This window comes from Carassius auratus, unplaced genomic scaffold (genome assembly GCF_003368295.1).
Source record: "Carassius auratus strain Wakin unplaced genomic scaffold, ASM336829v1 scaf_tig00216014, whole genome shotgun sequence".
NCBI lineage: Eukaryota > Metazoa > Chordata > Actinopteri > Cypriniformes > Cyprinidae > Carassius > Carassius auratus.
In genome coordinates, this window is record NW_020528362.1 from 209,961 (window position 1) to 282,049 (window position 72,089).

The following is a 72,089-nucleotide window of genomic DNA, read 5'->3' on the forward strand; positions in this document are numbered from 1 at the left end:
ATAGCTTTTGTTTGTGCGATAATGTTTTTAATTATTTGGATTTTTAGATGATGTTTTTACTCACTTTCACCGACAAGGCAGCATTACAGATGACCGACTGATAGAAAATTATTAAAAATGTATACATATAATTATATAATTAAATATAATTTTTAATTATTCAAATGATTGTTATATAATAAAAAATGTATATAATGTATTATTACACCACGTATTATTGTTACAATCTTATTTTAACTAGTCACATGCACGAGACAAGTCTGTTTGTGATCAACCAGAAATGATCTGCAACTGGTTTCAACAAAGTCCTTGAGAGATAGATAGATAGATAGATAGATAGATAGATAGATATTTGATGATTTGTGTACTATATAATAATTTAATTGTTATAGATTAAACTTATTTTTTATTTAAAAAAATGCATGCATCATTTGTGTAATTTGCAAAACCACCAAAATGCACTTGCATAATACTTAATCATGTGTAAGCACAAATATTAAACAATATTTAAATACATAAAATAATTTACATTCTGCCGTTGGCTTCAGCTCTTTTTTTTCAAAAGAGAACAGGTTATATTTCGCTTTTTCTTTGTAGCTACACAGTTTAATACAGCTATGAAACAACTATTGCAATTAATTTGAACATTCACTATTTACTTTTTCATTGATCATTAATTAGGCTATATACAATTCAATGAAGGTTCACTAAACTTTGAAGCGCATGTCTCATGCAATGATGGAGAACGAGCTCTGGGACTGTTGAGAACCAGAACCAGAACCAGAACCAGAACCAGGAGTGAGGAATAATGCAGAAAAAAGTGCCTCGATTACATTTACATGAATTGCATTCAGTTGTGTTTCAGGCACTAGAACAGTGCAGTACTTTATAGTCAAACACATGAAGATTTGGCCCCTTCCTGTGCTATGAACCCGAACAGTTTTCACTGACTGCATTAGGTTTCCATTTATCCAGCAGAATGAAATAAGTCTCTGTCGGCCATCCTGACAGTTAATGTGCTCCTCAGTTAGTCTAACAACCCGATCATCCCGTCAGTCCCTCGGCGAACAGAAACCCCCCGCTAAGCGGCTAATGACCGAGGCTATAATCCCCTCGAGACCAGCGCGGAGATGCTCTTTCGATCTCTCTATAAATAGGCTTGACTTCTGCCGCTCCTCCTTTACTAGAAGAGACACACAGATCCTACCGAGAGACCAGTCGCTCAAGAGCCACTTCATATCACAGGTGGATCAGTGTTTGTAAGAGGATTCAGTCGCTCGCGCGCAATGGTGATATAAACTTTAGTCGCGCCAAACTCAAACCTGAAACCAGACAGACCTAGTCATGTTTCCTCTGCCGATGTTCACCCCTGAGCAGGTGGCTCGAGTCTGCGAGAACCTGGAGGAGACGGGAGACATGGAGCGCTTGGGGCGCTTCCTCTGGTCGCTGCCCGCCGCGGTGCCCGGTTCCGCCGGAGAGCTGCTCAACCGGCACGAGTCGGTGATGCGCGCGCGCGCTCTCGTCGCCTTCCACGGCGGGAACTTCGAGGCTCTCTATCAGATCCTGCAGAGCCACCGCTTCACGCGCGAGTCCCACGCCAAGCTGCAGGACCTGTGGCTGGACGCGCATTACCGCGAGGCGGAGCGCCTGCGGGGGAGGCCCCTGGGGCCCGTGGAGAAGTACCGCATCCGGAAGAAGTTCCCCCTTCCTCGGACCATCTGGGACGGCGAGCAGAAGACGCACTGCTTTAAGGTGAGACACAAAACTTGAGAAAGATGCAAACCTGGGCCGCACTCTTTTGACTAATATGCATCTTTAATATGCATCCTTTATGGGTAAAAATGGTGTGTCTTTTGAAAAGAGACCCCACCAGTGGCAGCTTTTGTACCTGTTTTTCTGAGTATAAACCTATTAAAGACTGAAGGGAGGATTTTTTTGGACACACCCACTCATTATTGCCACATTTTAAAATAATATATTAGTCATAAAAGCTTTGACATAGCACAGATAGAAAGCATGCACTGTTTTATACAGTGATCATAAATGTTAAACAAATTCAAACTCTCATATCTGGTCTTCTTCTAAGTTGCGATGCTGTCAAATAGCTTCATGAGCAGAATCCTGAGATTATTTTTAATCAAGCTTAACTTCTGGATGTTTTTCATTCACTTGTGAATTTAAATGAAACATATATACAGGATAAATGGCAAGTAGGACTGAATTAAACTTGACATTTAAAAAAATAAAGAGACTAAAATAGTATTTTCTTGTGAAACAAACCCCAATAATCTTTGCTTTATTTACAACTTTCAAAAAAAGTATATATATGAAACAAAAGCATGCTGAATATGCAAACCTTAAGACTGTCATTCAACAGTAAAGTGCATTGTATCTGGTCGTTTGTGCACTAAAATGTTTCGTCAATGTGCTTCATGTTATAAAATCTACATTAACTTGCTGAATTCCAGTCAAAAATGTTATTTAATGCGACTGATTCAACCTGAATACACGAGGTGACGACTAACAAAGCCGTTCTAAGAGTCTGCTAGTGCAAACAAATAAGGACTTAATTACACTGCATTCTTCCAGCAACAATACAAGCCCAGCATTAATCTCCAGCAGCTATGCGTCTCAATGCTGCTCCTGCAGGCTCACTGTCTAGTGCACAGTCTCTCTCGGCGTATTGAGACGCCGCCGGCGCTTCTTAAGCCTCTTGAGCCGAGGACCACCTGTGGCATTTAAGCTCTTATTCCACATGATGACTTTCTACCTTTTCACCCTGCTCCAGACATTAGATTTACTCACAGCTAAACTGCCTGGCAAAGCCCTCATAACGATTCCCCGAGTCCGTGACTGTTTTTACAGTCTGGTCAATGTGAATTGAAACGGAGAGTGGATTATGAAGTGGTCTTCGTGCTGGTTCGCTTCACAAAGGTGGAAATGCAGGAAATGATGCTTAATCACTGCAGGAGACAGTAAATGAGATAAGACGCTAGCTGATCACTAGCACAAACCAGGATTGATTCAGAAGGCCTGATCCCAGAACAGTGCTTTAAGCCTAATAACAACTTTTGTCTTTCTTAGCTTTGGATTTCCAAGGACATCATGATGAAATGTAGACTACCGCACGACTACAAATGTATCTAGTGAAGCTGATTGTAACAAATCAACACAGTGCACATGAAGGCAGTTCATTAGATGTGAATCCCTAACAACAAGATCATGTTTCTCCAGCTTATAGTGATCTATAAATCTGCAAATGTAAATGTGCTTTAATAAGATATAAAGCTGCTAACCTTCAAGTCTTTTTAAGACTCAACAGCGAATCTGAAATGAAGCTTCGCCAAATAGTTTATTACAGTTTTAATGAGGTCAGCATAAAAAAAAAAAATTGGACGAATTCGTGATTCAATCTAGCATTTTTAAATGTTTGAGAAACAACCCCGATTTTTTCAGCAAGCATGCATTAATATTCAAAAGCGTCAGTAAATACATTGATAATGTAACAAAGAAAATTGATAATAATCAGAAATGTGTCTTGAGCATCAAATCAGTATATCAGAATGATTTCTGAAGGATCATGTGACACTGAAGACTGGAGTAATGATGCTGAAAATACAGCTTTGATCACAGGAATAAATTACATTGTAAAATATATTCATATAGAAAACTTTTATATTAAATTTTAATAACATGTCACTGTTTTTACTCTATTTCTTGTCATATTGAGCAGAAAAGACTTCTTTAAAAAAATTAGAAATCTTACCAACTCCAAATTATAATGTATATTTGAAGTAAATTTATTTTTTATTTTTCGGGCTAGTGACAGTGCTCTTGTGCTCTTTGTGTTTTTGAGGAGCGAACCCGTAGCCTCCTGAGGGAATGGTACCTGCAGGACCCCTATCCAAACCCCTCCAGAAAGCGTCATCTGGCCCAGGCCACGGGTCTCACCCCCACTCAGGTGGGCAACTGGTTCAAAAACAGAAGACAGCGGGACAGAGCGGCGTCTGCTAAAAACAGGTACACAAACTCACACTCTGTAAAAACGAACGGCTGAGGGACAAAAAACAAGGCTACATGATTCATCGAGATTTATGGTAATACCTGTCTGGAATAATACAAGCCAGTTTGTATTTCGTTTCTCATTCAGTGTTGTTAATATTAGCCAAAATGATATCTGTTAATTGAAATAAATTTTAAATAAAATAAAATGGAAAAACTTAATGTTGCCTTGACCATGAGTATATATTAACAAAGAATGCCAAAATATATAAACATACAAAAAAATTAAACTAATTAAAAATGTTGATAAATAAAACACTATTACAAAACCCACATTACGTGATATTCAGTAAAGAGTAACACTTTACAATAAGCTCTAATTTATTAACATTAGTTAATGCATTAACTAACATGAACAATATAACTTTTACTGCATTTATTAACCTTTGTTCATGTTAGTTAATAAAAAACATTTGTGTTCATGTTAGTTCACAGTGCATTAACTAATGTTAACAGATATGAATTTTGATATTAATAATATATTTGTAAATGCTGAACTTAACATTAAATGAGATTAAGAAATGCTGTAAGTATTGTTCATGTTAACTAATGTAGTAGATAACAAATGAAACCTATTTGTGAAGTGTTTCACGCTGAAGCTTATAGAAATACAGTCAGCTCATATTAAATAATAATAAAAATAATAAATAAATAAATAATAATTTATTTAATCCTACATTGTTCCTCACATTATTTTCTTGCTCCTGTGAAACACAAAATAGGTTTTTAGGCAGAATCTCTATCCGTAAATCTAAGTATATTGTGTGATTTATACACTCGAGCTCAAAAAGGGCCGTAAAAGTATGCTTATGACATTCTCACATGAATTACAAGACAGGCTTGGATATTGTACAGCTTCAGAAGAGCTGTGTGCTTTTACACTCAAACTCAAATTAAAAATAAAAGTTATTTGTGGGGGCAGTGACGGTTCCATGAAGATCCATGGAATTATTTAATTGCACAGAAGGGTCTTTAGATGTTCCAAATGTTTCAAAAACAGTTCTTTTTTAGAACTGTTCACTTGAAGGTTCTTTTATGACATCACTGAAAAAAAAACCTGCATTTGGAACCTTCATATGTAAGAGTTTTAAGAGCTTCAGATGTATCTTTGTTGATTTGCATCTCAAGCACAGAGTAAATATTCTTCTACCTCTATTCATTCCCTCAGATTGCAACAAGATTCATGCCTCCATCCCTCCGGAAGCTCTCCAGAATGCTCCTCGGAGCACAACACGCACCTCCAGGGCTCCTCACCGCACCGTCCCGGGAGCCCGGGGGAGAACAGTGACTGTAGCTCGGGCACAGGGCCGCGGGGGACCGGGGCCTCCACCCCAGACATATCCGTCAGCAGCGACAGCGAGTTTGAGTCGTGAAGAACGCCTGCACCTGCCCTCCGAGACGGACGCAAAGACACGAGCGTTTGAAGCGTCTGGAGGGGAGAGGACTGCTGCTCGTACATGCACTTAAAGGAAAGACCGAGAAATCAGGTTGCAAGAAGTCCGACTGAGCTCTCAGTTGCTCCCTTTTATCGTGATCGGTTCGTCCCTGACCAAAGAGGATCTGCAATTTTAAGGCTGGACCTCTTAAAAGGCACGTGCCAAATCAATCTCTTCAGGTTCACTGGCTTTTTCAATCATCCTAATGCTCAGGTGGCACAAAATATGAGTCGTATCACACAGAAGGACATCTATTATGCATATTGTGTATTTGAAATCAAATCGTCCATCCCGGCCTTTCATAGCTCTGCAAACATCTGTCAAAAGCATGAAGCAGTTAGATCTGCTTGTCCAAAAAGAGACCCACTGAAAACAGAAGGTAGAAGTGACTCGCTGCTGTATGTTTTCATAAGAATGGAGTGTAGATTATGTCATTTACTTGAGCTTTTGTTGTTATTTGTTGGTAAATGAGGATTTAGGTCCATTGAGTTTTTTCATCTGTTGAATATAATGATGTAGCCTGGATGAAAATAGATTAACTGACGTTATGGAATATAAATGCTGCTTCCCTTTTAATACACTGTGAATTTGAATATATTGTGAACACACAGCATCTTGCAATCAACTTTCTGTACATTTCATTTCAGCAAACAGAGTCACTCAGCTTTTTATGTGCCTATATTCGAGGACGACATCAGACTTTATGACCGTCCGTCATTTATCATTTCCAAACCCATACTCACCGAAGAAGAACGGGACCGTCTTGTGTTCATTTGTCTGAAAATGTGAAATAAATGATATTATTTTTGAATCTAAGAGACTCCAAGATTGAATTGTAGATGCTGAATGGCTGGTAAAACAAAAGTTAAAAATAAAACAGCTTTACAAAACCTAAATCACCATTTCAAGGAACAATTTAATGATAAATGGAAATTTGGCCATAATTTAATCACTCTCATGTCTGTATGACTTTAAAAACCCAAAAGAAGAAATTCTGATCCCTACTTGGATATAAAAATGAATATTGCTTTGTGATGTATACATTTTCTCAATTATAAGGAAACATTTACAATAATTTAAATAGCTACTGTTTTTTTTATATAATACATTATAATATAAATATATTTTTCTGGATAAGTTCACCAATCAACAGGTTTTTACTGTAATTTATTTCCATTAAATTGGATATTTTTAGAGTTTAACTCTGCAGGATAAAAGTTTTTACTGTTTTACTGTAAACATTGCTTCGTTAAATAGACCAAACATTTTCTCAGTTATAAGGTAATTTACAAGTTTTCAGAATATTTAAATGACATGTATTGTCTTTTAAAATGCAACTTTTATTGTATGATACACTTTTAGACATTTCCATAATTTCTACAGTTATTTACCGTATATTACCATTACCATTTTCAGCAGGTAACTGTAATACCCTTTGCATCATGGGATTTTTTTTTGTGACTCCACAAAAGACTCCACATACAGTGACTTACTGTATTTTTTTAAATTGCTGTATATTACTGTATTTGCGTCTGTGGTGCCATTCCATTGAGCTTGTTTTATTTTCCTAATTTCTTACATTTAAGGTGACTTCAAAAGATTTTTCCTTTGGGCTTTCATTTTTTACATTTTACCGTAAAAAAGTACATGTATTGCTTTCTAAATTATAAATTGTCAATTATAAGGTAGTTCATTATTTTTATGCATCATTTTACAGTAATTTAAATGATACATTCTTTACTTATTTCAAAGTATAATATATTTTCTGTATGATAAGGTTCACCAATTATTACAGTAAGTTTTACAGTAAGATTCTTGCATCACTGTTTTTTCCATTAAAAGTCATATTTTTAGAGTGTAACAAGCAGTGCTTGCAGTGAAGGCGGAGTCGTTCTATTCCTCCTCAGATAAACCGGCCCCTTTAAATCTGACCTCACTTCACAAAACAGCCTGACCGAGACTGACGAGCGTCTACATCCTCACTGACAGCCACTGTGGGTGTTTCCCTGAGGCTCATCTCAAACAGCATGGACAGCAGCGGGAGGAAAGTGGTCGTCTGTGACAATGGGACGGGGGTAAGAGATGTACAACTCATTATTATGGGGCTAAAACTCTATGTATCACTGATTTAAATATTGGATACTGATGCACAGGTGTATTTGTGTTTAAATGAATGTTGAAGGAAACTTGTTTTCATTCAGAAACGTACATAGAGCTAAATGTATAGCTTTTTTAAAAGCTTCCATCATTCTTAACTAAACTTTTGATGTGCATGACTCTAGTGTAGTGACTGCATCGCTGCATGCCTGCGGTGGGCTCATGCAGAGGCCTGTTGCATTGCTGAAATCTGTCTGAACACGTCTGCGCAGAAACACCACTCACTTCACCTTAAAAGGTGGCAGGGGAAAAGATTCACGGTTATTGGTCACAGATGAGGAAGTGCTTTAAGTGCTCTAGTCTGGAGATTGATGAGCTGAAACTTTAAAACACAGTTTAGTGAAAGTATAGGGAAGTTAGAGGGAGCTGAGGAAGCTGCAGTTCTTCAAAACAAGCCAATCTCAGATAATTCGGTGCAATATCTGCAGCGCTGACCTCAGAAAGCTGAAAAAGGTGGTACAGAAGAGAACTGAGTTGTCATCTTCCCACATAATGTCTGCAGTTTGTCAAGTGTGGTTTTGCTGGCTCCAATTTTCCCGATCACATCTTCCCAGCCCTGGTGGGACGTCCCATCATTCGATCAGATGCAAAAGTTGGGAATATAGAGATCAAGGTGAGTTATCCAGGCAAAACAAAATATAAACACACACACACACATACAGGCACACACCCATGCACACACACAGGCACACGCCCATGCACACACACACACACACACACACACACATGTACACATTAGTCTTGTTATAATTAACTAAAACTAAAATTATTACAATTGTTTCCCCAATTAAAATAAAGCTGAATGAAATCTGAATATGTTGCAATAACAAGTTGTGAAATAAATACATTTAAAACACTAAAACTGCATTGAAATAAAAGTGTTAAAATAAATAAAAAGAAATTAAAGTTATACAGAAATACATAAAAAAAGCTATGCAAATGACACAAAAACATAAAACTACTAAAACCTATCCTCAAATTAAAATACAACCTGAAAATATTCAAAATATGAAACAATTCAAAATAATAATATTAAAATAATTACACATATTGTAGCAATAAATATAGTATATTATTCTATATTCTACATTATTTAATGCAATAATACATCCCTTGCATTTTCATACATTTCAAACGTTTCAATAAACACAAAAATGCTGTATAAACAATACACATGAACTATTCTATTATATATTTATATTTCGGAGATATATAACATTTTCTCTTTAAAAACGTTTCAAAGGTTGTCGACGTTAGACAGCGGATTATTATTAAAGTTGCGTGGGATGCTGAAACCATACTCCACCTTTACATTTGCAGAATGTAGAATTAATGGAAAACACAGATGAATTTAAAATGAATTGAATAAAAATGAATTTGATGATTTATTAAAAATTCAGTAACCTCAGTGATTCAGTGATTTGTGTGTGTTCCTGCTCCCGTGTGTCCAGGATCTGATGGTTGGTGACGAGGCGAGCGAGTGCCGCTCCATGCTGGAGGTCTCGTACCCCATGGAGAACGGGATAGTGCGCTGCTGGGAGGACATGCTGCACCTGTGGGATCACACCTTCGGCCCGCAGCGCCTCAACATCAGCCCTCCTGACTGTAAGGTCCTGCTGACGGAGCCGCCCCTGAACCCGCTGAAGAACCGGCAGAAGATCGCCGAGGTCATGTTCGAGACCTACAAGTTCCACGGCATCTACATGGCCATTCAGGCCGTGCTGACCCTCTACGCTCAGGGTAAAACAGACAGAGGGTTGCCAGGTCTGCCAAACAAAACTAGGCCCATGGCCATCAAAAAGAAGCCAAAAGAGCCAATCACCCTAATATTAAAACATTGTAAAAAAAAAAAAAAAAAAAAATTGTTATGCAAATAGTAGTAGTGAGATTAGTTATCACAACTCAGAATGTATCATAAGAATAATTAGTGATGCCTTATTGTTTCAACTTGTTAAAAAAAAAAGTAAGCGGAAGATTAAAAAGTTAGGTACCTCTAGTTTAGTTAAGATTTATATTTTATCATCTCAACAAAAATTTGCTATGGGCCCCCCTTTAAAATCACGCTCAGTCGGGCCCCTCTCAGCCTCTGGGCCCTAAGCACTCTGTCACTTTTATGCATTATACCAAAGTCCTTTTCAAGGAAAGTCTGCTCAGTCTGTGGCTGTAAATGCAATGCAACTCTTACTACACTCAGGTTTGAAAAAGCATATTTCAAATCAGCAACAACATCTGACATGAATGGCTCTATAAATATTGTTTCCTAATCTCAAATAGTGTTAAAAAGTCATGTTGGTCTGTTTTATTTAAAAGCGGGATTTGAAAATCAGTCATAATCAGCTCATAAAGGCTGCCTGGGACCCTGCCTCACAAAACTCGTCCTTTAGCACAGTTTTATCACTGGTTGAATATAAACTGGGTAAAATATATCAGTATAAATATTCCAGTCAAATATGCGATGTGTCAAACCTGCAGGTCTGTTGACCGGCGCGGTGATCGACTCTGGAGATGGTGTGACTCACATCTGTCCCGTTTACGAGGGCTTCTCTCTCCCTCATCTCACACGCCGTCTAGACATCGCAGGACGTGACATCACACGCTATCTGATTAAGGTGGACTTTTCATATTCTCACCACCCAATGAGCATCATTTACTAATCCTCATGTCATTCCGTGTCAATCAAAATGACCTAATATTTAGAAATATTATTAAAAAACTACCTTCTATTGCAAAGCATGTTAAAATATTATTTATTCCTTTGATCATGCCATTTCAGCATCATTACTCTATTGAACTCTATAGAGAGTCTATTAAATATTCATCCAGTATATTCCATCCATGTAGCTTTTGCTTCTGCGAGGCTATGCCTTCAACCACACGGCGGACTTCGAGACGGTGCGGATGATGAAGGAGAAACTGTGTTTTGTTGGCTACAACATTGAGCAGGAACAGAAACTGGCCAACGAGACCACGGTCCTGGTGGAGTCCTACACGGTAATACACTCAAACCCTAGAAATACACTTACAGGCATTGGAGGAAACGCCCTCACAAAACAGAAACAAAAATAGGCAAAGTTCTTGGGTCCTTAGGCAAAACTAACTGAGGAGCACAGATATAGTGCATATTAATTTAACTTTCCAATTGAGATTTCCAGTTAAACCCTCACTTCTATTAAAAACTGTTTCTTCATAGGGAAATACATGTATAACAATAACTTCTAACAAGTTAAGTCTGGCTTGTTGTGAGCTCCAGGGTTGTTATTCGATGGCATATGCTTTGTTTGAAACCATCTGTTCACATTATTTCAACAATTTAGTTTTTTATTTCCTGCTAAACAGTGGGATTCGTGGTGAAAAACTACATTACCCATGATGCTGTGCAAAAAATCCCACCAATCAGAGTCACCAAGAGCTCTTTAGCTCCACCCACTCTCATAAAACACAGCACATGACTAATAATTTGGTCTCTGATGACATAAAAAGTAGGTCTTTCTACTACAACACTTTCACATTACTTAAATAGTTGTATAAACATTGATATTTTGCAATAAATGTAAAAATCCATCGTTTCTATAGATAAAATCAACAACTTGGAATGAATATTATTGTATTTTGCCATAATTTTTTATTCAATTATATCGTAATGCTTTATGGAAATGTAGTTTTTTCCCACTAAAACCATTCACAGTCTTGTACATATACACATCTTTGTTTCAAAATCAAAGTTTTTAATGCTCTGATACACATCGTAGGTTGGTTCATGGCTTAAAGTGCCTTAAAGAAGACTTTAAAGAACCCTGTGAGAAAAATGAATGGGAAAAAAGCAGTTTTGCATCTGCACACAGGGGGCGCAAGAGAGCTGCTATAAGTTTCTCATGCATGATAAATATGAACTTAACTGGCCTCTTTACCGAATCTAAAGCTTTTACTGACCTTTCTGGTGTGCAGTTACCAGACGGGCGGACGATAATGGTTGGAGGCGAGAGGTTTGGAGCACCAGAGGCTCTTTTCCAGCCTCATCTCATTAACGTGGAGGGTGTTGGTGTGGCCGAGCTGCTCTTCAACACCATCCAGGCAGCAGACATTGATATCAGGTCAGAATAATTCAACAGCATCATCCTCAGTAAAGGAATATTTCAGGTCAAATACAAGCGAAGCACTTTTTTCCGCATGTCACAGTTGTGTTCGATGGAAATTAAATCTGGGATGTTCCCTCGTGTCTCACTGTCCGTCTGCAGGTCAGATTTATACAAGCACATCGTCCTGTCCGGAGGAAGCACCATGTACCCGGGACTTCCTTCCCGTCTGGAGCGTGAGATCAAGCAGCTGTATCTGGAGCGAGTGCTGAAGGGAGACACTGAGAAGCTTTCTGTGAGCGCTCATGCTAACGCTAGTCTTGCTAACTCATGTGCTAGGATTTCTGGATTTTCCTCCCTAAAGGAAACACCATTAAAACAAGCAAAATTATGTTCAATATTAAAACTTCATTTTAAGCTTACTTGTATAATTTTTTTTATATATTATGATTTTTTTTATATTATAAACCTAAAAATTACTAGATTTATGTTTAAAACAAGACTCTTTATGTTTAAAATGAATTGCAAGTGGGCTACAGTGTTGTTTTATATATATATATATATATAAAACAAAAAATCTGAATATATATATACTGCATGTAAACCTAAATAGAAAATTTCAGAAATAAGAAAAAACATTTTACAAATTTAGTAAAAAAAAAAAAAAAAACTTGTTTTAAAGAAAACTAAAAAAAAAAAAAAATAGAAATGTTGCCTTGATAAACTGAAATAAGATGGGGTTGAAGTACTTAAATTACTAAAAGTAAAATTGAAATAAAAAATGAATTATGTAGAAATATTTAAAATACAAGTATAAATAAAAATGATAAAATCACTAAATGATAAAAAAAAAAATCAATACTAAATGACAAACACTATAATTAAATAGAAAAACTTAAAATATGAAAACTACAAGTCAAATCAAAATAATAATAAATATTATAATAGTGCATATCCATTACTGGTTAACTGCTCGTGTATGGACTTTTCCAAAAACTCTATTAGTGTGTAAAAAACATTGATGCATGAGTCCCCAGCTGAGCAGATTTACACCTGAGGCCTTAGAAAAGCAACAGAGTTCACTTCTGTTGACATGTAAATGAAGCTCACCGAAACTTGATGCAGATGCAGGCTGTGTGTCAAAAATCCAGCTCTTGTTTTAGATTTGAGTTCATTTGGTTTGAGTCCAGCTGATTTGGGCGTTCTCTTCACTGCTGTTTCCTCACAGAAATTCAAGATCCGCATCGAAGACCCTCCGCTGCGCAAACACATGGTGTTCATGGGAGGAGCGGTGCTGGCCAACATCATGAAAGACAAGGAGTCCTTCTGGCTCTCGCGGGCCGAGTACGAGGAGAAGGGCCTGAAGGTGCTGGACAAACTGGGAGCAGCACAGAGATGAGAGCCTTCATCCACTTCACATTCACATCTACTGAGCATCATACACATCTGACGCATGGCTGAAGGACCATTACAGGCTTGAAAGAAGAGCTCAGTGACTCAAACACTACCTTTATACCACAGATAAATGATCAGATAAATACTCAAACACATAAAGGTCTTAGTCAGGGCTATTATAGTGAACTGGAACTAAAGCCACAAAACTATTATCACGTCTTGGATTCAAATAAACTCTAACTGAAAAAAATATAAATAAAAATTATATATATATATAAACTTGTTTTATTTCCATTCCATTTCTCATTTTCATTTTGTTTATCTATATAGAAATATAAAAATGTAGAAAAAAATGTAAAAAATTAAATTTAAAACACAATGCAAAAAAAAAAAAAAAAACTAAATAAAAATATGAATAAAAACTATAATAATATCTCAATGATACTAAGTTAACGGTCATACTTTAAAAAAATATATAATATTATTACTGCTGACTAAAACACCAAACGTTATAATTTAAATCATTATTTTTACTCTATTTATGAATGGTTTTTCTCTCTGAACGAGTCTTTAAGGTGATTCTGTCCTCAAAGTATAAATGTTACATTTTAGAATAAAGCTGAAATAAAATAGGATAGAAATATTAAAAGAAAAGGTTAAACTTAAAAAAAAGGATAAATTATTTAATGTTTCCACTAACTGAAATAAGTTTGTCGAATTACTTAAGTTAAAAATAAAAAATTGATTTAAAAAAATAAAAATAAAATCGAAGCTATATGGAAATGCATATAAATTCATATACATATATATATATATATATATATATATATAAAAGAGATGAAAGAACCTAAAATTACTTAAAACTAAACCAAACCAAGATGCCTAAAGTTTATTTTTTAAGAAATAGCTAATAAAATATTTTATTTTAATAGGTTATCTTTATTTTGTAACTCTTTTGCATTGGAGATCTGGGACTTTTATCCAAACCAATTCTGACCTCAGAGTATAAAGTCTGAATCACAAAAAAGAAATGTAGTGCAAGAAATGGCAAACTGAAACTAAAGACACTGAGAGAAGAGTTTGACCTGGCTAAACATGTTTACTTATTAAAACAGATCAATAAAAGTCAGGTGTTGATGATGAATCTTTCCTATTGATATTTTCCCAACCAATCCACCAAATATGATCCAGATCTGTAAAGGATCTACATCACACACATTATTACTGAGCTGCTGCTGCCATCTTGTGGGTTACAAAGACTACAGACTTACTGAAGTTTGACTAAAGCTCAAGTCTAGCGGCTGCAGAGAGACGCAGAGATGTCAGGCGTTTGCTTTCATAACACTGTATGTTTAATACTGTAAATCATGAACAAGCGTACAGCACTGTTCCCAAGGCAGTAAACATTCAGAGAAATTAATCTGAGCGTGATGATGCCATATGAAGCATATTGTTCATTCATGCATCACAATGAACCGCATCACAAACGAACGAACGAAGGCATGCATCGGCCACGAGTTCAACTGATCCAGCGAGAAGAAGCATCGAAGCTGAACTGAAGAGCCCCATGAATCACAGAAGAAGCAGTACATTATAATCATAGCTCACTGGAGAAAGAGAGTATCACAACGTCACATTCAGAGTCAGATGAAACCGGCCAAAGAGTGTGTGATCAAGCACTGTGTGTGTGTGTGTCTGACTCGTGTTTCATGTGAAAGAAAGTCATTCAAAATAAATAAAAATGATAAATATTTGCATATTGTTTCCATTCATCACCATTACATTTTAATGGGTTATATAGTTTTGGAATTAACTCAAATATCAGACACTTTGACCTGAATATCAGTCATTTATATATATGTATTTAAGTAATTATACAATATATATTTGTCGTGTGCAGATTAGTAAGATATACTATATAGTGCCAATATATATTCATAGATTAATACTAATATATATATATTAGTGTTGTCAAATGATTAACTGCATTCAAAATAAAAGACTTTTGCTTACATAATATAGAAGTGTGTGCTGTGATTATTTATTATGTATATATATATATATATATATATATATATATATATACACACACACACACACACAGACGCATATATATATATATATATATATATATATTTAATGAAAATGTTACGTTTATATATTAAACATATTTATATATTATATAATTTATATGAATAGAAATGTATACATGTTAATGTCTTCAATATGCTGTATCTGTGTGTCTTTATATATACATAATAAATATACACAGGACACACACACACACGCAAACAAAAACTTTTACTTTGGATGCAATTAATCATGAATAATCATACATATATATTAATTTTTTCCACTGATGTTCAAGTCTGAATATTACTAATTAATACTAACACTTATCTGATTTCTTAACCCCAAATAAAATATTAGTGATTGCATATCAATGCAAAAATATAATATATATATATATATATTTAATTTTCTATATTAATGTTGTAAGGCACACAAAACCGGTGATACTCTACCAGAATTGTCTATTCAAATTAAAAGTACAGTCCAAATAATGTAGCTTTTCACGGTAAGAGTAACATTAAATAATATTGGTGCTGTGTCAGGCAGTAACTACATGTTTTATTCATGGGATAATAGTTAATAATAGTGTTGCTTTAGAAACAATGCAATTTTTGTAAATATCTAGTATTTCTCTGGCACAAACGGCACTGTTTCATGCATATGACCCTTAAAACTAAACCTGTCTGTGAGAAGTTTGACAGCTGATGGCCACTTTGAGAATCACCCTCTTCAATCTGAGAGGGAAATTCATCCTGACTTAACACAATTTGTTTGCCGGTGTGAGCTGGGCAGCTATAACTGGATCTCCTGACCGTGTCTGTGTGGTTCTCTGCCCACCACCAGCTGAACCCAGAGCAACACAACACAAATTATTATTAGTGCCGAACACAAGCAGCTGGATTCTCTGGAGTCTATTTACACCAGGATTCACAAATGATCATGATGCCACACGTTCACTACATCCTTCACACGCTTCCTGAAGGAATCAATCAAACAGACATCAATATATCAGGCCAGTGGTGATTCAGTGAGCACGTCCACAATGATCAGCTAACAAAATAGCCGTCGCAGTTCAAGTAAAACCAGAGTACCACGAAACCACTGTAATACCAGCAGTGTTACTGCAAAACTCACAACATACTCAATCCTACACGCTCCATAATCACACTGTGTTCACACTGGAGGCATCCAAGCTGCACTTCACCTCATAACCAAATATATATATATATACTGTAAGCTTGATGTTAAGAGTTCAGCAAGAGCAAATGTGTGAATAACTTCAACTATATAGATATAGTTTCTGTATATACAACTATGTTTCAACAAAAAGCTACACTACTGTTCAAAAGTTTGGGGTCAAGTGAGATTTCTTCTTTTTTTTAAAGAGAAATGTATATTTATATTCAGCAAGGATGCATTAAATTGATCAAAAGTGGCAGTAAAGACATTTATACGGTTACAAACAAGTCTATTTCTAATAAATGCTGTGCTTTTGAACGATGCATTCATCAAAGAATCCCAAAAATGAAAAAGTATAGTTTGTTTTTGAGCAGCAAATCAACATATTAGAATGATTTCTGAAGGATCATGTGACACTGAACTGCTGAAAATTCAGCTTTGCATCACAGGAATAAATTATACTTTAAAATATATTCAAACAGAAAACAGTTATTTTTTATTTTAATAATTTTTCATAATTTTACTCTATTTCTAATATTATAAATGCAGCCTTGGTGAGCAGAAAAGTTAAAACAACTATAAAGTGTATACAACTATATGTTTTAACAAAAATAATTGGTAGAAAAATTTACTACTATATATTTAATAGATAATATTTGCCTATTTTTCTCATTTGATTGAATATCTTGATTAAAATTTATCAATCAGCATTTCATCGATGATAATGCATTTTCATAAACACAATTTGAGATGTTGTGCTACAATGGAGCTTCAAAAGAAAATCTGAATTAAAGGGTAAAATCTCACATTAAAATCATAAATATATCACTTTTTTTTTTTTTACGTGGCCTTATTGACCCCAATGTAGAATTAAATAACATTAATATCTATCCATTCTCACTCATAGTATTTGTAAATACATTTTTGTATTTCACATGAATGAAAGAAATACAGTGGCTGCGGCAGCTTTGTAATGCATCACGTCAGACACATCCAGTGTAAACAGCTCCAGTGATTTATATAGGAGTGATTTAATGCAACAATGCTACATGCATCCAGTGCAGACACAGTGCCATTACTCAGAGCATGTCAGATGTGTACATATATGATCTTTTTTGTTTGTTTATATTCAACACTTTGGTATTACTCTGCAATACACACCTCAGAAAGTCACCACTGAACAGCATTTCCAGACCTCCTGTTTGGCACATATTGCTTTTTGCATTATTACCAAGTATCTTGCTTCGATTCATTTGAAATGCTATCGTGCTTTCTGACTACACGCAACACACATAAAAAATAATCACCATCATCCATAGAACTGAACACATTTATAGCATTCAAATAGTTTATGACATCCGTGAATCCTCTTGCCACCTGACGTGACCACAAACAGAAATGTAAAAGTCCCACTGTGCACCTGCGCCTCTTCACTCCTCGCACACCGACTCGCCCAGATCTACAGCGCCTCCTCTGGTCAGTCTGCGCATCTTGCTGAAGTCGTGATCGGAGCGGAGGTAGGACAGCGACGCTCCCTCGTGCGTGCCCAGCTGATGGAGCTGAACGTGGGCCGGCAGAGGACGCATTTCCCCTTCACTCCTCCAGAACAGACAGTAGTGCTGCGGCTCCCTCACACCGAACAGACCGGCGCACGTTTGGGATAAAGCCTCGACGTTTTCTCCCGCCTTCCAGAGGAGCGTTCGCACTCCACTACGACAGTCGTCCTGGAAGAGCACTCGCACAAACCTCTGCACTCCGACAGCAGACAAGAAGAAACACAAACACACAGAGTTAATAGTTGAAGACGATGAAAATTATGAGAAATGTAGCTTTGCATCACTTGATCACCAACGGATACTCTGCAGTGAATGGGTGCCGTCAGAATGAGAGTACAAACAGCTGATAACAATAATAAACATCACAATAATCCAGTTAATGTCTTGTGAAGCGAAAGCTGTGTGCTTGTAAGAACTACTCCACCATTAAGTGAAGGACTGGAGTGGATTATTGTGATGTTTGTTAGTGTTATCAGCTGTTTGGACTCTCATTTTGATTGCACCCATTCAATGCAAATAAATAAATAAATAAATATCTGTTTAAATTCTTAATACAATTTCAGTGTGCATGATTAATCTGTGCACAGTATTTAAAAGGAAAAAAAAAAAATTCATAATCAATTATCAAGATATATTCTCAACAAGGTCGGCCTAAGACCCTGTCTTAAATTATTTCCTGGTGATGAGTCTGGACTAATCACAAATATGTCACATTATATTACAATACATTATTACAAAGGCTAATTTATTTGTATCTACTGTCCCTTTAAAAGCTATTTTCCTGTTTCTCTTTATTTATTCCTTCATTTATTCCTTCATTGAACAATGTCTAAAACTTGGTATTACAAGCAGTTCCTGTGTCTGTTTGCCTCTTTAAGAAGAATCACTTTATGTGTACCCCAATTGTAAGTCGCATTGGATAAAAGGACCTGCAAAATGACTAAATGTAAATGTATGTATGTATGTGTATAAGTATATATATATATTTATATATATATTTATATATATATATATATATATATATATATATATATATATATATATAAACCCGATTCCAAAAAAGTTGGGACACTGTACAAATTGTGAGTAAAAAAGGAATTTAAAAATCTCATAAACTTATATTTTATTCACAATAGAATATAGATAACATATCAAATGTTGAAAGTGAGACATTGTGAAATGTGATGTCAAATATTTGCTCATTTTGGATTTCATGAGAGCTACACATTCCAAAAAAGTTGGGACAGGTAGCAATAAGAGGGCAGAAAAGATAAATATACATATAATGAACAGCTGGAGGAGCAATTTGCAACTCATTGGGTCAATTGGCAACATGATTGGATGTAAAAAGAGCCTCTCAGAGTGGCAGTGTCTCTCAGAAGTCAAGATGGGCAGAGGATCACCAATTCCCCCAATTCTGCCGCGAAAAATAGTGGAGCAATATCAGAAAGGAGTTTCTCAGAGAAAAATGGCAAAGAGTTTGAAGTTATCATCATCTACAGTGCATAATATCATCTAAAGAACAATCTCTGTGTGTAAGGGTCAAGACCGGAAAACCATACTGGATGCCTGTGATCTTCAGGCCATTAAGGGGGTCGCACACCGGACGAAAAGCGCAGTGCTGCGTCACGTCTTTAAAATTCGAACACATTATTTTGGCACAATCCACCGTGCCATTCGCCGTCACAAACTCTATAGGTCAAAAAAAAAGAAGAAGCCATATCTAAACATGATCCAGAAGAGCAGGTGTTTCCTCTGGGCCAAGGCTCATTTAAAATGGACTGTGGCACATCATTGCATTCTGTTTTTATTCACAATTTGTACAGTGTCCCAACTTTTTTGAATATATATATATATATATATAGCGTAATGAAAAAAAAAATGCCGTCGACGGTTTCAACCTGTTTCAGCTGACTGTCTTTCTGGGTCTTGGCTTCTTGGCCCCGCCTCCTGCTCCACTCCCTCAGGTACTCTTGTGCCTCATTGGTCAGACTGCAGGTGGGCGTGGCCCCAGGATTGCTCTGGATCAGACATAGGCTGGCATACACACTCGTCAAATAGTATCCACCTACAAACAAACAACCATGAAAACCAGTTTGGAGTCATCGACAATTCAAACTTTTATTCCATTTAAATTCCAAAATAACGCATTTAAGTAGTTTGTAGATCAACTCGATTACATAATTCATAAGACTTCAGGGAAGTGTGTGGTCGCTGCTGGGTTTCCATGGTAACAGCGACTTCGGATAGCCGTTGCTGTGTTCAGGTAGTGTAGCTCTTCACTGGGAATATGGCTAGTGAAGTTGATGAAGATAAACGAGAAATGATGTGGAAATCACACCCACTTGCTGCTCAGAGCTTATGGTAGGTCTGTCTCGAAAGGTTTGCATTTTATTATAAGAAAAATCAGGAGTTTCATTATCTTAAGAGCTGGTTAGTTTTTAAATTAAACCATTTTGATTGACATTTCCATGTAATTAATATCAATTTATATAATTGCCTTTGAATAACCCATTGATTCTGTTCCTCCCAGTCTAGGATTCTCATATCTGTGAAAGGACTCATCCAATACCTGTTGTCTAAACCGTTATCTTAAACGTTGGCTTAAAAGTGTGGTATACTCCAAACTGGCTTTAAACGGAGTCCGTATGTGTCTGTTTTTACCTTCTCCGGTCAGCCATGATGGCTCAAGCAGCTCCATCATGTACTCCGTCTCCAGCAGCAGTTGTGGGATGTTACACTGAACCAGCACATAGGACAGCGCTGGTAGGAAGTCCTCAGACCCCACGTCCTGATCTGCAGAGAGGAAATAAGCCTTAAAAAAACTAAAAGTTACTCTACACCTAATGACAACCCAGTCTCTAAACCTTTCCTCACCGGGTTGCGTCCCCATGGCTTTGTAGACACTCTTGCACACCTGCAGCAGAAGCAGCACCTTGTCAATGGGCGAATGGCTGCGCTGCATCAGCGTGAGCTTCGCCTTCGCTCTGTCCATCCCTCGGACGTCCAGGACGCCCACTCCTACAGCCAGGCGCTCCAGCGCCCCCTCTTGGTAGGCCAGCAAGCAGTCGGTGATCTTCTGTAGGGAGCCGTCCTGAGTGTGGAGGGAAATGAGCGTCTGCTGCAGCTGAATCTTCAACGGCTTCAACACGCAGCCGAACAGAGCCTTCTCCAAGGCAAGATCTGTGGGTCACATGACAGGAAATATGAATTAAAGCATCTCGTAACTGTTTCTAAACCATCTATGTGAAGTCATCCTCCTGTGGGGGGATATTTCTGAATGAGAACAGTCTCTTTTTGGTGCGCCATTTACAGTGTTTACTGTCAGGGATTGAAATATTGGATGTAATTTTTCAAAGACAAGGTTATAATATAGTGATATTGTCACTATACTTTGGAAACAGAGTGAATTTTTCTTTTAATTGTGGTGCAACGCCTTGCCCTGTAAACTAACATTGCAGTTGCAACATGCAGATAGAGCATATCTGGAATTGAACCAATAATATGTCATTATACCTTTATTTTAAATTTAATAATGCTTTTATCAAACAAAATGAATCCTTTCATTTCACGCAGGTTTTTCTTATGCGATGCAGCAAATGAGAAGATATGGCACAGATTGCATTCTGGCCTACTCATGTTTGCCTACAGCTCTTTGGAACGTGCAGGTTTTTCCTGTAGCTCTATTTAAACACGGTTATGTCCTTGGTAGTGAACAAGGCACACAGCCACTGAGCAGCTTGGCAAAAATAACTGAGCTCTGTTTAATAGCAAATTAATGTTTGTACAGCAGAAGAAAGAGCCAGACAAATTATAGCAAACAAGAAAATCTGTGCACTGAGCAAAATCTCCTCCCCAATCCTTCTTCTATCTCTCTCTCTCTCTCCATGCGTTTCCTGAAGTATGCGTGGGAATGTGCTATGTGCTAATGATAAATGCAAAGTGGAAAATGCGAATGCCTCCACCAGCATCTGAAACAGCATCCATCCCCGGGGACGTGGCCGGCTTTTCGATTTCTTGCTTTGATTTGGGGGAGATCTCATAATCAGCTCATAATCCCAGTTATGCAGGTTTACAAAAGATTGGATTTTCTTATTTTACTGACGCAACTGTTCTGAAGCTTAAAAATAGAGCTACAGAAACTTCTATTAACAATCTTCCTGGAGAAACAAGGAAAGTATTTGGAAATATATAAATATATATGTGTGTGTGTGATTTTACGAGTGTATCATAGAACGGGAGTCATCATCTCCACACCGAAACTGTGTTACAGCTGTGCTAATAAAAGCTGCACGTAACATTGCCGTTCAAACATTAATGCAATTTTCTAGAAAATCATTATTTTAAAGGATTCTAGGAAACCAATCAAATCTTTTCTCCACTCCAGTGGGGTTAGAGTGTTTAAAACTCACTGATTGGTTTCTGTGATGCAGTTCAGATGAGTCATTTACTTGCTGTGAAAGCCTTCGTGGTGATTGCTAAGGTCAAGCATCAAAATAATATTGCTCATACTTAGGATTAATGACTTTAACAAACTCCTAGTACATTCTAGTGTATTAAACTTGGTGCAACTTGACTGAACCAGTTTTAAACACGAATGATACATCATGCTTCTCGTTGATAGTTTAATCTCATAAACAATCAGACCTTCAATTTCCACCTGGCGGACATTAAAATTGGCAAATAATCACTCAAAAAGACATTAAAAGTGGGAAAGAAAGACTAGCCTACCATACTGCACTTTTCCAGTGCATGGTACGGCTCATGTTTGGTGGGTTTTCCACTTTATACAGTACCTAGTACTTTTTTTTAATACCAACTCAGTTGAGGTTACAAACAAGCCGTACCGATACTGAAATGTGATGTATGAACCCTGCAGATAACTGATTGGTCTGAGAGAACCGTCACCACCAGCATCACTGGATTTGCGACACGAGACACCAAACTCACTAGATTTAAATAGTCAGCAACAGCCACAGCAGGATCATTTGTTCAAACTATTTTTTAAACAATTTGCTTTAAATGACCGTTGAATGCAAGTTGGAAAAAAGAAATGGCTGTATTGTGGTCAGTCGATGAGGTGCCTGCGTAACTGTAATGATCAGTCTATAATCTCAATCAATTTGAAGCGATACTAAACTGCATTGGAAAAGCAAACTGAGCCAAAGTAAAGTGAGCAGAGTCATGCCGAGCCATACCATAAAGTGGAAAAGTGGCTATAGAGACTTAAGACAACCATCTCCAAACCACAAAGAACAGGGCATGTCCACACGTACACGGGTAGTTTTCCTTCTTCAATTAAAAAAAAAAAAATCTCCGTCCACATGAAAACACAAAAGCATGCTATGAAGCACTGTCAAGAGCACGCCAAACCAACAGGTGGAAATATAATCTCAACCGTAAAGCATGTCGGCCAATCAGAAGTCTGAAAAAGTTTCCAGTAGGTGGAGATAACAGCACATGCTCGAAAACACTGCAACCAGAGTTTTTTGAAAATCTTCACCCTGGTAGGTGTTTTCAGAAATGTTCGGTTTCAGTGACCTGGCGTTGCATTTGGTTTGCGTGTGAACGAACGGCCAAACCACACAGAAAAGGCTGTGGTTGAATCTCCGGCCCTCCAGGAACTGAGTTTGACACATCCTCGTAACCTTCAAGCAACGTTCTGCCAACCAACTAATATTTTCAATATTTTTTTTCTATACTAATGGTTCAAATTGGTGTGGGGTGGTCTAGTCTTTGCGAGGCAGGTACACTGACTTACATTGCATGCAATGTACACACTTTATAAGCTCATGTGTTCCCTGGAAATTTAACTCATCATTACGGCATTGTGGGTATCTGCTCTACTTTTTGAGCTAAAGAAACTACTGTATCAATATTGTGCCACTGATTAAACCTCAAGTGATGTCTCCTTACCTTTCTCGTTCTCAGGCACCAGCGTCTCAATTGGAGGCTCTATTTCTCCTGCTTCCAGAAGGAGAATTTTGGCTTGGGACAGAAATCTCCTCACCCCCTGAAGCAGCTCCACGGCAGAATTATGCTTCGAGGTCTCCATTTCCTGCCTTTGCTTCTCTATAAAGTCCTGCACCAGCGACCCAAATGTGGAGCGCTTGTCCCGGGAGAGTTCATCCACCAATCGGGCAACTCGCCGCTCTGGTGCAAACACGCATACAAAGGCAGCAGTCATGCGGCGCAGAGTCGAGGTTGGGTTCGCTGAGGGGAAACGGGTACCACGTGCTGCAGGAGGCCATTGGTAATTGGCGAGGTCCGCCTGGGCTTCCTCCTCCTCCAGACTGCTGAAGGAACTACTGCTGTCCAGTTCAGCAAGGGAAGGAGCTCGAGCCCTTTCCAAAGCAAGACACACTTCACCATCTTCAGTGTCTCTGTTGAGCTCAGTGTGGTCTTGTCCGGGTAAGGAATTACTCTGGAGAACCACAGGAGAGAGTTAAAAACCAAGGATTATATTTCCACCTGCACAACTTACTGCACAGTGGCATGGGGATCCAGTGGATGTCAGTCCTGGTTTTGTAAAACACCTACTTAATTCAGATCTTAGCCGGTTAGGAGCGAGCTCCATAAACTGAACTTAATGTGTCAGATAAAAGAGATATACAAAATGTGCAGAGCAGTGGACCAGGACTGAAAACCACAGGTTTAGCAAAGTAGGATGTGTTCCTGTGTCCCATTTTCGTTAGTCCTATAATAATTTTACTACTAAAACAAAGACAAGCTTAACCATTTCCATATGCCTAACTATTAACTTTTTCCTCACCAAACATATAATTTTCTGGGTTTCCGTGTTCTCACTGTTATACGTTCGGGGCAGCTATTGCGAATCTCCTTAATAAGTTCAGAATGTGCACATGAAAAACAATGCAATCATCAACAATAAACAGCATATAAATGAAAACTGCCTAATGTTACCGAGTGAAATGTTGATCCAGGAAGTGGCATAGGACTGTGAAGCTTTGGGAGTGTTGATGGAAACGATCTACTGCATCTATGCTTTCATCATCGATCTGAATATTATCCAGATGTAGTCTTTGATAAAAACATGATTTGCTCTGTTTTTTGCTCACGATGTTGCTTTTTAAAAATATTTTTTTTATAAAACGTTCCTACATTCAAGTGTTGATTAAAAAAGAGTGCTTGAAGCTAGAATAAACTGATTTTTATTTTAAAAGTAGAGGCTTGGTTCTTGATTTTGATGTATTGCATGGTCAGATATTCATAAAACAAAATAGTCTGGGGGGCATGAAGTTGTAGTGAAAATCATCAAAAATGCAGGCGGTGGTTAACTTTTTTCCAAAATTCTGGCGGGGAAAGAGTTAAAGGGATAGTTCAAACAAAAATAAAATTGAATTTTTTCTCACCCTCAAGCCATACTAGGTGTCCACGACTTTCTTCTTTCAGACCAATACAATCTGAGCTATATTCAAAAATGTCCTGACTCTTCCAATTTTTTATAATGGCAGTGAATAGTGTTCAAGATTTTGAAGCCCAAAAAAGTTCTCCACATGGCTCTGTGGGTATAATATAAGGTCTTCTGTAGCTAAGGATTTTGTTATAAGCCATGAGGAGAGCGGAAGCTGGAGATTATGGTTTATAAAGGTTAAAATTTGGATATTTTTCTTACACAAACGCATTGCTTCGATTCAGAAGGCCTTGATTAATGTGGAGTACTTTTTTATGATGGATGGATGCACTTTTTTGGGATTCAAAATCTTGACCACCATTCACTGCCATCATAAAGCTTGGACATTTATGAATATAATTCCGATGCTGACAGAGAAACATGCTTACTATACAAAATCTGAGTCAGCCATGGGTACACACACTTACAGGCGGTATCTGCCCCAACATCTGTTCATCCTCCTCTTGAGAAGTGGGAGTAAGTGCCGGGATCCTCCTGAGCACGCTCAGCCCTCCTGTTCGTCTCGGGCCGCCCTGGTTGGAATTCTGTCCATGTGTGTCCCCCTGGGTTAGGTCCGATTCTCCCCCCGACAGGCTGAGAGAGGTTTCATTGGACACACGGACCCTGAGGCTGCGTTTAAAGCGATGGCGTTTGTGTGAGGCCGTTCTACTGAGCTGGGGAGGCTGAAGGAACATGGGGTTGATGAAACATGGGCTGATCAATCTGAATGTCCGGTGGGGCGCTGAAGATGGAGGGGGGCCATTAGGAAGCCCAGGAGACATCTGAGAGCTCCAGAACTCTGAAAAAGCCATGGTATGCAAAGAGGGGGGACTGATAATTTTATTTGGTTTTCTATTGAAACTAAGGCTTTCAATGTACCAAGAAAACATAACATGCTTTTGCGATATCTGTTTGGAGAACCATGACCTGTCCTGTTATGGTTGGTAATAAGCATGCACTATGGCATGCTAGTTGGAATTGCTTAACCATATGGGAAAGTTTTCCAAATGTTGTTGAGTCACTCCAAATGTCAGTTTGAGCAGTACATTTCAGCACTATTTTAACAGTATATTTCAACAGATTTTGCAATCCTGGGGAAATAGGAAATACTAGCTTTGCAAAGAGGCAGTTATTAAAGGATGGATGGGATAATTAAAAACTACAGAGGAGAAAACTGCACACCCACAGGTGAGCATAAGCACAAAAAAAGCACTGCAGCTGGTAACAAGAGGGTGTTAAGGATGCTAAGTGGGTGTTTATATACAATATAAACTATATACAGAGTGAGAATAGCTAGTTTAGTTTTAAAGGTCAAAAAGAGAGGTGGAAACGGTCATGATAAACATGCATCCTTACCTAAACCCAAATGCGAAATGTTTTCCAGCTGGGTGTGTGTTGTGGCCTGTATAATTGCATCTGGGAGCTCGAGTGGGAAAGGCAATACATCTCTGTTGAACACATGCACCAAGAGCAGAAATCATATAATACATTACAGTTCAATCTACATGAATCATCTTCCTGTAATGTTAGACGTTTGTTACCTGCTGACGGTGTAAAATGCCACGAGTCTGCAGAGATCAGGGAAGCTCAGGGCAGAGCTTTCTAGAGAAAATGCTAAACGGTGAAAAAGAAGATGCACTAATTTAAGATAGCCGAGCATGACATCAGGTTTTATTTTAATTATGTATTTGTGCGAGCTTGTCTCAATGGGGACTACCGAATAAAATGCATGCCACGTAGACATGCATAATCAAAATAATCCCGTATATTTCATGTTTTTTAGGATTTGAATAACAGTAATAGAAGCTCCACAGCACAATATAACAACAAATAATCATTATGGTGGACCCAAAGGCTTGTTTGTGAGGTTTAAGGAATAGAAAATCCCATTAGCTTTGTTCAAAAGCTGTGAAGTCTGAAGTTTGTGTGACGTGTTGAACTTACTGGAGTCTTCCTCACGGATGGGATACTGTGACACTCCTCCGTCCTCCAGCAGCACACACAAAACCTTCCTGTGGGAGGCACTACACTTACACACCAGGAACGTCTGTGGACAGAGACGGGAGATACAGCACCGTTAGATGATGTTCTACATGTTAAATGATCAAATATAACAATAAACTTGATATATAATGGAATAAAACAGAGATATTGAGAAGTCAGTGTGTTTAACTGAAGTTACTGGCCATTGTTGCAGTCAGAGATACATCGCATGATTACTGTAAATATGTCGTTAGATTGTGAATAACAGAGATTAGCTGTTGGGATTCTCTCACCCCGACTATCTCTCGTTGCAGGATTTGGTGGGCGGAGTCAGGGTTGATTGACAGCTGCAACCATATGGAGTGTGTGAGGAGAAGACGATCCAAAACGCTCAAACTCCTCTGGAGAGACGCGTCCATCTATAACACAGAGGACAGGGGTCAACAAACACACACAAACTTCACAAAATTATATGGTAGTGTTAACACTTCACAATAAGGCTCTATTTGTTAACTACATTAGTAAACATGAAGTAAAAGTTAAAAAAGTGATTAACAATACATTTTATTTTACCCTGTTCAACCTCTATTGTCGTGCAAACTCTCTAAAAAAGTATCACATACTCCCAATATCAACATCAGAAACAAGGATCGACATGAAACTGCTCTTAACTAAATAATATACAGTTGCATAAAATATTCTTGAACGGACCAATGCATTTAAAAGGAGAAGGTTACATTAAAAATAGACATGTTCAATTTTGAGTTTTTGTTTTATATAGAATTGTTTTATAGTCTATACAGTATTTACTACAATTACATTAGAAATAACTGTACTTAAGTTACAGAAAAGTTAAGAGTAATCCGATTTGTTGGTAATAAAGTGACAGTTATTAATTACTTAGCAATGCATTATACCCAATACAAATGTGCCCTCTGCACATTTTTAGCCTGTCGAAACCCATCGTGCAGATTTACCACCAGTACAGAAACTGTGGAAACACTCTACATGAAACACGCAGACGATGAGCCGTGCAGCAGTCACCGCTCTCTCTCTCTCTCTCTCTCTCTCTCTCTCTCTCTCTCTCTCTCTCATTGCCATGACACTGTGTGGGCGGCCCGAGAGGATGCTTATGCATAACAGCAGATGGTTGCCATGGCAACAGATGCCTACACGTCCTACCAGGCAGTCCCACTCATCCACAGACACCTACTCACCCCGAAACACGCTCGCGCACAAGCCAGACTGCGCTTAAAACGGCGAGGAACTGTTGGCAAAGTAGAGAGGATGTTTTTTAATTCCTGCTTGACTTGCCCTTTCCCTCTCGAGCGGGTGTCAGAGAGCTCTCCGGCACAATCAGGGCTCTCTGTGATATTTTTATCTGCTTTTTGAAGCCCACTTCCCTTCCTCAAACACCATCAGACAGGTAGATTCAGCCGGCGTCTGAGATTTATACTAAAGGCCAGCAATGACATGAAAGTAATCGTGTGCAGCTGCTGAAACTGTGAGTTTTAGGGTATGATTTAAATATGATCTGCTTTGGTAAATCCATTCATTTCTCTGCTTTCAAAAACACAGATGTGCATTTAACTGCATCCATGCATCGAGCGTCTCCATTCAGAGAGGTCTGCCAGGCACACAATCACACAGATATGAGTTTGATAGTGTTACATCAACAAATTTCTCAGAAAATGGTGCTAATTGTGCCTGAAAATGTCAGGAATTAATTATCACATCAAAATCTCATACCAGCCTGAATAGAAGATTGATAGTATCACAGTAATGAATTAATTAATTATTGACATGCGTAGCATTTGTCTTTCAAAACAAGCTTTGTGCTTTAATTTAACTGTATTACAGTAACAATGTACTAGGCTTGAATGCTCTGCCAAAAATATATTATAATAACAATTCTGATGCCTGAGCAAATATCACTGCATCATAACTGCATCATAATTTACAGTCAACATTCTGGTTCTTATTGCCAAGAATTTTTTTTTCCAGTCAAATATTTATGTATTTATATTTAGTCTCAGGTTGACATATTTAACTCTGTTTTCAAGATTAAAAAAATTAAAATATATAATAAAAAAACAATGCACACAGACTGAAGCAGTTGAAGTCTTCGGTACTTTTAATTGTAATGATTTTGGCTCACATTTCACAAACCTCTTTCACAAATTCTTTTTTGAGTTTTTTTTTTTGGCCTTCTGAAAAGTATGTTAATTTACTGTATTACTGTACATGTTTCTCATCTTCCTCTTGACAATTGGTGAGTTTGCTGGCCAGTCAAGCACACCAACACCATGGTCATTTAACAAACTTCTGGTGCTTTTGGCAGTGTAGGCAGGTGCCAAATCCTGCTGTAAAATGAAATCAGCATATTCAAAAAGCTGGTCAGCAGAAGGAAGCATGAAGTGCTTCAAGATTTCTTGGTAAATGGGTGCAGTGACTTTGGTTTTCAAAAAACACAGTGGACCAACACCAGCAGATGACATTGCACCCCAAATCATCACAGGCTCTGGAAACTTAACACTGGACTTCAAGAAACCTGCAATGAGCTTCTTCCTCCAGACTCTAGGACCTTGGTTTCCAAATGAAATACAAAACTTGCTCTCATCTGAAAAGAGGACTTTGGACCACTGGAAACAGTCCAGTTCTTCTCCTTACCCCAGGTAATATGCCTCTGAAGTCTGTGATTCAGGAGTGGCTTAACAAGAGGAATACGACAACTGTATCCAAATTCCTTGACACATCTGTGTGTGGTGGCTCTTGATGGTTTGACCCCAGCCTCAGTCCATTCCTTGTGAAGTTTTCTAAAATTCATGAATTCAGTTTGATCTCTTTATAAGGCTGCGGTTCTTTTTCTTCAACACTTTTTTGTTCCACTCAACTTTCTGTTAACATGCTTGGATACAGCACTCTGTGAACAGCCAGCTTATTGGCAATTATTTTTTGTGACTTACCCTCCTTGTGAAGGGTGTCAATGATTGTCAGAGACCATTTTGAAGGCTCAGGAAACCTTTGCAGGTGTTGTGAGTTGATTAGTTGATTGGCATGTCATTATATTCTAATTTGATAAGATAGTAAATGGGTGGGTTTTTGTTAAATGTGAGCCAAAATCATCAAAATTAAAAGAGCCCACTACTTCAGTCTGTGTGCCCTGAATTTATTTAATTACACGAGTTTCACAATTTGATTTGAATTACTGAAATAAATGAACTTTTCCTCAACATTCTAATTTATTAAGAAGCACCTGTATATGACCCTGGACCACAAAACCAGTCTAAGTGTCAATTTTTCGAAATTTAGATTTATACAGTCTCGAATCAAAAAAAAGTGCAAAAAAAGTTCAAAAAAAAAAAGAAAGTTCAAAATACACAGATTATTTATTACCTTTGAAGACGTCCATATGCAGTTTTAGCAATCCATATTACTAATCAAAAATTAAGTTTTGATATACATACAGTAGTGTTTTAACAAAATATCTTCATGGAACATGATCTTTACTTAATATCCTAATGATTTCTGGCATAAAAAAAAAATAAAATAAAAAATAAAAAATAAAATATATATATATATATATATATATATATATATATATATATATATATATATATATATATATATATATATATATATATATATATAGTTTCTTCAAAATTTTTAAAGCTCAACTTCAATGTTTTCTACATTTTTAATAATCATAAATGTTTTTGATCAGCAAATCAGCATATTAGAATGATTTATGAAGGACACTGAAGCCTGGAGTAATGATGCTGAAAATTCAGATTTGATCACAGGAATAAATTATATTTTACAATATATTCAAATAGTAACTAGCTCTTTAAAATAGTAATAATATTTAACTGTTTTTACTGCATTTTCGTAGCTGAGTCATAAACCTTGACATTTCCATCCAGCACCCCCACCCCGAAAAAAAATAAAAAAAATAAATCACATTCTCCTCTGGCTAAACGCAGCCTCGACTGGAAATTATGAGGATACCGGTTTCACCATATACCAGACGCTCCATTCAGCAGCACAACGCCAGCTATTATATCTCAGTCTTGCTTTGTTTATTCCATGTGTACGTTGAAGACCTCTAACACCCATCTGAGGTTTATGGAGAGGTTTATTACATAAACATCACATCATGGCTTTACCACCCACAAACGCAAGCACTAAACCACTGCAAGAGAATCTGAGAGCGAGTGCCATCAGAACATAAAACTGATAGGTCAGTAACCTCAAACCACAAACCCTAACCAGATAACATCCAAGGAGAGACAGATTATTGCAGCGTAGGCCTCCTTACATAAAGCCCAGAGCAGCCTACACACAGAGTTATGCAATTAAGCGTCACACAGGGAGAAACACAGGACGAGAAGCAGAGAAAGAATAGGAGAAGAGGGAGGTGAGTTCGATTTGAGCAGCGAGTCGCTTTCTCCTCTTGAAGAACTGATTTTTTTCTTTCTTCTTGATGCTATTTTTGAGTCTGAGTTCAGGAACATTATAATTATGAATCAAAGAAGTCATGAATTTTTATTATTTTTTTTTCTCAGAGCTTTTGAATACTCAGGGGACTTTTTATTGCTTACTGTTTGAGATCCCTAAGATGAATGACTGTGAGATATTTTTCTCAGGGGAGATATTAAAGAGAACCGATTTGCAATTTTACTTTCTTAGAGGTTCTACACCACCGTGATGAGCTTATAATAATTATACGTACAAGCTCAATATTATGTGCATTAAATAGAATGAAGGATTAGCGATCTACTACAAAACAGTAGCTGCTGCTATTAAAGCAATATTTCACCCAAAAAGGAAGATGTGCTTAAACATGCTCACCCTCAGGCCGTCCAAAATGTAGATGAGTTTGTTTCTGCATCAGATGTGGAGAAATTCAGCATTGAATCACTTGTTCACTAATGGATGCTCTGCAGTGAATGGGTGCCGTCAGAATGAGAGTCCAAACAGCTGATAAAAACATCACAAGTAATCCACACCACTCCAGTCCAACAGTTAATGTCTTGAGAAGCCAACAAATCCATCATTAAGATGTTTTAACTTCAAACCATTGCTTCCAGCTATAGAAATTGAGTCTATAATCCATAATATTGCTTATAATAAAGACTGAGGCAGGAGAGAAATGTGCACAAATCAACATAGTTTACAAGTAAAAACAGCTCTAAACTAAAATATATTGCTGGATTTTGATGTGAGAGACAACAGGAGATTACATTTTTTACTGGGTAAAGCATCATTATGAATTATAAACATTATGGATTTTGGCCAGAAGCAAAGGTTTAAAGTTAAAACACCTTAATGATGGATTTTTTGCTCACAAACACACAGCTTTTTGCTTCTCTAGACATTAACTGATGGACTGGAGTGGTGTGGATTACTGTGATGTTTTTATCAGCTGTTAAATCTCTCAATCTGACGGCACCCATTCACTGTCCAGGATCCATTGGTGAGCAAGTGATGCAATGCTACATTTCTCCAAATCTATTCTGATGAAGAAACAAACTCTACATCTTGGAGTAAAAAGTTTGTGTAAGAGACAGAATGTTCTTCTTTTTAAAGAAGTTTGGCTGTAAATGAGATTTGAGAGTTACAAAGGAAGCGAGGATTCTGAAAACAGCTCAGACTGGGGTTTTGGAATCCAAAGAAATGTAATACATTCTTAAAACTAACTAACCAAATACTTTTTGAGGACACGGGGAAAACATAAAACGAGTGAGCCGAGGAGCAGGTGGTCCATGCGGCTGAAGAACTGAACTTCAGTGACTGTCAGACAGACTGCTGCACTTCTTGCAAGACAGCTCTCAACATTTCCAGTAACAAGCACAGAGATGGAGAAAGAGAGGATGAGGACTTGGAGAGACATGTAGAGATGGTTTCAGGAAGCAGAAGCGTGTGGGAGACCAAACACGAGTCGCAGCAAAAGCCTGTAGAGAAACATCTCCAGGGACAGAAACGAGTGAGAGATTGGAGGAAGAGAGGAGAGACAGGAAGCCCTGCAGAGGAGGAGAGTGCTGCATCTTCAGCTGGAAAATGAGCAGCAGCAGCTGTCAGAATAATGGAGCTCAGACGCAGAAAGTTTCAGATGAGATCCACTCGTCTATGATGGCAGTGGGGCTGAGTTTGAGAAGGAAATGGGGAGCATACAGAATACAGACGTCACTGAATCATTCAACCATCTGATCTGGAATTTAAGGAAATAGTTCATTTATTTAATCTGAATTCAGTTCATTTTTTAGCTCAGTGAAATGCTCATTTGAAAATGTTCATTAAGTTGATTTCAGAAACTTTTAATTAAAATAATGGGATATTTCACCACCTAACAAAGAAAACGGTCATCGTTTACACACCAACATGTCGTTCCAAACATGTTTGACTTCATTTCATCTGTTCTGAAGTATTTTTTTTTTAATATTTCAACGTTTTTTTTAATCGATAGAACAGAAGTCAGCAGGATCAAACATTGTTGTATGAACTATCCCTTCAGCAAAATTCATCTCACCTCAACTAAACTCATTTAAACTCATCTCCATTCATCTGTTAAAGACTACTACTAACTGTTAAAGTATGTCACTGTTCGCATGTCATTTGACTGAAAGGTGTCTGAATGTGACTGTCATTATTAGCACAGTGATGCTGTCATTCTGTGTGGAAGTGGCTAATGAATGACGTGGCGGATTGAGCTCGTGTCTAAAACAGGCCTAAAGTGACGGATAAGATGAGGTGGGATGTGTGAAATCAGGGGTCCTAATGCCAGCTGCCCCACAGTGACCACCGAGAAGCCCAAATATAAAGCTGGCCTTCATTAAACAGGATGAGGGAAGTGACAGAAGAGAAACGAGTTCACAGTCAGACGGACGCAAACAAGCATGACACACAAATGAAGGACTGTGCAGAGATTGGACAACTATGCTCATTCATTTGAGTATATTAAGTATGTGTTTACCCCAGAGAAGAAGACCTCAGTCTTTCTCACGAGTGTCTCCTCCACGGCTTCAAAAGGAAATTTCAACCCTATCAATCATTATATACACATCTCTTGGTACAAAAAGGCATGCAACACCTAATTTACATTTAATATTTATGTATATATAAAAGGTCGAGAATAATCAAGAGGAGTCTTTTATTAATCCAACACAGGGGTAAATCCAACATGGAACTCAAGAGGAAGACACATACTGACTGGTAGACCTGACAAAACTGAATTGAAAGACTATGGTATTTAAAGACAGGATAACGAAAGGCAGACAGATGCATGGAATCCCTAAATTAATGGGGACATGAAACCCATTGGAAATGAACTAGTCACACCTGGTAACTAATCAATTAACCAAACACGGGAGACAGAAACTGGGATCAGAGGGGATGAAGGAGCCTGATGGAGCTGGAGGGACGAGGCGAGGCCAGGGAAGAAGTGGAGTCCCAAGGCAGAGGATGGTCGACGCCAGACCAAGGTGGAGCCGGAAGGATAAGGGAGCTAGACTGAGCTTGTGGACTACAGGGCCAATGTGGAGAGGAGGGAGCTAGGAGCCATGGTGGAGCCGATGCATAAACGGGCCAAGGCGGAGTCCAGGCCTTGGAGGTTGTAGGCGGAGGTGAGGGAGACTCGGACCATGGTAACGCTGGAGGATGGCAGTCCCGTGGAGCTCACACCGCAATGATGGTGGGCTGAGGGCAAACACTGGGGCTGCCAGACGACAGCGGTGGAGGAGGCAGGAGCAGCCACTGGAGGGCACGTTCTAGGAGTGGCTACTGGAGCGAGCTCTGGGGCTGGAGCCCATCCTGGGCTTAACTGGGGATCAGGCACTGGAGAATTGGAAGCCCCCCTCAGAGCTGGATGAGGAAACCAAGGACGAAGGAGAGCTGGACCGGACCAGCAGAGAGAGAAGAGGGGGGCAGTTCAACTTCCAGTTCAGATTCCCAGTCTATGAAATCCACCTCCTCATTTTGGCCCTTTTGGCATTTCATATTCCGCTCACCCTCAGCCGCGATGCAAGGGGCGGAGCATTCACCTTTTCCTTCTCCCTCATGGCAGGTGGTGTTGACGGTTCACACACCTGGTCTGACATCACGGCGTCTGGCTCTACAGCGACCCACAGCTCTACCACTCTATGGATCATCGGTAGCGGCGGGCTCTGGCTCTCCCTCAGCGGCGGGCTCGGGTATGCGCTCCACACATTGAGGAGATAGTGGGCTGGGCTCTGGGTCCGGAGTGGACCTGGCAAGATCCTCCATGGGGCAGATGGTGAGATGTGACCCATTTTTCGCCAGTGTCCACTCCACGAATGCGAAGGAAGGAAAACGAGGGAAGGAATAATCGAGAGGAGTCTTTATTAATTCAACACAGGGGTAAATCCAACATGGAACTGAAGAGGAAGACACACATACTGACATGTATCTGGTAGACCTGACAAAACTGAACTGAAAGACTATGGTATTTAAAGACAGGATAAAGAAGGGCAGACAGATGCATGGAATCACTAAATTAATGGGGACATGGAACACATGGGAAAGAAACTAGACACTCCTGGGAACTAATCAATTAACCAAACACGGGAGACAGAAACTGGGTCACAGAGAACATGGGGAATGGAAAACACAACATAAAGAGTCCAGGGGTGTGACGATGTTATAAATATATAACAAGGTATATATATTAATTTTACTATATTTATTATACTATCACTTTTTTTATTTAAATATATATTAAGCATGATATCATGTATTTTCACAATATTATATTGCAAAATTGTATTTGATCTTGTTAAATAGAAACAAATGAAAAATTAATAATGATGATTATTATCATTATTATTCAATTAATATTTACATATTCAGTACTAATTAAATAAAATTACATATTTATTTATTATATTTATTTGACTTTATTTTTTACTTATATTTAAATGTATATTAAACAAGAAAACATGTACTTTCATAATATTTTATTGCAATACATGTTAAAAATAAATTAAAAATAACTGATGATATATATAAATATTTGTGAAAAACAAATAAATAAAAGCATGAGTGATATTTTAATTTACAGTGGAAAAACGAATTATGCTTCCAATACAACTTACAAAATTGCACATTTGAATCACTCTTAATGTGATTTCAGATTTTTAACTCCTTCTCTCTCTCCACAACAATCATATAATCAAATAATGCATCACTACAGTAAAGATGAGGAGCTCGGGGTAATGGAAAGTTCTTCTGTGTGATGAGTGAATGACTCATGTAAGGCTGCTGAAGGGCTCTCCCCGCGCAGAAACACAGCTGGATGAGGGTGGTTTGATATTGTCCTAAAGCAGGGTGCTGGTGACTGTGAGCTCATTCGGATGTGTGATCATTCTGCCACAGGTGCTCGAGGCACATATGAACACTACTCACATCGAGGAGAAGTTTAGAAAAGTTTCTGAGACCACATGAAGGCTTAGTGTGAGGAACAGAGCGAAACTTCCATCAGTGCTCATTCCCCTCTACCAAATATTGTTATGCATATCATTATTTACTTTTATATGTATGCACTATATGCACCATCAGGCCATCCAACATGCAGATAATTGTTTTCTTCATCAAACTTGGAGAAATGTAGCATTGCATCACTTGCTCAGCAATGGATCCTCTGCAGTGAATGGGTGCCGTCAGAATGAGAGTCCAAACAGCTGATAAAAACATCACAATAATCCACAAGTAACCAACACCACTCCAGTCCCTCAGTTAATGTCTTGTGAAGTGAAAAGCAGTGTGTTTTAAAAAAAACAAATCCACATCTAAGACGTTTTTAACTTTAAACCATTGTTTCGGGCTAAAACATGAGTACTCTATAATATTTCCTTCAGTAAAAAAACTCATCAGGAGAGAAATCTGCACAATACAGTTCTAAACAAATATATGGGTGGATTCTGATGTGTGAGACAACAGGAGATGGACTTTTTCAATGACGGAACGTTTTTATGGATTATGGACTCATATTTTAGCCAGAAGCAATGGTTTAAATGGATTGGTGTGTTATTACTTCTGAACTATTGTGATGTATTTATCAGCTGTTTAGACTCTCATTCTGACGGCACCCATTCACTGCAGATGTTCCATTGGTGAGCAAGTGATGTAATGCTGCATTTCTCCAAATCTGTTCAGATGAAGAAACAATCTCATCTACATCTCGGACAGCCTGGGGCTGAATGCAATTTTCAGCAAATTTCCATTTTTGGAGGAACTATTCGTTTAAATGACATGCACTCCCAATGAATCTTGGCATTGCAGGCGCCTTGCTAATTCGTCATGTGAGGAGGAAATTGCATTTAACGAAAAAAAACAAAACAAAGAAAGGCAAATGGATTTGACTCCTTTCAAAAACAAATAATAGTGAGGGCGTTACGCATGTGTATCAGTGGCAAAACAGAATATATAGTGTCCACAATGAGTGATTATGACATGACAGCACAAACGACTTCATTCTAATAGCACTGTAAAAACAACAGTTTCATCCATCAGTCAATGTGCTGTGAACAAAGCCAATGCAAGTGTGAACAGACTGCTTGTATGTGTGTGTGTGTGTGTGTGTGTGTGTGTGTGTGTGTGTGTGAGGCTCACCACCACACTTTTCACACTGCCACCCCCGCAGCCAAAGATGCACAGAGCCTCAGTGGTTTTTCTATCTAACTACCACCAGGCAACAAACATTTACTGTACATGCTAAAAAAAGGACGACTTTCCAAACCCAATGAATACATAGTTAAGAGATTTTAGATACTGCTCTCATCCAAACTCTTCATTTAACAAGAAATCATCCAAAAAACATCCAAAGAGCATATTAAGTGGCAGTACCATATAAAACTGATGGTATCCAATAGTAATACCATGGTACTTTGATATATATACTGTACCAGATGGCTATTATTATATACATTTCGATCTTCGACATCCAAGCAAAAAGCATGTTAATACTTAAGTACTTTTTTTTTTTTTAGATATATAGAAAAACAGAATATCTGTCTATATATTTACTTAAAGTACTGTGGTGATTCCTGCTACCATGGTACAGTAACATATCATGTAACCTATACCCTGCTACTGAATGTATACCACACATGTGCAAAAAAATAAGTACTTTTGCTTTTTCTTAGTAATCTATCCACCTATTCCTAAAAATACTGTGGAAATATCATGTGACACTGATGGTTTCAGATTCAATATGGTACTGAAAGATGACCATATTTATATACAGTTCCATAGTAATTTAAAGAACATCCTGGTATCACTTTTAAAATAAGGTATTACCATGGTACACGCCTAAATCATGGTAATATCACGATACTTTAAATTAGTGTATGGCGATGACAGAAAAAGAGAAACTTTACCTTCTCCGTTAATAGTGGTCCATCATCATCAGGTGAATTGGTCTGAGCATCATCCGACCCGCTCGACGGCACCGGGGCTTGTGATGATATGTTTGATCTGATGATGTGACGAGTTTGATATTATTAAATGATCCTCCGTGTTCATCACATTCTGATTCACGCGCAACTTTCCCCACGCGACACAAACTCTTGTGTCACTGCGTGCGCAGGTGCGGGGCTGAAAATAGTATCATACAAATCAAAACAAAACGGTAACTTACGAATCTGCTGTACTAAAATATAAAAATCAATTAGAATTGATCAGATCGATCGTTCTTTGTCGCGGTTTTCAGCTACAATAAAATGAACTGAGAATTAAATACAAAAGAAAGGAACACACGAACATGCAAACACCAAAATATGTTACAGAGCTCATAAATGAGACCGAAATCACGAGTGGAAGTGTTGAAGACACAGCCCACATGAGGCGCGAGCTGGAGCACTGCCTGTGTTTCACGTGATATCCGCTGGATGTCGCCAGAGGAGAGAGAGAGAGAGAGAGAGAGAGAGAGAGAAAGCGCGCGAACGAGAACGACCGTTAGATGATAGACAGGTCGTCAGACGACAGACAGTTACGCTAAAGATAAATAAAACGTGTTTTAACAATATAAAATGCTTGAAAAAGATTATTATAATTTTCAGAACCCATTCGGTCTACCACAGGAACACGTATGCTAAATGGACAGGTAGGTTAATTCAAATCTCTACTATTATGCTTTTGCGGTTTTAATTTAAACATTAACTGTTCCATTTACAAACTAAAATACAACTGGAAGGTTGTCTGCTAAATGTGTGCTTTAACTTGTAGTCACATAAATTCACTACTTTTATGGTTCTTCTATGCCACAGACCCCTCATGCTTGTGTATAATAAACAATCATTTTAATTTTATTTCTTTTTTTCTCTCTCTATTATACTCACTATAGTAGACTTACTGTTAGGCCTATATGCATAATATGCATATTTATTTGTTAATATATTTTAATTCTCTAATTAAAATATGTATACGTACAAATAGATAATAAAATAAAATAAGCCTAAATGAAATAAAAATGAGAAATTAACAAATTAAATATTTAATAATTAAAAAATATTAACATACACATATATCTATCTGTCTATCTATCTATCTATCTATATATATATATATATATATATATATATATATATATATATATATATATAGGTATTTTAATAATTATTATTTATTATTATTTTGTAATTATTAATTTATTTGTACAATTTCATAATTTATTTTAATTTAGTTTGACTCCTAACCCTAGAGTTGTGGGTTCAAGTCTTGGGCCGGCAATAGCACGACTGAGGTGCCCTTGAGCAAGGCATTGAACACCTAACTGCTCCCCGGGCACCGCTGCTTAAATGGCTGCCCACTGCTCTGGGTGTGTGTTCAGGGTGTGTGTCCACTGCTGTGTGTGTGTGCAGTTTGGATGGGTTAAACGCAGAGCATAAATTCTGAGTTTGGGTTACCATACTTGGCTATATGTCATGTCACTAAGAAAACCTAAGCCAGCTAACCCAACTATAATAATTAAATAACAGTTATAGTACTAATAACAGCAAATTAGTCTGTATTCTTGGCAGGGAAGCAACAATATACATACCTTGGTTTAAAGTTAGGTTCTGATGGCCTGGCACCATCAATGGATTATCATATGCCTGCTTCAAAATTCTTTTAAGAAAAGAATTATATTCCCATTTTGAATAGGATGGATTGGCCATTACTGAGCACTATAAACACATGTCTGTTTCATTTATACTAGAAGGTGCCTTCACGCAGAAACTACACATATGCACCACAGAAGTAACTGAACTCATTATGCTTCAGAAATCCCTAATATGGACAAAGGCATCGCTGTCGCTGTAGCTGAATAAAAAACAACACAGAAACGTTTTGAATACTGAAACATGCACACAATAAACACTAGACTGTGACAATGTATAGTTTATCTGTGTTCTTCAAGCAGCCTCTGATATTTTCATAATAATTAGATATATCTATCATACATTGCTAATCGACGATTTTAAGTCTAAATGTGAAAACAACATGGACACTAACAAAGATGTGTTTTGGATTTATATTATCAGAGCTTTCTGACTTTCCACGTTCACGTGAATTTTCACGGGATTATAATTTTTATATTATTTTACTGACACATGAATGCAGAATAGTTTAACTAATGATCACATGTGGTGATGATCCTTTATATTTCTGCTCTGGAGCACAAGAGGGCAAATATTTAAGTCGGCAGCTGATACGGTCCAGTACATAATGGTACCAGTACCATATTGGCACTGGGTTTTGGTACAACCAGGTTCATTTAACCATTAAACCATTCTTAAGTGTCTGTTCTCTCCTCTCCTTTTCAAAGAAATCTCTGCTTCAGCAGTAAAGAGGTTTAAAAAATCAACCTGTCACAATCTCCATGCGCTCCAGTGCCCTTATCCTCTGCCGTATTTAGTGCCGAGAGCTGACTACTTGCCTCTGGCGATATCCATGCCTGAATAAGGTGGATGTTTCCTCTTCGCCGCAGGGCAGAGCACCACACCACACCGCACTGACAGAAGGAAAAAAGAGATACATCTCTCTAACAACAACCAAGGGACAGTTCATAGAGTCATATAAGGACAGGGTCAATCCAGAACAGGATCAGCTCAGGGAGAAAGCGTGTTGTACCGACAGAATTCAATTATAGTCTGCAGACAAACTCTTGAGACGTGCCCTCACGAATCAATCATCCGTGACCCAGGAACAAAGTATGCTGCCCTGTCACTTTAGTCAAACTGTGTTATCGGGTCAGATCTTTAACTCACACTAAATCAGTGCTCATTTACATAATGCTAAACTCAGCTTGTTACCGTAATTAGGCTTGTTACTATGCCACATTGTTAGTTATTTAACAAAACCTTAAAGTATCTTCAGTGCTGCCACATAATGAATTAATAACTCCAACTACAACACTGTAAGAATATTCAACTTTACCCACAAACATACAGGATGCTCATGTAAAGTGATTTATTATAGCAAATCTCAACTTGCTTGATTGATTATATCTTTGCTAAGTTCACAACTTTCACGTACATACGCTCACATAAAGTAATATATACTATATAGCACATCTAAACAGATGTTGTGGAATTGCTTTGTGAACACCCCTGTAAAATTGACCCCAGGTCCCCTTGATGGTATAATGGCCCACTTATATTATGGTAAAACTATGTAATGGGAATAGCTAAAGCAACACAGAAACAGGGAAAAAAGGGATGAAAAATTATCACTTGCATTTACTTTTCATTCCATCGTCCCAAAATCAGTTTTGTTTTTAAATGTGTTTTTGGTGAAATACCTAAAAGTTCATCATATTTTCACATTTTATTCTACAACACATTATACATCAGTAATACATCACCCGTGATTTTTACACGACTCAAAAAAGGCATTAAACATCATCACACTGACCAGTAAATCTTGTCCATTTTCTCTGACTTTCTGTGTGTATAATCGCACTCTTGCCAACTTATAACTCATGATTTTCAACTTTTTCCATTTAGGTTTAGATTCTGAATAAAGTTTTAAACGGTTGTTGGAAGTTTGTTTATAAACTACATTTGGCCTTTTTCTTCCGGCGATTATACTGTATTTAAGCTTCAGAATTCATAAAATTTGTGTTCTTTTGTGTAGATTATCATGATTAACAAACATTGTGAAAAATCATACATTTTTGTTGGTCACAGAGTTTATTTTCTGCAGTCATCCAAAAGCCAATGGAAAAATCCTTTTAAATTTTTGTGAAAATATGTAATCCCTGCAGCACTTTGTGTAGTTGCTGCATCTTTCCTTTCTATGGCAGTATAGGCTGACTAGAAGAGCTGCTGTTGGTGGTCATGGAGATCAGCTCAGCATTCACATTGACTAATTTCACTTGATTGTGCCCACAGAACTATTCCATCTGTACATCACACATCATACACCCATCTCACCAAAATACACCCGAGTTGGATGCGGATTAAACTGCTTGCCTCTCCTCCCATCACATGCTCTAGATATCCACATGGAAATCCTTCCCGAGGGACCCACAAGAGCCGAAGCATCTGAATGATGAATGCAGGCTGTTTAATGAAGGAAGTGACATTTTGTCAGCGCCGGCCTGATTGTGTGATGGACAGAAGACATGCAGAAGTAAATGCAGTAATTTAATTTCAAAAAGCTTTTCGCATCCAATCATAAACAACCCACATATAAAAAAATAAATAAAAATAAAAACATTTGCTGTAGAAAATTACAGAAAATAAGCACATTATCATTCATCCCGATGCCAAAGAGAGGCTGTAATTGTTCACAATAACTGAACATCAGAGATAATTGTTTAATTGATTGCGCTAACATTTTTTTAACAATCAGATAAAGTTTCTGTTAAAGCTAGAAAAAAACTTTCTATTGGTTATAATTATGATTATGTTGCTCCTTCTAAAACTGAATAATTTATCTCATGTTTTTTTATGCAACACATAAAGAGAATATTTGATCAATCTTTGTCTTTTCCATACAAGGACAGTTCAGACATTAAAAAATAAAAGTCATAATGTAGAATAGTAGTTCATATGACAGCAGTCCATAGGTGTGTTTTCATTACAGATTTGCAAAAAAAAAAAAAGTCAATTAAAAAATATTGCAAAATTATCGCGTTTCCATTAACCGATGTTATGCTACTAAAAGTGTCATTTTTTTCCTCTTGCGATAAGTCATGGCAATGGATATTAATGGGATTTTGAAATGTTTTGGCTACACTAGCCATTATAGTTTATTGAAGGAGGTGTATGCGTGTATCTTGACAGAAGCAGCGCTATGGCATGACTGGTAACACAAGCGTTGAGTGGACGCGATCAGCTCCGGTAGCCATTCACTGATGAAAAAAAAAAATTGTTACATTGCAGTTCCATTGCTAAATATTCCTTTTTTGAATTGCCTGGAGAAAAAACACCTCATGTAAGCTTAAAATTTTTTTTTGCGATACATGGTTATTTTTTGTTATATTTACACATTTCCATATTTTCAATTTCAATTTGCGCAATTGAAAGGGTAATAAAAATGTGCCTATATCATATGACTGAGCTCGACAGATAAACATGTAAATAAGCTCTCAGCAATGACTAAAATTTCTACTTTTCGGTGTCAATGTCTTTTCTGTCCTTTTCTTTTACTTTTCAGTAATTCCTTATAAGTAAAAGAGACACAAATGAGTCAATAGTTCTCATAAAGTAACGGTATTGATTTATAAAAATAAATTAAATAAATTTTATATATTTTTAGTTCATATCGAGATATTTTGATTACCCATTTGCATTTTTGGCAAATCTGTAATGAAGAGACATCTGACAAGGAGACTTTAAGTAAATGTCTCCATTTTAACCTCACTGCACTCTTAAACAACAGAGATATTAGTGGTTCACTAACTGTTTATGCATGTTTGTGTCCATGTATTCCTGTTTGTCAATGAGTGTGAAACTATACGCTGAGGGAGAATATCAGGGAATAGCTGCCTGCAGCAGGACCACATGTGAGAACTACTGATACTCGGTGTGAGACAAACATGCAGGGAACGGAGGGTGTGAGTGTTGCTGTGCAGCTCAGCCTCAATCTTCTTAACAGCTGCAGGCCACATTCTCCATATTCAGCTTTCATACTGCCCTCTGATAACACGGGTCACGTCTGAAGCACCTGTGGTGACTGAGCGCTGAAAGAAACATTCATAAATATGAAATAATCCCAAAACATCAGATTCTCTGTCCAGGGCTTCAAGCCAATCCTCTTTCACATATATGTGTCAGCAAAAACACGCCGCAGTGTTACATAAGCAGCACTCTGCCAGCTTCACAAAACACTGCATCCAGAAGAGAGGCTGAGAGAGTGTGATGGAAAAAAAGTAAAGAACAACAGACAGAAAGAACGACAAACAGTAAGAAAAAAAACAGGAAAAAAAAAAGTTCCAACAAAAGGATGACAAATAAAAGAGCAACAGAAAGAAGAGGATGACCAAAATGACAGAGAAAAAGAGTGGCAGAAAGACAGAACAATAGGCAAAAACAACAAAGAAAGAGTAAAGAGATATAGTGAAAATGAAAGAACAAGACAGAGACAACAAAAGAGCAACGGATGGAAAAACATGACAGAAAGAAAAGAACAACAGACTAAAATACATGTTCTCCTCTGGCCAGATGAAACCAGCAGTTCAATTCCAGGCTGCAGCAAAGTCAGATTGTGCAGAGGACTCATCTAGTTGTCCTGGTCTCCGCTGACATTCGGGGCTGTAGAGGTCCTTTCTAGGTGCTGATCCACCATCTGGTCTGGATACGTACTGGATCCGGGTGACTGCAGTGACCCTCTGATCTGGAGACAGACTGGATCTGGTAGCTACAGTGACCTCGGAATAAGAGAGAAACAGACTAATATAAGCATAGATGCCATTCTTCTAATGTTGTAGCAAGTACATCGGGTGTTATGGGAAGTGATCTGGGTTCAGATTATTGTAATTAATGCAGCGTAAAAATCCTTTAATGTATTTTAATATTTGAAATGTGTTAGGTTAGGTTAGGTCAACTTTATTATCCCCGAGGGGCAATTTGTTTCACAGCCAGCAGAATCCATACAATCCCAAACACACAGCAACAAACAGTACAGAGAGAGAGAATAAAATTTAAGTAGTCCTTGCTTTATGCAAACTGTTTAAATCTATCAGGTTGGTGCCGACAATCTTACCACACTAACAATATCCTGAAGTCTATTTCTATTTTTCAGATTAAGCGATCCAACACACAAATGTAAAAGTAATAACTGACTCAATAAAACAAGAATAAAACATTTTCATAAAAGTGCAGTCCACATTAAAACCACAGAGTTTCCGTAAAAAATACATATGCTGGTGGGTTTTTAAAAACAGCATCCACATGAGCCCCAAAAGTCAACTTTTCATCTATTATGGTACCAAGATATTTTAAATGATGTACAATCTCAACAGCATGATCATTAATTACCACAGGAGAGATGGCCGTACGATTCTTCCAAAATCTACAATCATCTCTTTAGTTTTTAATACATTAATGTCCAAAAAGGACAGTTTACACCAATCAATAAAATCTACCAATACAGAACCGTGAACTGAATCATCATTAAGGAGGGAAACAATCACTGAATCATCAGCAAACTTAATGATATGGCCCCTCTCAAGTTGTGTACAACACTCATTAGTATAAAGCACAAATAAAAGAGGTGAAAGAACACACCCTTTCAGTGACCCATTAGAGGAAAAAAGTACATCAGACCAAACACTGTCCACTTTCACAAGCTGAGACTTATGAAGTAACATAAATATCTTACATTCGTACACACATCTGCACTCTGTTGTTTCTGATGAGAGAATTTGCCAGTTAACTCAGTCAACGAGCAAGTGAACAAAACACAGCGTTTCATGCAGCGCTGTACTCATGTGTCTGTCTCTGGCTCAACGCCAACCAGTGAGTGCATATGTGGATTTAGCAGCTGATGATGTGCCACACTGAATGATCTAATCACACCGGTGTAATTGTATCAAATATAAAAATATTATTCTGCTATTTTTTGTCTTTTGGAAACTGCATTCAAAATCCACTTGACTCAAATCTGAAATCACTTTTAAATGGGCATGACGCCTCTGGATACGGTCTAAATCCTGTCTGAAAATCCACACAGATACCATTTTTCTCTAAGATATGTAATTGTGAGGATACTACTTTTTCTAGTTTCTTGGACAGAAAAGGAAGATTTGAAATCGGTCTGTAATTAACTAGTTTTTTGGGGTCAAGTTGTGTTTTTTTATTTTTATAAGAAGCGTAATAACAGCCAGTCACAATATCCTACTGACAATGAGGAATTAATAATAGTCAGAAGAGGATCTATGACTTCTGGAAGCACCTCTTTTAGGAGCTTAAATGGAAGAGGGTCTAACATACATGTTGTTGGTTTAGATGATTTAAAGTTTATACAATTCTTCCTGTCCTAAAGTAGAAAGAAACAAAAAAGAAATAAAAGAATGACAGATAGAAAAGACAGAGACAAAACAAAGAACAACAGAAAGAAAGAAAAAGAAAGCAGAAAGACAACAACAGGCAGAAAGACAGAGATGGTAAAAGGATATGGGTAAATAGAAGGAACCAGAGCAATGGGGCTTTTAGGGGCATGATGGGTAATTGGAGGCAGGGAATAATGGATAAACAATTTGCTATGGCTAGACAGTAACCCTCTTTCTGTGGAAACTCGAGAGTGCATTCTCTTCTACCAAGGGATTACCAGGTTTGGATGAGCTTTAATCTAAACCAGAGGTGTCCATTCCTGCTCCTGGACGGACGGCCAAGGATTGGGCTCCAACACACCTGCTGAGACACTTCTAGATCCTGAAGACCTCGATAAGCTGGTTCAGGTGTGTGTTTCATTTATATACACCTGATCTAAGAAAAAATAGAAGGGGGGGGGGAGTCAGAGTGAAAGAAAAAAAAGAATAATGGACACAGATGGTCAGAAAAAAATGACAGACAGAAAGAACGACAGACAAAAGAATGATTGACAGACTGAAAAACAAAGACAAGTAGAAGAAATGACGGAAATAAGAAAAAAAACAACCAGAAAAGGACAACAGACAGACAAAAAGAACAACATACAAAAATAACGAACAACAGAAAGAAATAGAGACGGTAAATGAATAAGGTAGAACAGAAGGAACCAAATAAGGAAATATAAAAAAATAGAAATATATAAATTGAGACAGACAGAAAGAACAACATATGCAGACTGTCAGTAAAGAATGACAGACAGAAAGAACGACAGACAGATTGAAAAACAAAGACAGAATTAAGTATAACAGACAGAAAAAAGTATGAAACAGACAAAATAACTACAGACAAACAAAAAGTATGAACGTCATAAAGAAGAAAAAATTAATGAGAGAAAGAACCCGGGAGACAAAAGCAAATTACAATTTGAAATATAGAAAAAAAATTACAGACAGAAAGAACAACAGACGGACATAAAAGAATGAAAGACTGAAAGAAAGATGAGATGGTACAGCATGGGATATGAAAAATAAAGGCAACCAGAGGAGTAAAAAATAGAAATAGATGTATAGAGACAGAATGAACAACAGACACACAGAGGAACAAAAATGACAGACAAATGAAAGAACAACAGAAAGAAAGAACGACTCAACTAATCATAAGAACAAGTGTCGTTATCTAACCTCAAATGGAAAGAAGAGTAATTGAAAAGTGGGAATGACGGATTGCAGATTCTTGGAGGAAGGGTTTAGCGTTTGATGAGCATTTACACATCCAAACAAACACATGGCAAATGTGTCCCAAAACGGGACGGACACATCTGTGTAATCCCTTCACATCTACAGCCAAATTAATCACAGCACAACAGTCGACCACTCTCTCATGCAAATCAATCATGAGAGATTACTGTCACAATCCATCTTTCCATTTGGCAACAATCGCACCTTTTGCCACTTGTGCAAGACAATTCCAAATTAGATGACGCCTGTCAGTTAGCATCTAATTAAATCTGGCCATGAAATCATCACTAAAAGCTAGAAAAGAGCCTTTACATTCATTCTTATAAGTCAGTCTCTGACATCACAGGAGGTTCTGCGTGGGAAAACCAGGCGCTTGCATGCATAGATTAAGAGTAATGAGCAGCGGCGTGACAGTAGGGGGTTCTGCGGAGAACCCATCCAAGGGGAACAGACCCCATTCACACACCGTAATCCAATTCTGAGAGCCGACGCTCCTTCGGAGGCCCCGCACAGAATGGCCGGGCTTGATTTCAGACTCGATTGCAGGTCTTTAAAAACTGGAGCCTGAAGGGGAGGTCATATTGCACATTTGCACACGCACAAAAACACAAGCTGCCCTGCGGCATAGTGACTAGTGAAAAACAACTCGGATTACCTAATGTCCATGCGCTTTTCTTTAGGGCTTGATTTACAAGGGGCTTTCAGAAACACACAGACAGGGAAAAAAAACGAGAGCTATAGATTGGAAACGGCCTCCTAAGGGCCCCATATAGGCGATGCAGTATTGATGTTTAATGATGGCACATCTGCCTTCACTCGCGCGGTGAAATCGGAGGCTCTCTCGAACCGTCTGCTAACATTGAGCCATAGCTCTATTGTAAAGAGCAAAATCGTGTTCATCTTGGCCGGCGAGTCTCTCGATGGCTCGTCGATGGTATTAATCTCCAGGCGGGATGTCGGTTGCTGTGCTTTACAGCCCGATAAACCAAATGAAGTGGAGAATATTTATAAATGTTTTCTATTGTACTACATTTAAAAATGTAATGTATTCCTGTGATCAAAACTTTCAGCATCACAACTCCAGTCTTCAGTGTAACATGATCTTTAAGAATCATTCTAATGTACTGATTTACTGCTCAAGAGACATTTCTGATTATTATCAATGTTGAAAACAGTTGTGCTGCTTCATATTTGCGTGGAAACATTTAGGATTCATTTGTAAACAAAGTACAGCATTTATTTGAAATATAAATGGAAAGATTTTAAATGGTCTTACTGCCACTTTTGACCAATTCAATGCATTTTTGCTGAATTAATTAAAAACGTAAATAAATCACGCTGATCCCAAGTATTGGAATGGTATGTGTAGCACAATCCACAATATCTCAGCAGTCTAAAGAAGTCTTAAGATGGCTGCGACAGAGCAGCACCGCACAAGCTGTTACATCTTTGCCCTGAGCTGCCTGCAATCTGTACGCACACACACACACTTATTATTCTGTCACACTGAGGATTTTCCATTGACCTCTATTGTTTTAATCCAGAGCTAATGATAGTTCCTAACCTAAAACTTAACCGTCACAGTAACATTTTAGCATTTTTTTATATTAAGCATGTTTATTAAGCCATTTCCTCAAAGGAAGCATTGACCGAAGGGCACACACACATCCAGTACATTCCTCAGGGCAGTTAGGCTTATTTATTCTGGTGACGGAGCTGATTTCTAAAGTCTCTAATGGCTGCAGGGTCTGTAAGAGTCCTGAATAATTCACTTCCAAACACCAGAAATATTTAGTCTGTTGCTGAAAGATCTCGCTCAGAGACTAAACTCCCAGCGTGTGTGTTTGTGGCATTGAAGGGCTTTAAATCTTTACTGCTTGGTGTTAAAATCTCTCCTCATCCTTCCTCTGCCTCTCATATCTGCCGTTTTTCATCTACTGAAGGGTCGTCTGCATCCACTCTTCTCCCACACACACATTATTCCAGTCTGTTTGCTGGAGATTTCCTCTGCCATACTCTCTTTATCTCCCTCACCTCAATGTTTCTTTCTTTCTCTCACTGTCAGCTTGTGCATTTTACAGCTTGTTAAATTCAATTTCTGTAAAATCTCTGTATTCTACAAATAACATGTTTAAGGTTTAAAGTGTAAAATTTTTAATTAATCTAAAGTGATCACTGCAAAAATGTCATGTTCAATTAGTAAAACTGAAATAAAATATAATATAGAGTTATTTTATTTCAGAAACATTTCTTCAACATTTCTTATTTCAACATATTCTTATAATATAATAAAACAAATCCTCTAAAGTTCAGACTATAAAAACTTAAATCCAAAAACAAATTAAGTTAAGGTGAAACTGATGCCTACCTCTCTCATCTGGCACGAATCCAAATGTTTCCATGTTCCCGATGTATCTGGATGTTAACATATGATTTATTATATACTGTTTGTACTTTCATCAACATAAAACATCATCCTTCACATCGGCTATATCAGCACAGTGAGGCGCGGTCACGCTGAACGCAACATGTTGTACAACGGAGCAGTGTAACTTTTTATTTGTTTCTGTATTTTACTGTATTTTATTTTGATAAAGGATACAGTAATGTACATCAGGCTTTGATATGATGTTGTGTGCGCCGTAAGGCATCAGCGCGATGGTCATACCAATGCTGGTTGGTTATACAGAAGCAAGACATTATTCAAAGCTGTCAAGCTTTTAGGAAATAATTAAACTGGTAAAGCTTTTGCAAAATAAAGAAAACTACTCTCTGCTGTTTCGTTTTCCTTTCCGAAAACTTTGGAATATGTCACAATTTAGCAATTTTTTCTTTTGTGTGTCGTTAATCTGTCAATATGATTTAAGCGAAATATATTTAGTGTATATGCCTATATTCCTTTTTATCTAAGCCTATAGTTTTTCTGTTTTATCCATTCACAGAAGTGCTGCAGGTGCGTGTGATCTGTTGAATTCCTCTCACAATATCCTCACATAAGGGCGCTGCATTGCCATTGCGACTTGTCAAAATTTTGTTTGTTTCCAGTTTTCGTTTTCGTTCCTTGGACCGGTTCAGAGCCCTGATTAAAACAGAGGCTGGGGGTTGTCCGCCAACTACAACGTTCAGTAAAACGTCTGAATAATTGAAATCCAGTAGAAGATTTTGTGGGGTGTTCTGCCAAATGTTCAGCAGCTCATCCCTGCTGAAACTGATCGTGTTTGATAAAAAAAAAAAACACGAAAAAGGAACAAAAAGAGTACAAATACTGGAGAGCCAAGCACTGAAGCAGCCGAATGTGGCGCCCTCGCGACATTGTAATCATCACTCTAAATAGCATACTAAATGGGGAGGTCATGGCCTAGTGGTTAGAGAGTTTGATTCCTAACCCTAAGGTTGTGGGTTTGAGTCTCGGACCGGAAATACCATGACTGTGGTGCCCTTGAGCAAGGCACAGAAACCCCAACTGCTCCCCCTTGCCCGTAAATGGCTGCCCACTGCTCCGGGTGTGTGTTCATGGTGTGTGTGTGCACTTTGGATGGGTTAAATGCAGAGCATGAATTCTGAGTGTGGGTCATCATACTTGCCTGAATGTTCTGCACAAAACCATGTTGGAGAATGTTGTATTTGACACTTGATGTCATGATTCTGCCCTCGTGTCCTTGGTTTTTCCTAGTCTTGAGGCAGGATCATAACAGACCCGTGTTTTGTGTACAAGCGCATGGCCTTGTCTTTGGGCCATGTGCTTGTGTTGTCTCGTTCCCTTGCCCCGCCCCCCTTGTTAACCTAGTCGTGTCTTGATTGTCCCATCTGTGCCACCTGTCGTGTCTTGATTGTTCCCCCTATTTAGATCTCCTTGTGTGCTCTGTCTTGCGTCGGTTCATTGTTTCACATATGTATTCCTACTGGTCAGTCTTGTGAGAAGTTTACCCTTGTAACCCCCTTTGAGAAGTCTTTGTATTAACGTGAGTGTTTGTTTGTAGTTAGTGTTTAAGAGTTTGTTTTTTCATGTCAATCCTGTCCTGTTAAGTTGTTTTGTTTCTGACATAGCCGTTGTTTTCCCCCTCGTGGGTTTTTGTTTTTCCCCTTTTTGTAAATAAACCCCTTGTTTTGTGATTCCCTGTCTGCACTTGAGTTCCTCCTTGCCTAACCTTGACAGAATGAACCGACCACGAAGGAACTCAGCAGACAGGAGGCAATGCTGGATGGCATCAGCCAGCCAGCGAGATTGTTTTGAGGGCTCTCGCCTTGTGGTGTTCCGGGGGACCAGGGGAGGTCGTTCCGGAGCAAGCGGGCGAGAGGAGGAGCCCCAGAGGTCCCCACCTACCCAGCTGCCAACGATCCCAGAGGGTCGTGTCCTGGCCGTGGCAACCCTGGGGGATCAGTTAGGTCCCTCCCAAGATCCTGAGGCACCTCCCACTACCTTAAGTCTCCCCAACAAGCGAGGGAGACGGTTTTCATGGGAGTCAGCTTCAGAGTCTTCGGCGTCCGAGGCTGCCCTGCCCGAGACCAAACTCCCCCAACCCGCCTCTGACCCAGCGGTAGCCTCTGCACCGCGCCCGAGGAGGAAGAAGGGGCCTGCCGGTCCTGTGACCCTGTCTCCTCCCGTGCCAGCAGCGGTGAGCGCTGGCATGCCCGAGCCAGCAGCAGTGAGCGTGCCCGAGCCAGCAGGGAAGAGCGCTGGCGTGCCCGAGCCAGCAGCGGTGAGCGTGCCCGTGCCAGCAGCGGAGAGAGCTGGCGTGCCCGTGCCAGCAGCGGTGAGCGTTGGCGTGCCCGAGCCAGCAGCGGTGAACGTGCCCGAGCCAGCAGCGGTGAGCGCTGGCGTGCCCGAGGCAGCAAAGAAGAAAGCCGTATTCAAGTCGGCAGTCGTGAGAGCGGAGGAGAGAGCCGCGGCCGACTCTGCAGCAAAGACTCTTGTACAGTCGGTCTCATCTCATAAGGAGATGCCTATTATCCTAGCTGCTAAAGCCTGTTCTGATTATTTGTCCCGTCTTGTCCAAATTTTAGAAATCCCCGTCAGTCCTGTCTTGTCCCCTGACCCTGTCCCCAGAAGTCCCAAGTGTCGTCAGCCTTCGTCCTGTCCTCCTAAGATTCCTACCCCTCCCACCCGCCCTGGTCTGTCCCCCATGAACTTTGTGGTCCCGCCCCCTCCCCTTCCCTGTTTGTTTTTTTTTTATTTGTCACCCCAACCCTGCCGTTGTGTATTCATGTTTGCCCTTGTTGTTGTTCGTCATGTCTTGTTGGTTTGTGTCGGTGTCCCAGTCCGTCATGTCAGTCATGTCTCGTGTTTGATGTTCCCTTGAGGAGCGTCTGGAAGCCGCTCCTTAAGGGAGGGGTTCTGTCATGATTCTGCCCTCGTGTCCTTGGTTTTTCCTAGTCTTGAGGCAGGATCATAACAGACCCTTGTTTTGTGTACAAGCGCATGGCCTTGTCTTTGGGCCATGTGCTTGTGTTGTCTCGTTCCCTTGCCCCGCCCCCCTTGTTAACCTAGTCGTGTCTTGATTGTCCCATCTGTGCCACCTGTCGTGTCTTGATTGTTCCCCCTACTTAGATCTCCTTGTGTGCTCTGTCTTGCGTCGGTTCATTGTTTCACATATGTATTCCTACTGGTCAGTCTTGTGAGAAGTTTACCCTTGTAACCCCCTTTGAGAAGTCTTTGTATTAACGTGAGTGTTTGTTTGTAGTTAGTGTTTAAGAGTTTGTTTTTTCATGTCAATCCTGTCCTGTTAAGTTGTTTTGTTTCTGACATAGCCGTTGTTTTCCCCCTCGTGGGTTTTTGTTTTTCCCCTTTTTGTAAATAAACCCCTTGTTTTGTGATTCCCTGTCTGCACTTGAGTTCCTCCTTGCCTAACCTTGACACTTGAATTAGAAAGCATATCAGGGTGTGCCAGAATTGTCATAGCACCGCTTCTAATGCTTAATCCTGTGTTAGTAAAAAAAAAGTTAACTATCTGTCAATTTAACTATTAGTAGACAAAAAGATTAAACCTGATCACTTGAATGAAGCACGTGAGCCAGAAGTATGTTGTTTTTCCAGCTTTAATGCTCAATGTTTTCACATCTCTCATTACACAGCTTCAGAACCCAATCTCTGATTGTCAGAAGCATCTTATTCAAAGCCCCTAAAAAGTAATTGAATGCAGCAGTTAAATAAATAGTGTATGGAAGAATGAATTTGATGGAATAACATCTATTGTCATCAAATCATCCAGCACAAAAAGCATGAAAATCTCTCTCTTTATGACAAGGTCATCTGGTTGCACAGCAGATTCTTTTTATACAGTAAATTATGGCAAATCACTCCATGCTTTACTTCTAATTCTTCTCTTACAATAGATCAGAGATGACAAAAAACACTGAATTGTCTCCAGCATTTTCTACCAAGAGGTTTTCTAGCCCAAACAACCCTCTACATTGCAAGTAAATCTTTACCTGGGCAACTAAATGATGTCTAATAGCCAATGGCTAATAAATTCTCAGATTTTACTCGCTAGTGTGTGAGTTGGAAGCTAAGGGAAAGTTTAGCACAGATATATTTTAACTCGCCAAACACTCTCTGACTAAGTGTTTCAGAGTTTCTCTCTCCGTTAAGCGATCTGTGATATTTTTCAGTTCATATGAATGGATGTGCAACGCGCCTGTATTTGACGTACCGTAAACTATGAGGCGCATGACTCGCCGTCGCTTTTTCTCACACACACATGCAGAGTTTTAATTGTGTTATCTGAGGTATTTCTAATTTTTATACACAAAGATTTTGGATGAGAATGTAATAATTTGGGATTCATAGATCCAGACCATATGTTCCCAACAAACACTTAACAGTATATCTGTAGGTATCATCTAGCACTCCTAAAAACAGTAGTTTGGTTTATGGGTGGTTCATTTTTCATGGCGCTCATGATGCTTTAATCTACATAAATTAATTTGACTAATAATTGTGTTATGGCACATATTGCTATGTTGGTCCAAATGTTATTCTCTAAAATACAGTATGTCTGAATAAATACCTAAGATGTTTCCAAATGAAGGATGAGAATTATGATTTTCAAAAAGAAAACCTCACTATAGTACAAAGGGAATTCTTATTGCGGGAAAGTTCAAGTGAAAACAGCAAATCCACTTTCATCCTGTCCAAGAATAAATTTCTCTTTCTTTGAACAGCAAAGAAACCAACGTTAGAAACGATGTACTTTGAGTGGCTGTTCTTTCAGAGATATTCGGTTTCTTTTGGTGCCCTAAATAAGTGTTTCCCAACTATGTTAGTGGAGGCACCTCAGCAGTACACATTTTAGAGGTCTCTCTAATCTAATCAATAATTTCAGGTCTCTGAGTCACTATTGAAGAGTTAATTATGGTGTGTTTGTTTAGGAAGAGTTACAAATGTGTAGTATTGGGGTGCCTTCAGGAACAGGGATGGGAAACACTGGCTTAAATTGATTTCAAAGCCACTTCTGTTTTGCAAATGCAAACCAGCTGAGAACCACTAGGTTAAAATAAATAAATGTAGTGTCGCGGTTTAATTGTAAAGACACAATATTCAGATTGGAGCAATGTTCTTACATTCAACTGGCATTACTCTTCATCAGGGTGGCCCCTGTTTGTTTGTTCACCACCCAGTACATCTACATTACAATGCCTTTGTTAAGTGAAGCTCCAATAAAGAAAAGTTAGACACCCTACACAAGTATGCAATCAGGCATTGTTAAAATGATTTGTGCACAGCTAGAATAGTTTGCATTTACTGTGTAGAGTAAGTCTCTACAATGTGGAGCTGATATAATTCAATTACCCTACATAAGTTATATATTTGCAAATGCACTGCATTATCCCAAAAAACACAATAAAAACACATCAAGATGAGACTAACACACTGCTCACTCTGGTTTTTGATTCTTCAAAGTACATGAACTGTTTTGTCACCATTCTCGGCTTCTAGTCAAGGATGAACCTCTCTGGCCTGGTCCATAGTGGCCTCATAAAAATGTAGGGCTGTGTAACCCTAGAACTGCCCAAGTAGAGGCTAAAGTTTAAATTATTAAATATTTAAATGTCCTTCGAGATGGCTGCATCATCATCGACACATGATGCTGGTTTTCTGGACCACAACTGAATGGTCAGTTATGGTGATTTGTGGCTCAGGTGCAGCTGACAGTATGTTGATAAGCATGTGTAAAAGTTCACTCAAACAGAGTGCCGTTGGTAAAAAGGAAGCCTCATAATGCTCATTATGTGATTACCAGAAAAAAAAAACAAAAAAACAAAGTCACACCAAGTTGGTTTGTAGCTGGTAGTCTAACAAGGTAGTTCTAACTAAACTTGTCATTTAAACATCACCAGCAGGTAATACAGCTGATCAACCTTCAATACAAGCTTAGACCAGCAATGACATGAGATTAGCTTCAGCTACGTAGCTATAAACAATTTAAACTAGGTACTAACTTAAGCTGATTAAGGATTTTCTAGAAGGGAAATGATGGCTTAAATACAAATAGTGAGTGATGGAATGTATGTGGAGAGATAGTCCTTGAGAGATTGAGACACATTCCAGATGTCAGGCTTTTAGACTTCAATGTATATTTTCCTTCACTTTTATACTTTTCAAGTTGAGAAACACTCTAACTTTTAGAACAGTTATGTTGTGAGTGCATGTTTGGTTGTGCTCACATCCAATAAAAATGAGGTATGACCTCAAGCTTTCAAGTAATTCCAACATCTTATGGACATTTAGCTGCAAGGAATGGGGAATAAAAGGAAAGAAGTTTAACCATCCTTTTACACTGGTCATTGGGAAAGCCGTAGTGCTCCTTTGGTGCTCTGAGACATCGTCTTTGAGGTTCGCGGATTCAAACTCCGGGATTCTTTGTGTGCCCGTGCTTGTCCCACAGTTCGTGAAGTCTGCTGAGAGCTCCGTAATGGAAACCTCTTTCGATAACGTAGGGACTCTGAGCGCAGCAACAGCCGTGTGTATTGCACTTCCGGCATTATCATCTTTAGACACTCATCTGGTGGAGGAACACGGCCTTTTTGTGTCATGTTAACTGGTAAATCATATCCAACGATTGCCACTTTTGCACTGGGCTGCCAAGGCCGTAATTCCTTATTCATGATCTGTGCAGCAGAGCGAAGTGGTGGCAAGTGGCCTCCAAAACACCTGTGGACGAGTCGATCACGAAACTGACGCAACAGCTGGACTTCACGCTTAACGCACGATAGTCCCAACTCTCTCAGCTGTCGCCACAATGAGGCATTGAAGTAATCATACAGTATGGAATCTATAGCGTTCCAGGCTCTGATTTTGGCTGTATTTTCACTGGAAAGCCTACTCTTGGAGTCAGGCGTGCGCATGTTGAGACTAACATACAGAACGTCGTTGAGATCCCAAGACAACAGGCGGCGTAGCAGCACCAAAGATTCGTCAAAGTATTCCGCGATCATAACCAAGGAGAACACTCGCTCCATCTCTGTGGCAAATCGTCTCGCATACGCTGGCGCCTCTGAAGATGGCCGGTCTTTATCTCCGCCTAGGTCAAAGGTCAGTGTATTTCTCGCATACATTGAATCCTTCTCTTCTGGACGATAGTAGCTCCACGGGTGGTCCAGGAAAGTCTCTAAAGAGCCATTTGGAACACGTTTAAAGCTAAGACAGTACTGATTGAAGTAGGTAAACAGAGACTCAAACATTGCTCCCGGTTCCCGCAATATTGTGATGTAGATTGTGCTGTTGGGCATGAGGCGTCGTAGCTCAGTCCGGCTGAACCGTAAGTGACTGGTGATGATGTCAGGTGGTGTGGTGTGTGGATGAACGAAGTGGGCACTGAACGGTCGAGGGTAGCAGAACTGGTGGTCACATGTGGTAATAGGCAACGCCACAGTGAGGTTGTTGCGTTCAGCAAAGCGGAAGAGGATGTTCTGCACAGTGGAGCTGGCGGTTTTGTGCGTCTTCAGGAAGGCTACACTGGTGTGTTTAGCAGAAGGTCCACTGCTGGCCCGGGTGGAGGAGGCCATAGAGATTGGACAGCCAAACCAGAATGCCTCCAATGTCCTGCAATCAGAGGGGGAGAATTAATGCAGAAATCAAGAAAACACAGTAAGTTTTCAAAATCAATGATGAAAGATCAGAAAAATGGAAAGGCAAAAACAAAATTACCCTACTGATAAAACGTTTGTTGATTTCAGCTGTTCTGTCCTGGTCTGGTATGCTGGTTTTTGACATTTTGTGGATTTGGTCAAGTTGGTCAAACAACTAAACCAGCCAGGATCAAGCCAGAATCAAATGGAATAGAATAAAAACAAATGGTGGCAGAAATGAGGAATGAGTAGTGATGCTCTGAAATTTTGGCGACCGCAAATATTTGGCCAAAATAGTTTTTGGACACCCAATGCCTAAAGCCAATTCACACTGCATTTTCAGTGATCGGTGACAGGAGGTTACACACACTTCAAGACCTGGCATGCTAAATATCTAGACCTCTTGGCGATTATACCTGCTGTGTAAAATGAGTTTAGTCTGAAAAATACATCAGCGATGACCTACAGCCTACGCAGTGTGAATTTGATAATTCACACTGTGTAATTGTCACTCGTGTAAATTAGCACTAATTTGCCTTTGATTTCGGATTTGTCGGGTATTTCGCAAAAAAGTTGGCAGTGAAAATCAGGGCTAAAACCGTGCAGTGCGAGCTCAGCATGAGATGCATTTTGACTGTCAGTGTCTTCATGGAGCTACGAGAGCTACATCAGCTGAAGTATGTATAATTTTTGGCTGAACTGGTAAAAAAGAATTTTTTTTTTTTTTTGTGCATCAATAGGAACGAGGTAGGGACAAATGGAAGGATCATTCTTCAAAGGCTCTTACAAGTTCAAGTGACCCCCATGGTGCAGAAGAAAGCTGACAGTACTGATTGCAATCAATGCTAGGAATATCTTCTTCTGAGACATCTCCGGGTTCTTTCACTGCAACAGAGAAGAATGGTAATTTACAAGGGTATACGTTTCTCATACATTTAACATGCATCCAGAACACCAAGTATGTTCTCTGGAGCAACATAAATTCAAGTATTTTTACAAGCTGGATCTCAAATTGAAAAGTGCCTTTTTTTAAATGTTTTGGGTCATTCAAACAAACATGTTCAGAGACAAAGAGAACACACAAACCTAGAACCAGGACAGGACAGGTGTCACGTATTAGCATTCAGGCAGTATTGCCTACCTAAGGTTAACAAAGTCTTGGATATCTTCCATACGAGTCAGGGCCACCTCTTCTCTAGGATTCTAATTACAGTTATCTCACTTTCTCTTTCTCTCTCACCATATCAAGTGGCACTTTTACACAACCTGGCTTTACTGTGTATCCACTGACCAAGCCCTGATACTACTCTAGTTTAATTAGCATTACAAATGGTGTAAGCCATTTCACTTCCGATGCCAATCACACCTCAACAAGAAGTTGAGTTCAACACCGACTAGCTGTCTTGGCCCTTTTTCCAGCGGTAATATAAACCATCACCTATGGCATGAGCGTGTGGTCCCTCAAAGGACAAGTCACCGTCATTTAGCAGCACATATGTAACTGCGTGTGTTTCGAATGATCCTGAAACATCTGGTTATCCATGAGAGCTGCTCAGATTATGTACAAGGAGGGAAGGTTTGGTAGAGGTATTGTGCTTTTCTGTGCAAGAAGAAAGAATTAATTAGAGGCAGAGGAAGACACGATTCACCCACACAACCATCCACCTACCTACGCACAAGTATGCAACACCACAGTGTGAGATAAAAGAAATTACATTAGAAATGCCCAGATCTACAGTAGTTTCAGATTTGGTCATGAATTTTAAAAACGTTATGTGTATCGACCCTAGACTAGGGTAGAAAATCACATTCTTGATGACATCAAAGATAATTCTCTGCATAACTCACCAAACAAATCTTAATGTGTTTATTCCTACCACACTGCACTCTTCCCCAGTAACATTATAGCCCCTGTATGTGTATTGAATTGCATTGTATATATTAATAGTCTATCAATAAAGGTTTTTGCCAGTGGCTGATTACAACATCAATATCTAGATCATTGGTTCCAAACCAGGGGGCATCAGCAAACTTTAAAGGGCCCTGAAGACTTGACTTGATTTTGATTCACATTTTTCTTGGAAGAACCAGGTTCCTTGGAAAAAAACTGGATATAAGAGGAAGAACAAACTTTAAATTGTGAACTTCAAACTTACAAAAGTCATGTAAACCAGTCCCCCAACATCAGTGCCTTACTGATAGTTAAATTTGAACAGAACAATCATATTAAAAAATTATAAGAAAAGGTTCTGATAACACTTTATTTTAAGTTGTCTTTGTTACACATAACATGTATAAACTATTATAACAACAATTAATTATGCATAATTACATGCAAGTAACCCTAAGCCAAATCCAAACCCTAACCATATAGCATTGGTATTTAATTAGCATTACTCAGGACTTATACGTCTAATTACACCATAACAAGGACACCTTAATTAAAATAATGTGTAAACAAGGTTTGTGATTGGCACCTGTGTTTAAATGAAGAAACGTTAATATCCCTGGAACCTTTCCATTCCACCAAAGGTTCTTTAAAATGGACTAAAGGTTCTTAAAATGTCTTTCACACTAAGAAATAAAATAAGAACTGTTCACTGAAAAACCTAAAATGGTTCTCCGAACCCTTGTTTGAAACTTAACTTATTTTGCATATCCCTGCATCCATTTTCCAAAATCTAGTGTAAAACCTTCAAAAGAGGGTAGAAGCAAAGAATATACACATTTAACTATGAATTATATATTAAAAACATCATCTTCCTTGAAAATAAGACGTAATCCCTTCATTGGTACACTAAGACCAGTAATACCGCGACAGATTGATGATCATTCCCTGTCATTCAAGCCACACAAAGCCAGAGTTGAGGGGAAGGCAAGGAGATTAGAATCCGATCTGTGCTGTTTTGTTGCAATCAAGATGTGGCTTTTGGGGGAAAACAGAGAGTCAAGCTGTGATCGGACGGTGCTGAGTGGTGCTATTGTAGAAAGACGCTCTCTGGAGAAGGCGTCGAGTTACTGTGATACATCCAAGCTTGTGTGACCAATCCAGCAGTGACGTGAGAAACATCCAGCCAGGCATGCAAAGTGATAGACGTCTGGGACACGCTAGAGCAGATATACACTCTAAAAACAAATGTTCTGTAGTTATGACAAATTCTAATAAAACCATGTTCAACCAACAAACTACACTGGGTTAGAGGACCAATTTTTGCATAAAAAAAGAATTATGCATATATGTATATCAATGTAATTAATGTGATTCTGCAGAGGCGGTCTTTCATTGCACTATTACGTCATAATGTGACTAAATCGATTCTGATCTTGGTTTCAATAAAAGCTGTTTTTGGACTAATGAGGACGTTTTGAGCTCTGAGACCTACAGGGTATTTTTTATAGTACAATGACCTCTTAAATGTTAACACATCAGGGAAAAATAGATTTCTCAATTCATGATCCCTTTCAAATCAACAGCTACTGTAGCACATGTTAAATGTGAATTAGTTCATATAAGGTATTACTTGTCACTGGCATTTTCACAGTCATTGGTTGATTGAAGGTTTAACACCATGCCACCTTCCTTGGCTTTTGTCATGGCGAGCGACGAGCTTTTAAAAGTCATGGCTCACATAGCCACCCAACACTTAGCCATAAGCGTTTCTCTTTAGCACAATGGTAACAACAAACATCACTGTAAAGTCTTAAATGTCAAACATAAAAGCAAACGCCAACAGGCTTTCCCTTAAAACACACACACACACACACACACGTTTACTTAGCTATCTAAATGGGGACATTACATAGACTTCTATTGTTTTTATATACAGATAGCTATACACTTTTTTAACCTAAACCCACCCCTTCCCCTTCAGAACACTTTCTGCATTTTTACAATTCCAAAAAAGCTTTGTTTATTTTTATACTAGTTTTAAAAATGAGAACGCCCCAAAATTGATGTTTTTGGCAATTCTGTCAGGTTCTGCTTACTTTTGGGTACATATTTGTCCTCGAAATATGGTCAGGTTGGAACACACACACACACACACACACACACACACACACACACACACACGCACTCACACACTTATTTTAAATATTTATTCCCCATATCCAGTCCTATGCAAAGCAATGCTGGGATCTAGAACTGCACTGACCAATTTTCACAAGTTATTAAGACAATTCCATTAAGTTTATGTAAAATAATGTTTGCAATTTAAAAGATTTAATTAAATCAATAAATTAGAATTTTTAACTTTTTCAAGAATATATATATATATATATATATATATATATATATATATATATAAAGAGTGTAGGAATAGAGACATTTACGTATGTGGCTATTGCGTTGACATTTTCTACTTGCTTTTCTGCACATGATGATTTCTGGAGGGCAGAAGGAACTCGAGGAATCACAGCATCTTTGCAGTTCATCAGTTTTGCACTCAGGGTTGACCACAGAAACAAAGAGTGTAGAAAAGACCTATAACCATACTTCATTCTGACAGGAACGAGGCTGTGAGGGATAGAGGAGTACAGTGCATTCAATGGTTGAACAAGATTCCAGTCGTTCAGCTGACAAAAGGCTTTTCCAAAAAATGCTTTGAAGGTGAAACCTACAGTACTGTATATACAGTAAACGTCACTGTAAAGAATGTAAGTCTATGTACATTTTTATGACATTTCACATATTTTTCTAAAGCATCTCACAAAAAATAGTGCCTTAGAAAACCCAGTTAGTACGGCAAAGACGACAAAGAAAAACTCCCACCAGGAACAAATCTATAGATTTCAACCACTGAATGTATTCCTCACAGAGCATTTTCAGCTGAAACCGTATGAACATTTTTCAAGGTCATTATTCAGGTCTTAAAATGTTAGAATCATCACTGAAGTGACTGCCCTGACACTTTTTTAAAGCATGGGTCAAGATGGATGCTGCTTTTTACCGAAGCAGCGTTCCTTTTAAAGATATGAGCTATAAACATGCAATGCTAAATAAGTCCAGCTGTAGATAAAAACACAAGATTATGGTGAATATATCATGTTTTTTAAGCATAATTTACCTTTAATTTCTTTCTCTTCAAATCATCCAACACATCTCCACAACTATGTTACTATTTTCTAACTTACAAAATACAGCTAAATAGACAAAAACATCTTGAACCTAAGTTTTTAACCTGCAGATTGAATTTAAACATGGCAAAATGTGCTTAATATAGTCGAGAGTACATAAAATTTATAGTTTAAAAGTATATTGTGGAGCATGTGGAGAATGGAAGTCAATGGCTACCAGCAACTCATGTAGGTTTGGGAAACAAAATTCATTTTTTGGTGAACTACCCCCGTTAACACACAAATTCTGTTGTTGTCATTTAAAATACTGATTATTCAAATCATCTGAAGCTCCTGAACTTTAAAAGATCATTTGCAATTCAATTCTGAATGAGGCTCAACCCGGCTGTAAATAGAGCTTAAAGTTACTAAACCCAAAACACTCTTCCAATGGACAACCTGTTGAGATATATTCTCCACAAACACATTACTAAGAATGGGTTCGTTTACATTTAGATTTAGTTTTGTTATTCAAAGGTGTCACCTAATCCAACGATTTGACAATATGTTAAACTTCTCTAGTTCCTGTTTAAGATGAGGAAGCTAGTTTTTGTACTGGACAGGACTTCAGAAGAAAGATATATCTGAGGGAACTGCAACAGAATCATCAGAGTTTTTCACACCACAAAGCACTTCTAGAGTATTTTATTGTATTCACAGTTCAGTAAAGCATGAAATATCCCCTCTCTCTCGGTCGGCACATCTGATGTGGCATTATTGTCTAAATCCCCCCAAAAGAATCAATCTGGGAAATGAAGCTAGAAAAAGAGCCTCAGCAAACCCCATCCATCTACATCCACATCTAAACACATACTCGCAACTAGAAGTTAATAACTTTTTTTAAATGAACTCTTTATATTTAGGTATATGAGCAGATATTTGACTTTAAGGGCCTCTTCTGAATCTATATTTCCTCTGTGCTATTTCAATGTAGATGGTTTGAGCAAAGTCAAATTATTTTGTTGGAAATACGATGTTCACTGTTAAAGGTTGCAATGGGTTTTTACAGTAACTTACTGGTTAAACCGTTGCTAGCAAGTTACTGTAATTAAGATTTACTGTACCATAAATTTATTTCAGTTTTACACTAATTACATGGTACCGTAATCACGTAATACAGTGCAATTACTGTAATAAAATCCAGTACACTACTGTAATTCATTCATTTGAATATAGATTTTATGGTTTATATTTTTATCATACATTACTATAGTGCTGACATTCAATTCTAACAGACACAATTATTACAAAATATACAATTCGTTATTTAAAACATTTCATTAAAAATACAGTCTTTCATTGCTGGGACACTGACGGCATCTTCACCATTTCTCCTGTCTTATCATTTCTGCAGAGCATTATGTTGTATCCTCTGGATATATCCTCACAAAGAATATGAATGCAACAGGAAAATAATGGGGATAAATATAAGCAGCCAGAGAATACATAGACAAGGCATATTAAAACCCAGCCGCTGATCCTAAACGTATAGGCCAGGGAAATGTGTTCCCTGAAAAACTAGAAGAAATTACACATTTTGAAAAGCAAACCCCATATCATATGCTTCATTGCAGTGGCCTTTAAAACACACACACACCTTGAGAAATGATTGGTTTTTAGTTTGTTGTTTTCACAGCACTTAATGACCATCTACAGCAGCTCTGTCAGCGTCCTCTTCACATCGCATGTTTATACCTCACAGAGTGTCCACCGTCCCATCGTCCACCCGCCAGTTGCCCCAAATACCCCTGAGAGAAGAGCAGATTAGACACACAGACGTCTCTTTACTTCTCAACACTAATTCCTGCTCTAAGCTGACGTTTACTCATGTTCTTGACTTGTACGATTGCAGTTTAAAAGGGACCATTTACAGTTGTGCACCAATCACAGTCCGTCCTTCTTTTTTAAATAACAACGCATTTGTCAACTAACCAGCTGTGCTAGTTTACAGTTGCAAAAGAACAGAACAAATAGCATTGATGTAACCGTCTTGCAAAGCAAGGACTTTGATATATATTTGAAATATAAATTCGACATATTGATTTAGAAAATGCAGCAAACTCCATCTCAATGCAATGCTTTGGGTCCACTTTTAAGTCCATCCACAAAGTACAAGTAACACTTCATGTTATGTACAACTGAATAAAAAAATATATTTCATGTTTACTTGCATGTCATGCTACCACTAACCAACATCAGAAAACCACAAACATGTCTTTGCAACTGTTTTGATATATATATATCGAAAAAAATCACCTCATTCTGACCTGCTATATGTTTAAGTGCAATACTGAAACTGAATATAATTATGAAATCAAAGCAGATTATGCAAATTTGCACAAAGACATTTCATTGACTTGCTACTAAATGTCTCCAGTCGCTCCTAATTATGTAGCACAAAACAGCTAAACAAACTATCTGTTTTCTTGCATCAGTTTACAATGAATAGAGAACGAGGATAATTATTCAGATTTGCATAAGATTGCACTCTTGAACTCTAGAAACACTTAAAACTGGTGCGCCTTTCCAAATCAGTTTCCAGCATCCGCTACAGGATTTGATGTGTCCTGCGCAGAACGAATGAGGCGGCAAGAGCATCCCAAGAGGTCATGGGTTCAAATCCCATGGCTTTCGTCTAACTAAATCCCCGCAGACTAAAACATCCCGAGAGGCAGACAGATCTGATCCTCTAGCGCCAGATGAGCCAAGCGCAAGATTGAATTATTGTGAGAGATGTAACAATCAGAGCAAAGCTGTCCGGCCCTCACTAGCGCCAGTTTATGGACTCGAGCAGATGGCACCACCTCTGGTGTAACGCTGCGGGGAGATAAATCAAAGAGATCAGGGTGTGTGTGTGTGTGTGTGTGTGTGTGAGGAACAATGAGTGAAAAATGGGAACATTACATCCAGAAACATTGTGCTGCTTGACAGCGCATTAGAAGCTCACAGTCACGCATTATTTAATAATAAAAAAAACTCAATGCTTGAGGGGCGATAGAGCTTCCTTTAAATGTGCTGTAAGTGTTTGCATTCACAAACATGTCTTGATTAGGTTTACAGGAACTAAAAGAGAAGCAGGGTCAAGGGTTTCGTAAACGGAGGATTGTGAACCGATGAAGAGCTAATTGAGTATCTTGACGGATATCGCTTGTTTGTCATTTCAGAGTGAAGCACAGCACTGCGTTCATTTACATGTGAGCCGCTTGTGATCCAGTGTTTACAGCGTCTCGAGAGTTAAATATGTGTTTGCGAATGCAACGCTGTTTTATTTACTCATTCACATGAATTTCCACCATTTCTGTGGACGGACGTTTACAGCACTTCATTGTCGTTCCACCAAAATAAAAGCTTGAGGTTTGAAATGTTAAAAGTTCAAGGGTTTGAAAGTTTAGAAGTGAAGATTTTAAAACATAAATATTAGTATTCTTTATTGTAGCATGAAATATTGTTTTTTTTTTATTATATAGTACAATTGTAATGTAAAATGTATGCATTTCTCTTCATTTTTATAATTAGCATTAAAAGTATCATTATTATTTTTATTATTATTATTATTATTGTCATTACTACTACTACTTATTTTGGTTGGGTTCCTAAAACACCAGAGCCTGTGGTGGACAAATATCACAAGTGAAAAGAGGATTGAGTCCACTTTAAATTCCAGCTAGAAAGTCAATAATACAAGAACATTAAACAAATGATAATAATATTTATGCTTACTAATAAATCATGTGACCATTAACTGACATTAAAGAACTCTGAACAATTGTGTTGTTAAATTATTGAAATATCACATAACGCAAAATATCACGGGAACTGCCAAAAAAGTTTGAGAACCCCTAGTTTACACTAATACTAACAGTTAGTCAGTTTAAGTCTGCCTACAGCACTTGTAAAGTGGCAGATAAATAGAGAGATAAACAGATGCAGCATCCAGAACAGAAAAAGAGGAAAAGAAGACCTGAAGGGAGCATCAGTGAAGAAAGAGGCATGGAGCGGTCGCTGATATCCACTTACACTCCTGCTGTTTGAGCAGCGAGAGACGCCCTCACTCACCCGCGGGGGTCAACTGCACCGCTCTGTGTCTGCCTCCGTGTGTTTATGGGGTTAATGGATCAGCTGCTGGGAAGGAGCATCTGTAACAGACCAACAGCCAAAGGCCCTTTCTAAAGAGCATTTCATTAATCCTTCAGCGGCCATCCACCGCGAGTCTGAGAATAAAATCAATCGATAAAACAAGTGTTTAGGTATGTTTTTGTAAGTGCATGGGTATGTTTGAAATGACGTTCTGTGTACTTGTTTTGCACAGTGTTCAGCTTTTTTATATGCATCTGAATTAAACAAAAAGCAAAAATCTACAGTATACGACTGAAAATCCCACAATGCAGAGTGCTCCACCTTTCAATGCTATACACATGACTTAAAAAATAGATATGCAGATTTTAACTTCTTTGACTCAATCAGTCGAACCAAAAATAAGGACATTTTACACATAATAATATTAATAATAACTATATATATATATATATATATATATAGAGAGAGAGAGAGAGAGAGAGAGAGAGATGTATAATATTGTAAAAATAAAATGTAATTATAAAAATATAAATATTTATCATTAAATAATACATTTTTATTACAAGTTTAAATTACTTGTTTGTGAATATACATTATATATATATATATATATATATATATATATATATATATATATATATATATATATATATATATATATATAATAAATAACAAACTAAATAATTCACTATAAATTAACCATCAAACAAAGTATGTTGGAAATTCAATGCATGAGAGCATTTATGCACAAAATTGATTTAATTAAATTAATAATAATAATAATTGTTAATACAAAATTTAGAAAATGCAGTATTTTAGGAATAAATTAATCTAATAATAATTAATAATTTTTTTTTAGATAACATAACTAGGACCCTATAAATTAAACATCAATCATATTAAAGTCATGCAAGAAATCCTATGCATGACAGCCAGAAGAAGCCCTGGCTGAAAACCAGCTCCATTTTCCCCACACTTAAACCAACAGCTCAGCCTCCGATGCCTTCATTCGAGCACATCTGAGAAAACAAGGAGAGACTGTAGAGATTCCCTTCTCCATTTACAGAGATGACAGGATGAAAAACACTGCTTTGAAACACAATATCACCGAGAGCACAAAAGTGGCTAATTTCAGTCCGCTGTAACACGGAGATCAAAGTGGAGCCATTTGATACAACAACTGAAGTTTGTCAATGGCAGAAGAGGTTTATCTGTGTTTCACCAAAGAACCAGAAAGTGTTGAAAAGGTTCATGGGAGTTCATACCTTAATATATTCAATAATTACCTCATTAATGATGTTTACTATCGGGAGATCATTAGCTTAGCTAAATGTCAAGCTGTGTTCACTATAATGGACCAATTGAAACTATATTTACATTGCATGCTGACAGTGACTAACAATAAATAAAGAAAATTGGCCTTTTGACATGCATTTTTCAGGTTAAAATATGTAGTAGTGGACAAAATGATAAATATACACTACGGTCTAAAAGGAAATATTGGAAATATTGTTTGGAAATATTTTTTTTATGTTTTTAAAAGAAGCCTCTTATGCTTACCACAGTTGCATTTATTTGATAAAAAATACAGTAAAAATATTATTTAAAAATAGCTGTGTTCTATTGTAATTTATTGTAAAATGTATTTTCAGCATCATTACTCCAGTTTTCAGTCACATGATACTTCATAAAACTTTATAATATGCTGATTTACTGATCAAGAAACATTTCTGATTATTATCAATAACGAAAATGATTGTGAATTATCGTGAAAAGCTCAAAAGACAAGCATTTATTTGAAAAATAAATATTTTGCAACATTAATGTCTTTTACTGTCATAAGTCTTAAGTCTTTCTTTCCCATACTGTGACTGTCCCATAAAATAATAACTATTATAAACCGGACATTTATTTTAATTCTTTACACTTTCCCAATCACTATTTTAATTAAAAAAGAAATAATAATAATAATAATAATACACTTAATTTATTTTTTTCTGGATTTTCAAATGATTGATACAGTTTTAAAATCGTGAAAGAGATTTGTGTTTCCTGAGTTTAATGATGCAGACTGCAATATAATTTTATTTTTTTTGGGGGGGGGGGTCTCTTATTACTCTTATTACTCATTTTTCAGTAGCTTGAGATCCAGATGTAAATTTATGTCCATTATCAAAAACGGTAACATCTGTATAAATTGTAACAATCTCATTTTTATTAGAGGTACACGATAAATATCGGCCGATAATTAATGCGCATTTCGTCAGTAAAGCCAGTTCTCTAATCAATCTGTTGTTTACTGCGTAAATCAATGCTGATAATGAACGTGGATTTGCGCAGCTTGTCACTTAACAACGGCTCTGTGCACCTGATGGAAATTACCACTGATTAGAGAACCAGCTTTACTGACGAGATGCGCATTAATTATCGGCCGATATTTATCGATATTCATCCCTAATTTTTATATGTTGAAATGTAATGATTCTGTAATCTGTTTTAGTTTTATTTAAAATTAACCATTGGTCTTCCATAGTTGCTTACATCTAGATCATGATAATTATCGTTATCGTTTAATAGCTCAGCCGTATGTAGGTGGATGAGATTCATTTTAATATACAAGCAGCTCCCTGATACAGCCAAACAGACATTAAGAGTCAAGCAGAAGAAAACGAGGATGAGACACAGCATCCTCAGAGGGAAATTAACGTAAGGGTCACGGAAAAGGTTGCGAGTTTAATGAGTGCTGCAAATTACTCTAACAAACACGCAAGCAGCAGACAGATGCATGCAAGCAAAACAACACACACTTTCCCAATCTCACTTTTCTCCAGAGCAGTGGAGAAGCCACCGGTAAATATTAAATCAGATTCTCACTTTAAATGCTGACACATATCACCACAGCAGAAACCATGTCCACAACTCACTTTACCTTCTTAAGATACACGTGAGAATTATCAGGAGCAACACAACTCTGGTATCACATTGACTGACATCATAGCAATGAAGGATTATATTGACCTGATGTTTAGATTAACACCAATTGAAGAGTCTATTAATACTGAAATGGAGTCAAATAATTGATCTCATCCGAACACACACTCTCCTGTTGACTTTCAAGGAGAGCATCGATCAGACTCTCACAACAAAGCTCTTTCCAGATCGATTACTGTAGTAATGTGATATTCAAGCATCAAGATTGTAATAACGTTTAGTCTAATCAAGTCAAACAGCAACATCAACGCACTTTGGTAAGTTGTCATTGAAAAAAAGCATTACAAAAAATGGCATAGAAACTATATATACTTATAAATTGCTAGTAAGATTTACAATTACAAAGAAATGGCAATTAACACATTGCCAACATATGCTATCTATTTTGGGAAGAGTTGTTTATATGGAGGCAAAAACAGGTCAAAATAAATTTTAATGTAAATTTCATTTGGCAAATAAAATGTACACTATCTGTTCATGAACCAGAGTTTCGTACATCCGAGATGTAGATGAGTTTGTTTCTTCATCAGATTTGGAGAAATGTAGCATTGCATCACTTGCTCACCAATGGATCCTCTGCAGTGAATGGGTGCCGTCAGAATGAGAGTCCAAACAGCTGATAGAAACATCACAATAATCCACACTTATGGCTAAAATACAAGTAAAAAATATGCTTTCTCCAGTAAAAACCTCCCATCTCCTGTTGTCTCTCACATCAAATCCACCCATATTTTTGTTTTGAGCTGTTTCGGACTGTTTTCACTTGTAAACGATGCTTGATCTGTCAATATTTTTCACTGCAGTACACATTATCATGGATTATGGACTTGCATTTTGTCTAGAAGCAATGGTTTGAAGTTAATCAAACTTATTAATGGTGGATTTTTCCCCCCACAACCACGTAGCTTTTGGCTTTCCAAGAGATGTTAACTGAGGGACAGGAGTGTTGAGGATTATTGTGATGTTTTTATCAGCTGTTTGGTCTCATTCTGACGGCACCCATTCACTGCAGAGCATCCACTGGTGAACAAGTGATGCAATGCTACATTTCTCCAGATCTGTTCTGATCAAGAAACAAACTCATCTACATCTAGTATATTCTGAGAGTGGGTATATTTTCAGCAAATGTTCATTTTTTTCATCTTTAATAATCACACACACTCACTGCTGCTGAAACGAGTGTTTCAGGTTCAGACTCGTCTTCATCTAACATGCACAAGGAACTGGGCTGGTAATATAAGTCCGCTGAAAGTCACTGGGATTTCGACCTGGCTCAGGCAAGACCTCTGGAGACCAGGCTACTCTGGTGCCATGTCATTATACGTTGTGTATTGAGTGCTGGAATCAAATCATGAGTTAACTCATTAGCATTCCTGTAAAGGAACACCTGTAAGGCACACCAAAAGGAAATTGTATGCTTTCACAATCACAGCAAGTCTAACTGGTATTGAGTAAAACAACTTTAAACGAACTGAAAAAGGGAAAAAAGTTTCTTCCTTCATTTTTTTGTTAACAGATACCTGCAGATGACTATAGCTGGGAGCACTTTGATCACAGCATGAAGCCACGTTAGCAGTCTGACAGACACTGAATGCACCTGATGTGTTGATCGTCTCATAAAATGGTTTCCGTCGTTTGATTCATAAGAACCCTTTAGATTTCCAAAAATAAGCATTTTATGTTAAGTTTTTTTTTTTATTGATGTTTTATGCCATGAAGTTATTCCTCAAAAACATG

The 72,089-nt window shown here is 38.0% G+C and overlaps 4 protein-coding genes across 5 annotated transcripts in view; 2 read left to right on the top strand and 2 right to left on the bottom strand.

Annotated features, from left to right (window-relative positions):
• Nucleotides 1–982: 982 nt before the first annotated feature.
• Nucleotides 983–6,311, top strand: LOC113096684 (homeobox protein SIX6-like). Its single transcript, XM_026262097.1, has 3 exons — nt 983–1,752; nt 3,857–4,020; nt 5,231–6,311. Exons 1-3 carry the CDS (start codon nt 1,345–1,347, stop codon nt 5,433–5,435), a joined length of 777 nt encoding a protein of 258 aa, XP_026117882.1. The 5' UTR covers nt 983–1,344; the 3' UTR covers nt 5,436–6,311.
• Nucleotides 6,312–7,434: 1,123 nt separating this feature from the next.
• On the top strand, nt 7,435–13,426 carry zgc:101810 (actin family protein). Its single transcript, XM_026262098.1, has 8 exons — nt 7,435–7,573; nt 8,158–8,268; nt 9,107–9,395; nt 10,128–10,264; nt 10,497–10,646; nt 11,601–11,746; nt 11,891–12,023; nt 12,957–13,426. The coding sequence occupies exons 1-8, from the start codon at nt 7,526–7,528 to the stop codon at nt 13,125–13,127; spliced, it is 1,185 nt and encodes a 394-aa protein (XP_026117883.1). The 5' UTR covers nt 7,435–7,525; the 3' UTR covers nt 13,128–13,426.
• A 3,482-nt stretch (nt 13,427–16,908) lies between these two features.
• LOC113096687 (ras and Rab interactor 2-like) lies at nt 16,909–39,205 on the bottom strand. Its single transcript, XM_026262100.1, has 11 exons — nt 38,722–39,205; nt 27,622–27,747; nt 27,290–27,392; nt 26,887–26,959; nt 26,702–26,793; nt 25,774–26,144; nt 23,848–24,355; nt 20,809–21,114; nt 20,596–20,727; nt 19,833–19,999; nt 16,909–18,123 (listed from the first exon to the last, which is right to left on the bottom strand). The coding sequence occupies exons 2-11, from the start codon at nt 27,745–27,747 to the stop codon at nt 17,806–17,808; spliced, it is 2,196 nt and encodes a 731-aa protein (XP_026117885.1). The 5' UTR covers nt 38,722–39,205; the 3' UTR covers nt 16,909–17,805.
• A 14,914-nt stretch (nt 39,206–54,119) lies between these two features.
• The window catches only part of LOC113096675 (galactose-3-O-sulfotransferase 3-like), a 19,705-nt gene continuing 1,735 nt past the window's right edge, over nt 54,120–72,089 (bottom strand). The window contains exons 2-3 of one of the 2 annotated variants that reach the window (XM_026262084.1): nt 58,957–59,054; nt 54,120–58,143 (exon numbers count right to left, since the gene is read on the bottom strand). In XM_026262084.1, coding sequence (XP_026117869.1) covers nt 56,883–58,143; nt 58,957–59,039 — 1,344 coding nt within the window. In that variant the 5' untranslated portion in view covers nt 59,040–59,054 and the 3' untranslated portion in view covers nt 54,120–56,882. Of the gene's footprint in view, nt 58,144–58,248; nt 58,353–58,956; nt 59,055–72,089 lie in introns of those variants that run through there. The other variant, XM_026262085.1, reaches the window with a different exon arrangement.

Excerpts from the sequence above, each read along its gene's own strand:
- LOC113096687 (XM_026262100.1), bottom strand. The coding sequence starts at position 27,747 with ATGGACGCGTCTCTCCAGAGGAGTTTGAGCGTTTTGGATCGTCTTCTC. Across the intron at positions 26,794-26,886 it reads GCATTTTACACCGTCAGCAG|AGATGTATTGCCTTTCCCAC; the intron begins GTAACAAACGTC and ends TGTGTTCAACAG. Across the intron at positions 20,728-20,808 it reads AGCCATGGGGACGCAACCCG|ATCAGGACGTGGGGTCTGAG; the intron begins GTGAGGAAAGGT and ends TCCTCTCTGCAG.
- zgc:101810 (XM_026262098.1), top strand. The coding sequence starts at position 7,526 with ATGGACAGCAGCGGGAGGAAAGTGGTCGTCTGTGACAATGGGACGGGG. Across the intron at positions 8,269-9,106 it reads TTGGGAATATAGAGATCAAG|GATCTGATGGTTGGTGACGA; the intron begins GTGAGTTATCCA and ends CCGTGTGTCCAG. Across the intron at positions 10,647-11,600 it reads TCCTGGTGGAGTCCTACACG|TTACCAGACGGGCGGACGAT; the intron begins GTAATACACTCA and ends TCTGGTGTGCAG.
- LOC113096684 (XM_026262097.1), top strand. The coding sequence starts at position 1,345 with ATGTTTCCTCTGCCGATGTTCACCCCTGAGCAGGTGGCTCGAGTCTGC. Across the intron at positions 1,753-3,856 it reads AGAAGACGCACTGCTTTAAG|GAGCGAACCCGTAGCCTCCT; the intron begins GTGAGACACAAA and ends TGTGTTTTTGAG. Across the intron at positions 4,021-5,230 it reads GCGGCGTCTGCTAAAAACAG|ATTGCAACAAGATTCATGCC; the intron begins GTACACAAACTC and ends TCATTCCCTCAG.